This window comes from Somniosus microcephalus, chromosome 1 (genome assembly GCF_052327205.1).
Source record: "Somniosus microcephalus isolate GS21.2 chromosome 1, FLI_Smic_1.0, whole genome shotgun sequence".
Taxonomy (NCBI): Eukaryota; Metazoa; Chordata; class Chondrichthyes; order Squaliformes; family Somniosidae; genus Somniosus; species Somniosus microcephalus.
This window is the reverse complement of record NC_140987.1, coordinates 161,599,709-161,671,797: the sequence shown is the minus strand read 5'-3', so window position 1 is coordinate 161,671,797 and position 72,089 is coordinate 161,599,709.

Sequence of the window (72,089 nt, the reverse complement as noted above, 5' to 3'; positions counted from 1 at the left end):
GAACTCGCTTCTTCTACCTCGGTAGCTTCGGAATTCGACCAGGACGTTTTCAGGACATGGTCGGTGTTCAGCCAGGCAAGGCTCGGTGACGACGGGAAGACGACGAGGGTGGCCCGGGTACTGGTGTCGGGAGATCATCGACGACCCAGGCCGAAGGAGAAGACACCCTCAGGAAAACCGATGAGCCAGGCGGGAACGAGAAATAAAAGACACTCCGGGCCTAGCACTCCCGTGCCTCAACATCCCATTCTCAGCTTCCCAGGAATGGACTTTCCCATGTGCATCCAGTTCTTCAACAACTTTTAACGGATTCAGTCATGACGAGCGCTCATCGAGGCTGTGTCCGCTGCCTCATCGCTTGAGAGAGAGAAAAACAAGCTGCGCCAGAAGTTTCCAAATCCACGTGACGACGGAAAGCTGTGCCAAAGGGACTGCGAACCCCTCTTTTGCGAATCTGAAAGTGGTGAGCATGATTCCGAGTTCCTCAAGTCGAAACTTAGTCTAGGTCTAGGGGAGGGGGTAAGGGTAATCGTAATGTGTTTCCCCTTTTACGATGTGCCGTGTGTTCCCCATTTCCATAGAGTTAAGTTTATAGATATGTGTATGCTTGTAGTTACATTAATCTGTGCTTATGACATGTATTTCTTAATGCCGCAAACTGTTTAATAATAAAAGCATCCATTTCGTGCTATTCAACCTGGTCTATTGAGTCTTTCTCTGCACTACAGTTCCCTGCACCTAAGTCCAAGGTCTAGAACCGTAGGGGAGAGTGGGTCGAACCACTCAAGGGTAATTATTGCACGAAGCCTGGTAGGAGACCAGAACGAGCAAGAGAAACCCCCTACAGTCTGCAAGGAAGTTGGTCTTGTTTGACAGTCCAAAGTGCCCTCTCTATAGGATTGCATTGAAGTATGTATGAAAGGATGAACATGGAGGAAGAAGACTTGAGGGCACAGCTAACCATTACTATCACTGGCAAAGCAAGTCCTATAATGCCTTCTTGCTCCAGGTGTCCTTGTAACAGATAGAAAGCTCTACATCTGGCCCAGCATCTGTGTATCAAGTTCCACATGGTTAGTGCCAAATAGATGCACATCTGCCTGTGAATGTGGGTGTGGGAGTACCGAAAAATGGATGCAGACTACCTCTACCTAACCGATCTGGCACCCATGCTTTGCTTTTAGGAACATAGAAACAGGAGTAGGCCATTCAACCCTCACGCCTGCTCCGCCATTCAATTAGATTATGGCTGATCTTAACTTTATCGATCCACCTTGGTTCCATATCCCTTAATACCATAACCTAACAAAAATCTATCACAGTTTTGAAATTTTCGATTGACCTAGCCTCAACAGCTTTTTGGGGGAGAGTGTTCCAGATTTCCACTACCCTTTGTGTGAAGACATCACCCCTGAATGGCCTAGATCTAATTTTAAGGTTATATACCCTTGTTCAGGACTCCCCCAACAGAGGAAATCATTCATCTCTATCTATGCTATCAGTTCCATTCGCAACTCCTCAGATAATGAAGCAGTCCATGCCTGAATGCAACAAGTCCTGGACGACATTCAGGCTTGGGCTGAAAAGTGGCAAGTAACATTCGCACCACACAAGTGCTAGGCAATGACTATCTCCAACAAGAGGGCGTCTCACCACCACCCCTTGACATTCAATGGCATTCCCATCGCTGAACCCCCACTATCAACATCCTGGGGTCACCATTGACAAGTCATTTAACTGGACCAGCCACTGTAGCTACAAGAGCAGGTCAGAGACTGGGTATTCTGCAGTGAGTGTCTCACCTCCTGACTCCCCAAAGCCTTTGCACCATCTACAAGGCACAAGTAAGGAGAGTGATGGAATAATCTCCACTTGCCTGGATTTGTGCAGCTCCAACAAGACTCAAGAAGCTCGACACCAACCAGGACAAAGCAGCCCGCTTGATTGGCACCCCATCCACCACCTTAAACATTCTCTCCCTGCACCACCAGCGCATCGTGGCTGCAGTGTGTACCATCCACAAGATGCACTGCAGCAACGTGCCAAGGCTTCTTCGACAGCACCTCCCAAACCCGCGACCTCTACCACCTAGAAGGACAAGGGCAGCAGGCACATGGGAACGCCATCACCTGCAGGTTCCCCTCCAAGTCACACACCATTCTGACTTGGAAATATATCGCAGTTCCTTCATAGTTACTGGGTCAAAATCCTGGAACTCCATCCCTAACAGCACTATGGGAATACCTTCACCATGTGGACTGCAGCAGTTCAAGAAGATGGCTCACCACCTCCTTCTCAAAGGCAATAAATGCTGGCTTTGCCAGCGACGCCCACATCCCAGGAATGAATTAAAAAAATCCTTTAAATACCTCAATTGATCACCTCTTAATCTTTTATATTAAAGGAAATACAAGCTTTGTAACCTGCCCTCATAATTTAAACCTTTTATCACGGTATCATTCTGGTGAATCTGCGTTGCATTCCCTCCAAGGCCAATGTACCCTTCCTGAGATGTGGTGCACAGCACTAAATGCAATACTCCAGATGGAGTCTAACCAGAGCTCTGTACCTGTGCACTAGCTTCCATGTGATTTCTGTACATGGACCTCTAAATCACTCTGCTTCTCCACAGTTCCTAGCTTCTCATCATTTAGAAAATAATCTGATCTATCCAAAGTGGATGACATCAGTTCCCCTCTTCTTAAGAGTTATCCTTGTCTTGGAGGCAGTACTCTCACCTTTAAGTCAGCTAGTTTTATGTTCAAAATTGAGCATATAATATAGGCTGCCACTTCAGTGCAGTAGAAGAGCAGGGGAGTTCCCCCAGTGTCCTGGCTAACATTTATCCTTCAACCTATCACTAATACAAGTTATCTGGTCATCCCATTGTTGTTTGTGGCAACTTGAAGTCAATGGGAATCAGGGGGAAAACTCTCCACAGGCTGGAGTTATACATAGCACAAAGGAAGATGGTTGTGGTTGTCGGAGGCCAATCATCTCAGCCCCAGGACATCACTGCAAGAGTTCCTCAGGGCAGTGTCCTAGGCCCAACCATCTTCAGCTGCTTCATCAATGACCTTCGCTTCATAATATCAGAAGTGGGGATGTTCACTGATGAATGCACAGTGTTCAGTTCCATTCACAACTCCTCAGATAATGAAGCAGTCCATGCCTGAATGCAACAAGTCCTGGACGACATTCAGGCTTGGGCTGCAAGTAAAATTCACTCCACACAAGTGCCAGGCAATGATTTTCTCCAACAAGCAAGAGTCTAAAGATTGCCCCTTGACATTCAACGGCATTACCATCTCTGAATCCTCCACCATCAACATTCTAGGGGTCACCATTGACCAGAAATTTAACTAGACCAGCCATAAAAATACTGTGGCTACAAGAGCAAGTCAGAGGCTGGGTATTCTGTGGTGAGTGTCTCACCTCTTGACTCCCCAAAGCCTTTCCACCATCTACAAGGCACAAGTCAGGAGTGTGATGGAATACTCTCCACTTGCCTGGATGAGTGCATCTCCAACAAGACTCAAGAAGCTCGACACCAACCAGGACAAAGCAGTCCGCTTGATTGGCACCCCATCCACCACCTTAAATATTCACTCCCTCCACCACCAGCGCACCGTGGCTGCAGTGTGTACCTTCTACAAGATGCACTGCAGCAACTCGCCAAAGCTTCTTTGGCAGAACCGCCCAAACCCGCAACCTTTATCATCTAGAAGGACAAGGGCAGCAGCTGCATGGGAACACCATCACCTCCAAGTTCCCCTCCAAATTACGCACCATCCTGACTTGGAAATATATCGCCATTCCTTCATCGTTGCTGGGTCAAAATCCTGGAGCTCCCTCCCCAACAGCACTGTACCTTCACACACGGACTGCAGCGGCTCAAGAAGGCAGCTCACCACCACCTTCTCAAGGGCAATTAGGGATGGGCAATAAATGCTGGTCTTGCCAGCGACACCCACATCCCAGGAACGAATAAAAAAAAACAAATTGACTATATGGGTTTAAGACAATTTTTCTAGGCTCTCAACACCTGTTCCACCCCTTTTGTTTCTGTGTTGAGCTACTGATAGGGTTATTGTGCTAAAATTACATGGTTTTGCTCCTGGTGCGGCGCCTCACTGGGCCTGAGTATGGGTTAGAGACAGGGTTCTAACATTATAACCCAGATTCTCTGACTCATGTTTGCCATTAGTTTCTCATTTTGGCCCTGATATGTTTTGCACTGAGTGGATTTAGTGTTTTTGAAGCTCTGCTGACTCTAGGGAACCTGATATATTGCGTGGAATTGTCCATAGGCCCAAAATTGCAAGGCTCCATTGGTAGGATGCTGGTGGTGGTGGATTAGTGATTTTGGGTGTGCACCAGAGTCGCCGGAATTTTCCCCTGAAAAAAAATGGGTTTGGAGCATGGGAGCAGTTAAAGTGTTAAAAATGGGATTCCCGACCTGATCCTGCCTCCAACCCACCGACTTGTGGTTTTGCCGGAGGTGGGACGGGGGGCGGGCAACCAACCCGCTCCTAGGGGGCGTTACCTCAATTTAAATATTATAATGAGGCGGGAAGCCTCTTTTACCCCGCCTTGTTTTTAACTGCCTGTGGACAATTCGTGAAACCCGGCAGTTAAACAGAGGCGGGGACTGCTGCATCCAGGAGGTAAGTGGCTTTATACCTACCTCCTGGATCCAAGGCCCTGACCATAGCCACCCCCTGCGCTCGGCGACCTCCCTCCCCCCTGAGGTCTCCAGTCACCCCTGCCAGGCCTCCCCACGCCCCCCACCCCCCCAACGATGATGATGAGGCCGTCCACAATCCTCCGGTGGGTGGCCCTGATCCTCTCTCCCCCTCTGGCGGTCCCCGGCACCTGGGACCAACTTTTCAAACTATTTTGACTTAGCGCCCCAAATGGCCCTCATGGAGAATTTCTCCCCCTGTGAAAAAATACACTGGATTCAAAACACACAATCGTCGGTATTGACAACTTACTTACCACAGTATCCATTATTTAAATATCTTCCAACTTTTAAAAGGTAGCGCCAAGTAGTTAATTGTGGTCATTACCTACAATTTCATGCCTATATTAGTTCAACCTTAACTCTGAAATATTTGCTCAGTGGTATTCCACCAAAACCCCAGTCGAGCAAACCTCCCATAGCCGAATACATTGAACACCCTGCTCATGTGTTTGGTCATCCCCTCTACCTCAACCAAATGGCCATTCATCATGTCTGAATCTAGACACTGAATGCCAACAGCTATTTTACCAAGGAGGGCCTTTAGCTGAGCCTGATCTCATCCTTGTCTGATGTCCATGCACATGCATGAGTCACTGGATAGCAATCAAGAGCAGGAACTATGGCTAATTTTCCCCTCCCTAGCACATGGACAATGAGGCCAACTGTAGCTTCCCTATTGCTACCAGGTCAGATTAACTAATTCAGCACAGCCCGAGGATTGAACCTGAGCCCTTTCTATTCTGTATAGCTCAGTTCCATAGCAGATAGTACAATTAAAAATCTGAGCCATGGGAAAAGCATACAATTTGATTTCAATTATATGTACAGTGACATGGTTACGTTACATTACTTTGGAATTTGGCTGGACACAGCTGGGAGAGAAGTTTGGCTCTGTTCACCATGCTGGCCAGAAACCAGCAACCTTCCTCCTCGTAACTCCAAGAGGCTCACTTGAGCCCTTTATAGGAGAGTTTCTGGGAACTGTGGGGGCAGCTTCCAGTTCCTCTGTGGCTGATGTGCTACTTCATGCAGAGCGTGACCCTATGGAGGCTCTTTTGAGTGATGGGTCCTGTCGAAGCTCAGCAATTTGTGGTAAATGAGGGTCTAATATGATTAATTCTTGCATTATCACCCCTTTCTTTTCTCCTTGTTAATTATGTTACCTCTTCATATAATAGTTTGCACAACTACTGCTTGATTTTAAAGCTTTTACAGAATATACATTATTCATAGGCAATTTTATACAGTATATTTATCTGACAAACACACAAAAAGAGGGTAGGAAAAGACCATCAGACCCATTAATGTACCCCTACCCATGAGACAGTACAACCTTATGCAGCACTCTTCACAATCACTAGTAACGCTAACTCTCGGAGGCAATAAAACAGAGTGACCAATTTCAAGAAACACTTTGGAAAATTGCTCGGCGACTCCCTGAGGGAATCATGTAAACTCCAGGGGATTGATTTTGACTCTGGTGTGACCAACCAGTGGCACATACCGACCGGCAGCCCGTTCCGGCAGCAAAGTGCCCCCCGCGAGTTTGAGGCCCTTCATTTAACTTTGGCAGGCGAGCTATGTGGTGCTAAACAGGCCTCCCGATGAAGCTTGTTGGGATGAGGCCTCATCATCAGGATCAGGCCAGGGCATCTGCCAGAAGACTAAGTTTCGGGGAGGGAGCGGGTGGGTTGTGATTATGGAGGGGGGCTGAGTTCTGGGGCCCACACACTCCTGGGGTCCCCACAAAAATAATTTGTGACTTGCCTTTGGCGGGCCTTTTTGACTATCGCCCGTGCTCCATGCACATTCCGATCAGTTCCAATCTAAAATGGAAATCAGAGTTCTATTTATGTCATAGGACCCTGATTTCCTTATTAAAAGGGGCTTAGCACCTGAAACAGGCGGGTGTTTTGGACACCAGGTGGTAGGTCGCTTTCAAAATGGAGCAGACCGCCTAGCTGGTGGTAATGAGATGGTCAGGCTGCCACCATTCCATTAACACCAGGCAAAAGCAATGAGAATCGACCGCCTAGGAGACCATGGGCCCGATTTTGTGGATTGTGTGGAAAATGGTCGGATTCCCCGAATGTGGGGTTCTGACCCGAAAAAAAATGTGTCAGCCAGCTGCACGCAATTTTCCCTCAAGTGGCCAATTAATTTCCAGCGTGTGGACAGCCTTGCTAATTGTCCATTTCTAGTCAGAAAGCCCCACAGTATGATGTCATCATTCGTGGTGCTTTCAAGGTCCACAGCAAGTATTGCTTCCTCTGTTGGCTTCCAAACGAACCATACAGGATGGCAGAGGAGCCTGCAGCAGCTGTGGCCAGTGCCAGACCCCGAGCTGCCTCCAAATTCGACAAAGCTTCACTGCAGGCATTATTGGATGGGGCTAGGGCCCACAGGGAGGTCCTCTTCCCTAGGTCAGGCAGGAAGAGGTCTCCCACTGAAACCAAGGCTGCATGGATGCAGGTGTCAGCAGATGTCAACTTGAATGTGCATGTAACCTTGGCATCACATCTCTAACTCCTTCCTCTACTCCCCCACAGGACCATCCAGAGCCCCCATCCCCACTGTGGAGGAGGAAGAGACTGTGCAGCCAGACCCCTCAGAGGAAGCTCCAACCTCTGAGGGCGCAGCGTCAGCAGAAGTAAGCACACCCAGCACCAGCGCAGACACTCACACCTCAGGGGGACCTGCGGGACACAGAGTAGTGTTGTTGTAGGATTCGCAAAATTGAACTTTATATTATAAAGGGTCGAATGGTAGAAGAGGCCATGATTTTAAAGACTGTTTTAAAAGAAGCCTAGGAGAAAGGGGCATTCAAAATGGCCACCAGACCCCATGACCAACTTATTGGGACACTTTAAAATGGTTCCTGCAGTCCTGCAGCTTTGTGGATTCAGCCCACAGTAAGTTCTGGAAGCCGTTTCTGAGAGAACGAAACCAGACACCCACATATACATATAGATTGGATGCAGATCCAGTCAAGATCGGCCTGTAGATAAAGGCCATCTAAATGTTTACCCAGACAAAAGGGAAGAGTTTCATATTCATGAGAAGAGCATCAAGGACCCGTTAAGGACATAACCAGACCAGAGATGGCCCATTACCGGCCATCCAAGAACAGTTTAAAATATAATAATTACCCCATTGTGCTCCCAGCCCGCCAAAATTAAAACAAAAGACTAACCTGATTTGGCACGAGATAAGGGCTTCTGATGAGAAGTATATCTGGGAACCCGGGGGTAGAAAGAAAAACAGTCCTCGTGGTGCTACCATCGTATCGGTGGAATCATCGCTAGAAGAAGGAGAAGAAGACGGTTCGGGCCGGCGTCCCGCCCTGGGGTAGAACATCGGGAGATCATCGACCAACCCCGGGCCGTTGACGAAACGGGAGGCCATCGACCCACTCCGGCTCGGGAGAAGAGATAATAAAAAACGACAGAAGAAATGATGGGGGCCAGCCCGAGGCTCCTCTGACCGGGGTCGAGCAAACAATCCCCGACCCCGCCAACATCCAGACCAGCCGGTGTCCAGCCGTCCCCGACCCCCACCTCAGGAGAGAGGTGTGGCGCAGCTCGCTGGGGCTCCACCAACCACGTGGAGGCCGGACGCCTGAAAGGATCAAACGCAGACCTGTTTCAAAACCTTACACTTCCTAGTTGGATTGGTGAGCATGTTTCTGGCCCTTCATAATCAGATCTAGATAGGTTTAAGGGGGTGGACATTTAAGGGTATAATTAAAATGAGTTGCTGTCCCTCGATGTTCCGTGTGTTTTCCCCATTTCATGATGATCTTTGCAGAGTGTAACATGCCTGTATTTGCCTTAGTTAGTATTGTGTCGTTGTGATTTGTTTGTGTTTTCCCCTCCCATGTACCCTCTTATTTGCTTGCATTTGATTTGTTTTACATTATGCAATAAAATTCCATTTTGTTTCATCAAACTTGGTCTATAAGAGTTTTCTCTACATTGTAGTTCCTGCCCCAAAGTCCAGAGTACAGAATCTAAGGGGCGAGTGGGTCGAACCACTCACGGTTTTACTGTGCAAGAGAGAGAGGCCTCTAGAGAGAGAAACCTCTGCGATCTAAAACCCCTTACATTGTCACCTGGTGTTTCACAGCTCACAAGAGCCTCAGCAGATTCTGGAGACAGGGACAGCAGTGGAGAGTCCTTGTCGGAGGGCGCAGGACTCTGCCAGCTCAGCTCAGCTGCGCTGCATGTCGACCCTCTGCCTCTGGGTCCATCCGCAAGAGAAGAGGTGATGGATCTCCATGCACAGATGCAGGAGTCTCTGGCAGGTTTTGTCTCCAGGGTTGCTGCGAGGGTGGAGCGAATGGTGGAGTCCATATCTGGTGGGGTCATTGGCACATGAACGCATCACCATGGAAAAGTTGGCAACCTCCATGGAGGAGATAACGCGCCAGGGTATGGAAAACATGGTGAGTGCTCATAAGAGAATGACATCTCTTGAGGAGCGTTGGCCATCTATTGAACAGAGAAACCAGATCTTCATGGAAGTCCTTCTGAGTAGGACTGCCAGTGCAGATACGGGTCCCCATGGCCCCCTAAAGCGCAGCAAGGTGCTCTCAAGCCACTTCCAAGCGCTGGCCCCTTCTGGCCTGTGCAGCTTCAGGTGAGTGAGCAGCAGCCTGGTGCTCCTGGTGCTCATCCTGCTGTTCCTGGTTCTGCTGCTGCTGCCTCTGCTGCTGGAGATCCTCTAATGGCAAGAAGGGAAGGAAAAAAAGGCGTCCCATGCTTCTGGTATATGCCTCCGCTGAGGAAGCGCTGAGTGAGGGTGGCGAGAGGGGCTTCCCAGGAGATCACATTGGAGAAGTGTGTGAGGCTCCAACCTTCCACAGCTGTGCCTAAGCCTTGAAGAAGTAGCCCCAAGCCTGCAACAACAAGGTCCTTCAACATACAAATGCTCTCCGATTAAATCGCAGCTTTCCCGAATGACCTGCAGCTGAGAGCAAGCAAGCCGGCAAGCTTCACGCCAGCTTTCATCAGCGGGGTTCCCCGCAGGCGTGTTTAGCGTGGGGAACCCTTGAAAATAGCAAGGGCCCCTTAAAATGGCATTAAACATGCCAATAATTGGTGATTAGGGTCCTGACGGCCAGTCCCGCCAGCGGCGGGCGGGACTGATTCGGGTCGCAGAGAAACGGCGGTCCGAAAGTCAGACGGGGCGGGAATCAGGCGGGGGCGGGGGGGGGTCGCGGCCCCCTATTTCTGCGATTTTCGGCCCCCGCCCACCTGAAAACCCACCCGACGGCTGGCAGAAAATCGGGGCCCATGACACATCACCATATACACTAAACGAATACCCCCTCCTTTTCTTCATACGTCCCAGTGTCCTTAAGAATGTAGGACTAGACGGGACTGCAAAATATCATTTCCATCTATAAGGCCTGTCCTAAAAGGCATAGCCTTTCTACCCCACTTTATTTGACATATCCTTCAGTAGCCCTGTCTGCCAAAAATGAGCCCTTTACCTTTGTTGCACTGTTTACCTGGGTAGGCTACTTCACATATTCACCACCCTCTGTATGAAGAATCTAGGGTAGATTTTCCCTTATAGGTGCCTGCTGAGTGCTCAAGAGGTGCAGTGTACCTGAGGTGTGCTGTGCCTGTCAAAGGAGGATCCTGTAATTTTCCTGTCGTGGAACATTTGCATGGCCTGGGTGCAATCCTGGTGCAAGCCTACCCCTTGGCAGGGCTGCACACTGGAAAACAGGGCAGGAAACAAACATGCAGATGCACTCTGGTCACAAGCATCAGGGTCTTTCGGGTGCTGCTGGAGAGTAAGCCCAAGGCCTAAAGATCATCTGGACGGTAAAGGGTGGAAACTTTAAGGTTTATACTTGCCTGCCTCTGATTGTCATCTTTTGCTGCCCCAGCACCCTTGTAGACCATCCGGCCCACTAGGAGCCCTTGCAGAAGGTTTCTTGAGGCAAACCTTTGCCACAACAGTCCCACAAAGAGAAAAGCGGGTGAGAAGTTCATTAAAGTAGTAATGCTGGGCTTGTGCCTACTCCAGGCACAGGTCCAGTGATGTAAATTTAAGAATCCCCAGGATATCCCAGGAGAGGGCAATTGGGTGAAGACTTGCTATAATGGGTTTCTGCCCATTTTTTTCTGTACTGCACCTGGGAAATCAGCATTTTTCAGGGACAATGAAGAGGAAAATCCTCCCTGTTATATCTTAACTGTGCAGTCACCTCCAGTGAACCTCATGGGTCATTTCTCGGCACCACTGCTCTTTACTGTCTACATGCTGCCCTTGGCAACATTATTCAAATATACGGGATCAACTTCTGCAAGTATGCTGATGACATCCAACTTATCTCACTGCTTCCTCCATTGACCCAATGATTGTTGCCACACTGCCAAATTGCCAACCTCCCCAGCTGTCACCTCAAGCTGAGTCAGAAAACCTTGGCGTCATGGTCAACCCTGAACTCAACTTCATCCTAACAACTGCTAGATTACCAAAATCACTTTCTTCTACCTTTGCAACACTGCCCACTTCCACCCTAGTACACATCTTTATTATCTCAAGGCTTGATTCTCCAATGCCCTCCTAGTTGGTTTCTCTGGATTAAAACATCTCTGCACAAGCTTCAGCTCATCCAAAAATACCACAGCCTGTGTCTTTACACGCACTAAGGTCTCGATTTTGCCAGGCCCGAGGAGACAGGATTGGAGGCGTGTGAGGTGTTAAAATCGCAAAATCTGGTGGGCGGGCCCGATCCTGCCTCCATCCCATCTCCAAGCAATTGTCCCACATGCAAGTTTTCTGACCCTGTCTCCATCCTGCCTCCAAGAGGTGGGATAGGCCCTTAAGGCCCTTAACAACCAGTTAAGTGCCTCCATAATCCCATTTTGAGAGGCCTTTCTGATTTTAACAGTTTTCCCACATACTGCACGCCTCCTCTGAAACACGCCAGTGAATCCTGGCGGCAGCACAAGTGGATTACTTACTAACAGCTGCAGCTCCACCATTAAAAAGGAGTTTTCACCAATCATCATTTGCAGGTGGCAGACTCTGTTGTCTCAGGTCTGGGGGAACTTTTAACAGGCATACTCATTGTTGTGGAAGTTTGGAGCCTGACACCCATCTCCAGTGTGATCTCCTGGGAAACCCCTCTCCCCACCTTGACTAAGCGCTTCCTCAACTGAGGTATATACCAGAAGAATGGGAACTATTTATTTCCTTTCCTCCTGGACATCAGATTCGGATGAAGACCAGCCTCGGCAGCGGCAAAACCCTGAACAACAGCAGCACCAACTGCAGGAGCAACAATAGGAGCTCCAAGCTGCTGCTCATCCACCTGAAGCTGCACAGGCCAGAAGGCGCCAGCGCATGGAAGCCCGTCGGTGCAGGAGATACCCCCCAAACAGGGTCTACAGACAGAGGATCACCTACCTCAACATGACTGAGCAGCAGTGCCAAAGGAGGCTCAGACTTTCGCGAGAGGTAGTGGGTGACATCTGCGCAATGCTGCAGCAAGACCTGGAGCCCAGAGGAGCAGGTGGACACCCCTTATCAGTGGCCGTCAAAGTCAAAACTGCACTCAACTTTTTTGCTTTAGGCTCATTCCAGGGATCAGCAGCAGACATCAGCGGCGTCTCCAGGAGGCCGCACACACTTGCATCACGCAGGTAACCGATGCCCTCTTTGCCATCACGCACAATCATTTCTCCAAGGATCAAGCCAGTATCACTGCGCATTCGGTTGGGTTTGACAACCTGGCAGTGTAAGCGAGGAAAATCTGGAAGGTAAAACAGAACTAACAGACTCAGGTGTTACCCAGACCAATAGTTTTATTACGAGTGCACACGGGAGAACTATCTCAGCTACCCTTAGCTCGAGACATCGTTCTCAAAAGAAAATGTGAAAATACAGTATAGTTATACATTTTATTAGACAACGCCCACTTATTACTGATGAGGGTGTGTACATGAGAATATTGATATTTTATTGGTTTACATAGTTAATCAATCAACTATTAGGCCTGCCCTTTGAACTCCAGTAACCTCTGGATACGTCAGTAAGAGTTTATGGACTGTGGGGGGCTTCATTCTACCTTCTGCTAACTTAATTATGTAGCTAGGTGACCAGCCTTCAAGGCCTTATCTGCAGAGACTTCGTCAATGTGCCTTTGTACTTTTATCTCTTCCAGGAGCAGACCCCCCTCCATAGCATTTACTCAGTGTAATTATAAGTAGATTGTAATTATAAGTAAATTGTAATTAAAAGTAGATTGTAATTATGTCCTTGGTCAGCTAAACTCATTTAGTCTAAAAGGGTTAACACAGCCAAGTATCCCACGGTGCTTTGCGTTTGTTTTCCAGCCTGACAAGACTGAATGGTACCTTTCAGACATATTATACCAGTTAAATATTGAGGCCTACCCCTTTATATCCCCTAAACCAAATTTTATCCTAACAGGCAGGCTTTCCAATGGTGCAGGGCATCGTTGACTGCACACATGTGGCCCTTAAGGCACCCCATCACAATGCAGGTATTTTTGTCAACCGCAAGGGCTTCCACTCCCTCAACGTACAGCTGGTGTGTGACCACAAGAAGGACATTTTGCATGTTTGTGCCAAGTACCCTGGCAGTTGCCATGAATCCTTCATCCTGCGCCAGTCTAGTGTGCCTCCACTCTTCAGTCCGCCAGACCAACTTAACGGATGGCTACTTGGAGACAAGGGCTATCCCCTGAAGATGTGGCTAATGACGCCATTGAGGAGCCCATCCAACGAAGCTGAGGAGCGCTACAACTCAAGCCACATTTCCACCAGATCCATAATCGAGCAAACCATCGGCTTGCTGAAGATGCGCTTCAGATGCCTGGATAGATCAGGTGGAGCCCTGCAGTACTCAGCAGCCAGGATCTCCAAAATTGTCATGGTTTGCTGTGCACTTCACAACATGGTACAGCATCGTGGCTTGCAGATGCCTGAGGAACAAATGGCTCATCACATAGCCTCCTCAGATGAGGAGGAGGAGGAGAGCGACAAAGACCAGCTTGTAGAGTTGCATCAACCAGCGCCAGCAGCATGCGAGCACATTGCTGGCTGGGATGCAAGGCATGCACTCATCTTGGCCAGATTTGCTTAGCCTAGCCAATCAAGCACTTTTGCCTCGCAGCTTCTTACCAGAGCATCGACAATGGTCAAGAACCTGCGGTTCCTACCACTCTGACCACCATACTGACAATTGCAAGTCATCCTAAGCCCTCAATGTGGAAGCCCCATTAGCGATATGACACACGCCACAACTGCAACAGTTGACATCAGAATTTTTAATGACAATAACCAACTGATGGCTTTTCAACATTAAACATAACATTTCACCCAAGTGACTACCCATGTGACTACTTGTGCATTATCTTCCTCTTACGCATGCTCCTACGTAGTGTTTCCCCTGTGGCTTCAGCAGATGTGGAGGCCCCTTGCTCACTTTCTTAAAGCTCCTGTCTCGACACCTTTGGCAGGCGTCCTCTGGGGTTGCGAACCTGTGAGGGCTTGGCAACAGTCTGCTGCTCCTACGGCTGTGCAGGAGTTGAGACGCCGATCTCAGTTGGGTGGGGACTCTGGTGGGGCTCTGACCGAGGGCTCTGCAGTGGCATGGTTGTGTGAGTGCTTGGAGAGGAGCCCCCAAGTCCTTGTTGTCTGCCATCAACATCCCTCTCATGGGTCAGCCCCACTTCAGAGCTAGCAAGTGGCTTGACAGCACCTTGCTGCAATTCAGGGGGGCCATGAGGACCTGTTTCTGTACTGGAAGTCCTACTCCCGAGGACTTGCCTGAAGGTCTGGTTTGTTTGCTCAAAAGCTGTCCATCGCTCATCAAGAGATGTCAGTCTATTCTGAATAAATACCATGTTTTCCATACCCTGGCGACTAAGCTCCTCCATGGACGTAGCCATCCTCTCCTCTACAATAGCCATCCTCTCCTCTACAGTAGCCAGCCTTAACATGGAGGTAGCCATCCTTTCCATGGAGGTTGCCATCCTTTCTGTGGTGATGCATTCATGCGTCAACGCCTCCACAAAGGCTCTGCTCATGTTAGCGATGGACTCCTCCATTCGCTCCACACTCGCAGCGACCCTGGAGACAAAACCTGCAAGAGACTCCTGCACCTCTTCCTGGAGTTCCAGCACCGCCCTTTTTTTGGATGGACCCGGAGGCAGAGGGTCGACATGCAGCTGAGCTGAGCTGGCAGATTCCTGTGCCCTGCGATGAGGACTCTCCACTGCTGTCCCTGCCTCCACCATCTGCTGATGCTCACTTGTGAGCTGTGATACACGAGGTGACAACACTGCACTATCTCGCGAATGTACCACCGAGGTGTGAGCGTCTGCACTGGTGCAGGGTGTGCTGAATTCTGCTGACGCTGTGCCCTCAGAGGTTGCAGCTTCCTCTGAGGAGTCTGGAGGCTCAGGCTGTTCCTGCTGGATAGTGGAGACGGCGGCTTTCGATGGCCCTGTGGGGGAATAAAGGAAAGAGTCAGAGATGTGAGGCCAAGGTTACATGCACGTTGAATATTGCAGATGATCAAAAGTCAATCTGTTAGAACATCAGAATCATTTTCAGTGACTCATGCAATGTCAATGAGAGAGGTGATAAACTATTCTGTAACCAGCTTGCTCTGATGTACCCGTCTGTCCGTCCCCCACTTGCGCACCCTCCTCTACTCCCACAATCTCCAGGGCTGTCTCCTCCCAGGGGGTGAGCTGGGCTACTGAGGCTGGCCCTCCTCCTGTCCTCGCTCTTTCCCTCTTATTGTGAGCTCTCTTTTCCTGCAATGAGGGAGACAAGTGGAGTTTGAGTGAGAATGAAGGAGTGAGTGTAGAGAATCCATATCATTGATGGTTAGAAGGAGACAAAGATGGAGTGAGGTGTGTTGTAAGTTGTTTTCATAGCATCACAATGATAGGGAGTGTGAGGGCTGCACAGTCGAATAGTTATGTGAATGTGACCATAGAGAGAGAGGGAATGGGTAAGGGTGCAGGGATGTCAGTGTCAAGTGGAATGTGGAGGAAGAGGTTGTCAAAGCTGAGTGCTGGTGAGGAGAGACAATGGGGATCAGATTGAGGGTGATGGGAAAGTCATATTCACTTTTCCCGTGCGCAGAAGGTCATGAAACCTCTTCCTGTACTGCAGCCAGGTTCTGCGGCACATAGTCAAAGAGTTGACCTCCTGGGCCACTTGCATCCACACAGCTTTCGTCTGCTGGGTAGGCTTCTTCCTCCCTGATGAAGGGAAGAGCACCTCCTTAATTCCTCTTGCTCCCTCCACCAGAGCTTGCAGGGCGGTGTCATCGAACCTTGGTACAGACTTTGGCCTACTGCTGGACATATTGGCTGGAGGAATCTATCACAGCAAAGGGCATAAGGTTTGCAGTCTGCAGAAGAAGCAAGGCTGGTTGCAGGCCTTAAATCCAGCAGCACTGGTGACATCATCGGAGGCGACTTTCAGGATGGAAAGGCTAAGTGGGCCAGGGGTTCCCACATGCTGGAAATCAATTGCCCAATTAGGGGAAAATCGCATATTTTTCCCACATCAAATTGGAGTCGGGTGGCTAACACGAAAAGCGGCTGACACGCCCCCAGCCCGCCCCAATGGCAAAATCGAGCCCTAAGTCTTTCACATTCACCATCCCCATCTTTTCCAAGCTGCACGGACTCCCTGAGCCCCAGCAGGTCGATTTCAAAATTCTCATCCTTGTTTTCAAATCTCTCCATGGCCTTACCCCACACTACCTTAATGATCTCCTCCTTTCTCTGTTCCCACAATCATTCCCCACACTTTTAACTCGGGTCTTCTACTTGTCTCCTGCTCTGATCACTCTACATTTGGCAATCTGTCCTCCTTAGTACTCGAGCTGCTACTCCCATCATGTTAATCACAGATAAGGACATCCCTGACCACATCCCCCTACACAACCCCCCAACCCTACTTCCTTCTGTGTCTGCCCCTGGAAAAAACTCACTCCCAACTCTCTTACAACTGCACTTACAAAATCCCAACTGACCAGCCTTTGGCCCTCCATTCACCATGACATTTCTGCAGCTACCGATCTGCTCAACCACACCTCACCACCACTTTTCATGCACTATTAAAACAATTACTCTCTCTCACCCTGGCGTTCCCCCGGTACAGCTCTCATCTTCGCTCCCTTAAGTCCAAGGGACGCAGACTTGAACAGATATGGCGGAAACTGGTTTAGCCATTCACCGCCAGATCTGGCTGGACCATAGAAAGCATTATTGGGTCCTACTCTCGCCTGCCAAAATTGCTCACTATTCCAGAATCATTCTGGAATGCAAAGATAAATCCCGGCTTCTATTCTCTACTGCTAACCATCTTCTTAAACCCCTCTCCCCTGTCTCCTCCACCCTCACCTCCGACAACAAGTGTGAGGAGCTCATGGACTTCTTTGTCTCTAAGGTTGAGACTATCCCTTCAGCTGCCTCCGCCATTTCCCTTCCTTCCCCTAGCCCACTGGGCCAAACTTCCTCTAAGGTTCCCCCTGCCCTAGCCCTGAACTCACATCTTTCTCCAGTTTCTCTCTGATCTCTCTGCACTCATCTTGTCCATGAGACCCACTTCCTGCTCCCTCAAACCTATTCCTACCAAACTGCTAAATACCCAACTTTCTTTTCTGGCTCCTATGTTAGCTGACATTGTTAACGGTTCTCTCTCCTCAGGTACTGTCCCCCTCTCCCTCAAATCTGCCATCATCACCCCTCTCCTCAAAAAACCAACCCTTGAGCCCTCCATCTTTGCAAACTACTGCCCCATCTCCAATCTCCCTTTCCTCTCCAAAGTCCTTGAATATGTTGTCGCCTCCCAAATCTGTGCACATCTTTCCCACAATTCCATGTTTGAATCCCTCCAATCAGGTTTCTGCTCCTGCCACAGTATCGAAACGGCTCTCAAATGACATCCTTTGTGACTGTGACAAAGGTAAACTATCATTTCTCATCCTTCTTGACTTGTCTGCAGCCTTTGACATGGCTGAGCACTCCATCCTTCTCCAACGCCTCTCCACCGTCATCCAGCTGGGTAGGACTGCACTCGCCTGATTCCATTCTTATCTTTCTAATCGTAGCCAGAGAATCACCTGCAATGGTTTCTCTTCCTGCTCATGCATCATTACCTCTGGTGTCCCCAAGGTTCTTTCATTGGCCCCCTCCTATTTCTCATCTACATGCTACCCCTTGGCGACATCATCTGAAAACACAGCGTCAGTTTCCACATGTAAGTTGATGATACCCAGCTCTACCTCACCACCACTTCTCTCGACCCCTCCACGGTCTCTAAATTGTCAGACAGCTTGTCAGACATCCAGTTCTGGATGAGCAGAAATTTTCTCCAATTAAATATTGGGAAGACCGAAGCCATTGTTTTCGGTCCCCGTCACAAACTCCATTCCCTAGCCACTGACTTCATCCCTCTCCCTAACATCTGTCTGAGGCTGAACCACACTGTTCGCAACCTCGGTGGCATATTTGACCCCGAAATGAACTGCTGACTACATATCCGCGGCATAACAAAGACCGCCTATTTCCACCTCCGCAACATTGCCCGTTTCTGCCCTTGCCTCAGCTCATCCTTTGTTACCTCTAGACTTAACTATTCCAATGCACTCCTGGCTGGCCTTCCACGTTCTACCCTATGTAAACATGAGATCATCCAAAACATGACTGCCTGTGTCCTAACTCGCACCAAGTCCCATTCACCCATCACGCCTGTGCTTGCTGACCTACATTGGCTCCCAGTTAAGCAACACCTTGATTTCAAAATTCTCATCCTTGTTTTCAAATCCCTCCATAGCCTCACCCCTCCCTATCTCTGTAATCTGCTCCAGCCCCACAATCCCCCCACCCCGCCACCCACCCCCCACCCCGAGATAGCTGCACTCCTCTAATTCTTCCCTCTTGGGCATTCCTGATTATAAATCGCTCAACTATGTTGACTAGGCCCTAAGCTCTGGAATTCCCTCCCTAAATCTCTCCACCTCGTTACCTCTCTTTCCTCCTTTAAGATGCTCCTTAAAACCTACCTCTTTGACCAAGCTTTTGGTCACCTGCCCTAATTTCTCCTTGTGTGGCTCGGTGTCAAATTTTTTGTTTTATAATACTCCTGTGAAGCGCCTTGAGACTTTTTACTACATTAAAGGTGCTATATAAATACAAGTTGTTGTTATAGTAGTAGTTAGTTCTCTTTGCCTTGACATTTCCCTGTTTGCTATCAGCAATGTCCACAAAACCTTCCTCTTTGACCAAGCTTTGGTTCTCCATCCTAGGTACTGCACTCCCATGATTGGTGTCTACTGTTCCTTTTTCCTCCTTATTGTAAAGCACTTTCCATGAGAAGCACTATATAAATGCAAGCTGTTAGCTCCACTGAACGGTATGTTCCCAGTTACTTTGTACATACTCACATAAAGATGAAAAAGATATATCCGCTTTGGCTGAGCATGTTGTAATCAAAGAACAATTACAATCATTTTTTTTAAAGTGCATTGTAGAGATAAAAAAAGAATTGCAAATTCTGTAAATCTGAAATGAAACAGAAATACAGAGCAAGATTTGAAAAGACTCATTAATATTTCAGTTATGGCCAATACTGTTGAAGGGTTGCCTGAAACTTTGAGTCATCTTTTTCTTTCAGATTCTGATTGATTGGCTATGCAATTTCAGCATGTTATTTCTTTTTAAATATGTCAATTAATGTTAGTCAGTTTCCAATCTGACTTATTGTCTTGCACATAAAATCTCATTGTTGGCAACAAACTGTTGGTAAGTGGGATTATCTATTGGAGCATTCAATGTTCTTGCAGGTAACAATTAATACTAGATTTATTGAGTATTGTACATTACCTAGTGTGACTGTAAATTCAGATTCTAATCTGCACTTCACGAATGACAAGCTGTTGGGTTGATGTGGCCAATGAGTTCTTGTTTATTTCCTCATTTTGCTGAGTGATCTATCGTGTAACTCCAGTGCCGTCATACAACAGTAAATTTTGCTCTGTGTTAAGGTCTCCCAATTAACCCAGCCAAAATACAAGGTGGAACAAAGTTCCTGTTTCTATTTGGCTGCAGATTTGTATTCGTTGAGAATCTTCAGCAACTGCTCACATACAAGTTGAAGTGAGTAATTTATTTGGACTGGATTTCAGAACACAAATTTCCCTTGCTCTTGTCCGCAAAGGTTGCTGTTGCTTGTACTAACATCTGATGCAAGTCCCTTGCTTTCAGCTGTAAATCAAGTCACAGAGCATGTGTTGGGCAGGTAATTTAATACTGTTACTGACCTGGGGCAGACCTCACTGTAAGCCCTGGGGGCTCACATTCAATTCAGGTCATCTTAACTTGAACTGAATATGACCTCCACCCCCACAACAAAATTAATAGGGGATGCTGCTTTGACCCAAACGGAAGGCCACTGGGCCATCTCTGCGGGGATGGGAGTATAAACAGAGCTTATTGGAGCAGGTGTGACCTAAGAAAGTGGAAGAGATGATTGGCGTTAGAGCCTGTGCCTTGTTACTCTAATTTGAGCCATGTTGTAAAATAAGCAGGGGTGGTCTCAAAAGGAGTTCAGTGAAGTTCTTGCCACTAGTTTTCTCTTAATTTACAGGTCAATTGTATAGGTCAGGTCATTCTTATCGGTCAGCTTATTTACATAATTTGATAAAGCTTCTAATACATACTGCATGATTCGCCAGGAGCACCGTGTGGGTCAGGGCCAAGAACTCAGCTCAAAGCAGGAGTTGAATCTTTTGGCCTGTATAGCCCAGATACATACATGATGCCTTTACCAATTGGCTGAATTAGCAGCGTTTAGTTGTACCGGTCAAGTGTTTTATTTTTGGTTGCCAGAGAGGTAAATTTGAATAATTTGAACTTTCCATGCTGTTAGTAAGTTAAGAAGCAACAGATTTGAACTTGCACATTAGGAGCTAACTGAATAGAGTAGTGGGCAGGTCCCAGTAAAACAAAAAGTGTCCATCTACCTACCATTGCAAACATAGGGCCCTATGTGTATGGAGTCAGCGTGAGAACGTTTGAGATCCCTCTTACCATACAATATGAAAGCACCTGCATCCTGTTTCTTGCTAGCTGGAAAAAAAATTGGATCAGTAGATGTCTTCCCCATCATTACTCAACACCACTGGTACCATATCAATTCTCATGTGTGCCTAGGAACTGTTCCTTTATGCTGTAGGTTATGCCACTTTGCGATTATCACCACTGGGAACATGATTCAACATAGATCTCACTAACCTGAAAAGGATCCAATCTATTGACTGTTTGCTATATCTTAGTTCTAAACCAGGGAATTTACCAAGGATGCTTTTAAATTCTAGTGTGGTGCAGGTGTTGTGGGAATTGTTGGGCAGCAGCAAAGCAGGGCAATGTTGTCAATGAGCAAGAAGGGCCGTGACAGGTAGTTAAAAAAAAATGAAAAATTGTAAAAAAATAAATGCCTATAGGGTTTTCTTGCGCAGCTGAGCAACAGAAAAAAGTTTATTTTGTTTGTTTCTGTTCAAATAAGCTATGATTATTCTGGGGCTGCGCATTCATTCCATGCTAAAAAAATGCGCCTCCCACCATATTGCTCAGTAGTGCACACTTGTAACTGGTGTTAGCCCATTGCATGTGTCTGTTTCAGGCTCCTTTGTTGAATTGGTCGGTGGATGACCGCAGCATGCGCTGCGCTCAGTTTCGTCAGATTCTCAGCAGCCAAACCAGCTGCCATCCACAAGGTAAGTGTAAAATATTTTATTTACCTTATTTAGGAGCCAGGAGGAGCATGCGTGCCTTCCCGGCTCCACATTAAGACTGTGGGCCGCTGCCGACTACTGCTTGCCGCCCGCCTGGACTCTCCTGTGGCTCTCGCCCAGCTTGGACGTCAGCCGATCTAGCTGCCCACTCCCCCGCCCTGTGATGGGCGAGCTGCCTCTGGGGCCGTGGATGGTGCCTGCAGCTCATTGGTGCGAATGTACTAATCCTAATGAGGCCGGCACACCAATTTGCCATTGTCCTCTCATTAGGAGCGGGCAGCGTGCCCTGCACCAGGACTAAGGCCTGATTCAGGCAAGATCCAATTTCTGGCCTTCTGTGTTACACTTGCAACTGATTGGCTCAATTTCATATTCATAAAACTGTAACAAGTCACAACTGAACAGAGCGGCAACATGTCAATCAGCAAGTAGCAAAGCCAGCAACCAGTAAAATTCAACAAAATTTGAAGCAAAAATGGGCAGCTCCCAATACAAACAGCAAAGGCAAAATATTAAATCCCTCAAAATATTTTTTGAAAATCCTTTTGGCAATCCTGAATTCAGCACTAAGATGAGATCTTACTACTGGAAATAAGGTTTGTAACATAATAAAGATAGAAAAAATGTACAAATTGATTAAACTTATGTATATAATAGTATTTTCTGTGTTAGTAATGTGTCTAATAATGTTTTCCATCAGAGGTATGGGCCTATATGAGAAGCCTAACCTTTGAATTCATGCAGGTTCCCAGATCCATCCCTGTTTATTGAAGAGACCAGCACCAGCTGGTTACTGCTCTCAACCTGCACCTGAGCCTGAAACGTCCAAATTTATTATGATTGACCACAAGACAGGCCACTGGAAAATGATTGAGAATGAAAATCCTCAGAAAATCATTTTTGCAAGTAACCAAATTTGTTTTCTTCGTATAAAACATCCGATCTAGGTAAATCCTGAATTCTTCAGCTTTTTCTGTGGTAATCTCAAAAGGAAAAACATGAATACAATATACTAGTTAATGTCCCACAACTACAGTTGGCAAGTACAATAAAAGAACACAGAGTCAGTGGTAATGAAAGAAAGACTTACATTTATATAGCGCCTTTCACAACCACCGGACTTCTCAAAGCACTTTACAGTCAATGAAGCACTTTTGAAGTATAGTCACTGTTGTAATGTGGGAAACGCGGCAGCCAATTTGTGTACAGCAAGGTCCCACAAACAGCAATGTGATAATGACCAGATAATCTGTTTTTAGTGATATTGATTGAGGGATAAATATTGGCCAGGACACCAGGGATAACTCCCCTACTCTTCTTCGAAATAGTGCCTTGGGATCTTTTACGTACACCTGAGAGGGCAGACGGGGCCTCAGTTTAACGTCTCATCTGAAAGATGGCACCTCCGACAGTGCAGCGCTTCCTCAGCACTGCACTGGAGTATCAGCCTAGCTTTATGTGCTCAAGTCCCTGGAGTGGGACTCGAACCCACAACCTTCTGACTCAGAGGTCACACAGTAAACTGGTGAGTGGGGAAAGATTTGGACCAGGAATTTATATTTTGTAAAGTAATACAATGGAAACCAGGCGGGCAGTCAGTTAAAATCACCCAGGAGATTACCCACTGATGTTCCTCTCCCTTCCTGCAGACTTTATTTTTGAACCTAGTGGGAAGAGGAGGCTAGGACTAAACAGGTAAGTGTAAAACATTTTTTTTTTCGTTTCCTTATAGGGTCAAGAGGAGCAGGAGTGCTTTTCTGGGCACCACTAGGAATGTTTAGGCCTCCCCTCCACTGAGCTCTCCCAATCCCGATCACGAAGCCCTCCAGAAATTCCCTCCCTGCGACTTAGGTGAGTGCCGGGGACCATTGCTTCAGTCCTCGGTGATGGCTTCCTGCCACCTGATATTGTGTTGCCACTTCCAGTCGGTTTCAGGTGGGCATGCAGATGATGCCCAGGAGTTAAAAATCACCCAGTCCTCACGCTGCTAATGTCAGGATGGTTGGCCAACTGCCTTAGCCCCCACTTGCCCGATAAAAGCCCCAAGTAAAAATTGGGGTTTTATTTCTGAGCCATTTAGTTCCCTATTCTACCACATTCTTTCCCAGAACCTCAAAATTGTGGAACTCCTTACTTCTTTCAGTCATTTCTTCCTATTACAATTTTCAGACTTTTAAAATCCAAAGATTGGCAACGCCTAATCATAAGCGCCTTATAACTGTCTTTTTATTTACTTTTTTCACCTTTGGGGGTGTCCTGCACTAAAGGCCTTGGCCCTTCACCTTGATTCCTTAACAAAATACCCCACCAGTTCACCTGCACTTTATACCTCACCTCCATTTCAGCTCCATTCTATACCTCGCCTAATACAGTACTGAGGGAGTGCTGCACTGTCGGAGGTGCTGTCTTTCAGGTGAGATGTTAAACCGAGGCCCCATCTGCTCTCTCAGGTGGACGTAAAAGATGGCAGTATTTTGAAGAAGAGTAGGGGAGTTCTCTCCAGTGTCCTGGCCAATATTTACCCCTCAATCAACATCACTAAAACAGATTCGCTGGTCATTATCACATTGTTGTTTGTGTGAACTTGCTGTGCGCAATGTAGGCATTTCAAAAGTACTTCATTGGCTGTAAAGCACTTTGGGACGTCCGGTGGTCATGAAAGTCACTACATAAATGCATGTCTTCTTTTGATATTGTGCCTCCCCTCCCCTCTGTGCCTCTCTTCTACTCTGCCCCTTTTCTTCACTCTGCACCTCAGCTCCATCTCTTCACCCTGGCAACCCTGCAGTTTGGCCTCTCTTTCACTCCTCCATTCAGCATCTCTTCTCCACGCTGCCTCCCTCCCACACCTCTCCTCCATTCTGCACCATTACTCTACTATGAGAGTTGTTTCCATTTTGCAGCTTTTCACTGCTGAGCCCCTTTTTTGCCATAGGACAGTTCCTTTCTGTTCATTCTGCTCCTTTATATTAGCAGCCCATTAATTCAACTCCCATTTCCACTGTGAACATGGTGACTTTGTTGCCTTTCATCTTACTGGAAGTTTAACGGTGGAAGTTGCTGTTTTCAATACAGGTAATAGCAGAAGACTGCTTAATGCATTCTTATCACATTCCTCTATCGATTATTTTAATGGCAGCTAAATGGCTGAAGCATTCCTACCCTGGAGCTCATGCCTGTGTAGGAAGTGACACCGCTCGTACAGAGCTCCCCAACTATCGCAAACTTGTTGGAGTGAAAACAAACACAATTTTAAAATTGAACCTATGGATGTATAAGCTTGTTGAAATAAAGATTTTGAGCTATTTTCTATTGTTAAATCTATGATTCAAAACAGGACAGTTTTATTAGGAGGGCAAGAATCTAAATTTATGATAAAAGTCCCATTAATTCGGTAGCATTACTCTGTATAGATGTGTTGTAAATTGTATCCTAATTAGAATTTTTTTTTTTAATGACAAATAACACAAATAATAATTCTTGGATGGCTACCAGGGAAATGCAGACAAATTTAAAAACCAACAGATTTGTCCTTTGGTGTTTTGGAAGATCCACATTAAAGTCAAGCATTTGGCCCAAATGTTCAGTAACAACTTTTGGCACTTGTTCAGCACACTCCCATCTGTTCAATGCTAGAAATAGTGTGTATGTGTGTGGATTGTAGAGACAGAAACTTTGGAATGCTTTGATAAGAAATAAACATTTCCATTTATATAGTGCCTTATCACGTCTCTCAGAGATGTCTCAAATCACCAAATGTCCAGTGAAAATGTGGGTCTCTGATTCTGCCTCTAGGATAAGGGAGTTAGTTTTAGCAGAGTAAATAATGGGAGCTAATGTCCAGATGCCACTCTCCAGTGAATCACCTAATTGAAAATTGCCGGTGTAAAAGCATCTTCAAAGTGCTTCATAAACAATGAATTACAGTGAAGTGTTGTGTCAGCCGTGGCTCACTGGTAACACTGTCGCCACTGAGTCAGAAGGTTGTGGGTTCAAGCCCCACTCTAGAGACTTGAGCACATAATCTAGGCTGGCACTTCTGTGTAGTACTGAAGGAGTGCTGCACTGTCAGAGGTGCTGTCTTTTGGATGAAACATTAAACTGAGGCCCTGTCTGCCCTCTCAGGTGGAGGTAAAAGATCCCACGGCACTATTTGAAAAAAGTTGGGGAGTTCTCCTGGTATCCTGGCCAAACTTTTATCCCTCAACTATCATCTAAAACAGATGATCTGGTCATTTATTTCATTGCTGTTTGTGGGCGCTTGCTGTGCAGCCGTGCTAGTCCTGCGCAGCCCGGGACCAGCTTTTCCAATGTTAAATTTCATGCGTGCGCAAAACTGTGAATGGGACACGCAGCCCAGCACCCAAAAAAAAATGAGGGGGAACATTGATGACGAGTTAATCTGATTTTGGAAGTGTTGGTTGAGGAGGAGTATTTTCCCTGTACTTCAGCAGAACTCGCTGCTCTCATCAAAAAATGCCATGTGGGATCTTTAATATCCATCTGAGGAGGTGCACGTTTTTTTCTGGATGGTCGAGCAAGGATAGATGGAATAGCTTTTCCTATTTAGTGATTTTGTGAGCACGGGATGTTAAAGTGAGATGATGCCAATTGTGTCTATAGAAATAATGTCATGTATATATATGTAAAGTTACTGAGGAACCAGTTCTCATTGTGGGTTTGTCAAATTGACTACCCCTCCTTTTCCTCCCTCTTCCAATGTTTTCATCCCTTTTAGGTCACTGAATAAAAGGTTCAATGGAAAGATTTGGATCGGTAATATAAGTTCAGAAGGAAAGCCTTAAGGGTCTTGCCTTTATTACTGGTAAGGATTGTACCATTTAACTTGACAACTCCCACACAGACAAAGCAAGTTCAACAAAGGAGAGAGGCAATGCAATTCACACACAGGTGGATAAGCGGACACTTCTCCATTACTTCTTTAGGTGATATCATTATGCTCCGAACAATTAGCCAGATACAATTGAGTTAAACGATAAAAAGGAGGAAGTGTGAAAAGAAAAGGAGAACAAACTGAATATAAGTTTGTTGTTGTACCAAAGTATATTGGAATAAATCATAGCTTAAGTGAGTGTGGATGAATTAACAGAGACAAAGTGCAGATTTCCCTACATCAACACATGTAACTCATTTAAATAACTGTTATGTAGAGTGCTGTCATGACCAAAGAATTGAAGAAGACATTTATTGATTATGGTGTAGATAATCAAATTAGATCATCTAAACTAATGTTATTTGATACCTTCCCTCCTTTAAATATTTTAGTTGGCATTCCTGTTGTTTTTTGCTTGCATTCCTCTGTTGTGCTTCAGGTGAACCTGATTATAATGAATTGTCCTACACTACTAGCATTCCTTGTGAAATTCAGCTCCCTTCCTGTCATTCACCACGTGGCGGGGGGCGGAGGGGAGGGGAGGAGTAACATCTGCACTCATCTGACTTCATCACCATTCACAGAGGTTACATCCAATCATCCCCCCACCCCCAACAACCTTGATTAAAATGATGAAAAACATTCCTCTTGAGCTTCCCCAGAGGCAGCCAACCATATTCCAGTGCCGCAGGTGCCCGAATCCTGTGGTAACAATTTCCCTCCTTTCCCCAAAGTGGGCTCCCTGATGCAGGTGGGGCCCACCAAAATTATTCAAATGAGGCTGACCCCTGAAGTCAGCCTGGCCAGCAACAGAACAAAACCGGCCCCACTGACTTTCCACCAGGTTTACGTCAAATTGCAAAACTCTGGCCAGCATGTTGGCACACTCACACATTGAAAAAAATATTTTTTTAACAGCACAGTTTTCTGTCAGAATATATTCATACAGGAGGCAGATGCAGGCAGGATGCATAAAACGACATATAATTGTGGTTGGACAAAGCAAGAAGGCTTAAGGCAGCCAGGGACAGTTGTTCTTTTAAGCAGAGAAAGAACCTCAGATAGGACAGATCCTTCTTCTTCTTAAGCAGTCCCTCGGAACCGAGGATGACTTGCTTCCACATTAAAAATGAGTTCGCAGGTGACTGATGAGTCCAATGCGGGACCTACAGTCTCTGTCACAGGTGGGGCAGGTGGTAGTTGAAGGGGCGGGTGGATGGGGTGCTTGGGTTGACGTGCGCTCCTTGCGCTGCCTGCGCTTGGCTTCTGCTTGTTCCCAGCGAACAGACTTGAGGTGTTCGGCTCCTTCCCGGATGCTTCTCCTCCACTTTGTGTGGTCTTGGGCCAGGGATTCCCAGGTGTCAGTGGGATGTTACACTTTTTCAAGGAGGCTTTGAGCGTGTCCTTGAAGCGTTTCCTCTGCCCACCTGGGGCTCTCTTGCCGTGCCAGAGCTCCGAATAGAGTGCTTGTTTTAGGAGTCTCGTATCGGACATGCGGACAATGTGACCCATCCATTGGAGCTGCTCGAGCGTGGTCAAAGCTTCGATGCTGGGGATGTTGGCCTGAGCAAGAACACTGACGTTGGTGCGCCTATCCTGCCAATGGATTTGCAGGATCTTCCGGAGGCAGCGTTGGTGGTACCTCTCCAGTGCTTTGAGGTGCCTGCTGTACACGGTCCATGTTCCTGAGGCATACAGCAGGGCGGGTATCACTGCTGCTCTGTAGACCATGAGCTTAGTGCCAGGTTTGAGGTCCTGGTCTTCAAACACTCTCTTCCTCAGGTGACCGAAGGCTGCACTGGCACACTGAAGGCGGTGTTGGACTTCGTCGTCGACGTCTGCCCTTGTTGACAGTATGGAAAGTGGTCCATGTTGTCCAAGGCCTTATCGTGGATTTTGATAATCGGGGGGTAGTACTGTGTGGCAGGGGCAGGCTGGTAGAGGACCTTTGTCTTACGGATGTTTAGTGTAAGGCCCATGCTCTCGTATGCTTCGGTGAAGGTGTTGACGATGGTTTGGAGTTTGACCTCCGAGTGAGCGCAGACGCAAGCGTCGTCTGCATACTATAATTCGATGACAGAGGATGGGACGACCTTGGATCTGGACTGGAGGTGACGGAGGTTGAACAGTTTCCCGTTTGTTCTGTAAATTAGCTCCACTCCAGTGGGGAGCTTACTGAGGGTGAGATGGAGCATTGCAGCAAGGAAGATCGAGAAGAGCGTTGGTGCGATGACACAGCCTTGCTTGACCCCGGTTCGTACATGAATTGGGTCTGTGGTGGAACCGTTGGTCAGATCACAGCTAGGAATGTCGTCGTGAAGCATGTCGATAGTGACAAACTTTTGAGGGCAGCCGAATTTGAGGAGGACACTCCACAATCCCTCACAGTTGACAGTGTTGAAGGCCTTTGTGAGATCAAAGAGGGCCATGTACAGCGGTGGGTGCTGTTCCCTGCATTTCTCTTGTAATTGACGTGCGGTGAAGATCATGTCCATTGTGCCCCTTAGTGGGCGGAATCCGCATTGCAACTCTGGGAGGAGCTCTTCGGCCACTGGGAGAAGGCGATTGAGGAGGATTCTTGCGATGACTTTCCCTGTGGCAGATAGCAGGGAAACTCCTTTGTAATACCGCAATCGGACTTGTCACCTTTCTTGAAGATGGTCACAATTACGGCGTCTTTGAGATTCCCTGGCATGCTCTCCTCCTTCCAGATAAGAAAAATGAGTTCATGAATTCGTGCCAGTAGTGCTTCTCTGCCATGCTTTAGTGCCTCAGCAGGGATTCCATCTGCTCCTGAGGCTTTGTTGTTCTTCAGTTGTCGTATGGCCTTTTCAACCTCATGCCGGGCTGGGGTTGTGCTGAGATGGTGGCGGGTAGCATGCAGTGGGATGGAGTTGAGGACACTCGTGTCAAAGACAGTGTCGTGGTTAAGGAGATCTTCGATGTGCTCCTCCCTGCGGGCACTGACTGTCTCTCTGTCCTTGATGAGTACCTCTCCAGATAGAGCACGAACAACCTATGCCCCGACAGGACAGAGAGGGCAGGGACTGTGATTCCTAACTCAAAAATGAAATGCATACCTTTCAGGTTAGAATTTTCCATAAAGTCAGAACTTCCTTTGTGGGTGATTGAAGATCTTTGGAACTCACCTGTCAATTGAATCTCTGACCCTCTCACTCCTAAATATGCTGCCTTTGTGATTTAGCTTTGGTGGATCCTTTTATTTTTGTACTGTACCTTTCCCCTCCTTACATCCATCCCTGCACCTGGCCTTCTGTAACTAGTCAGACTCTTGACTTACATCCATCCCTGCACCTGGCCTTCTGTAACTAGTCAGACTCTTGACTTGTTGACCCTTCGTCAATCACTTTCATCTCCTATCAACCAAGATATTCTCAAAGCGTCCACCTTCTGGAAATTGGCCTCTCTTACATGGGTGACAAGATGTCTAAGTCAATACTGTCTACTCTTTAATTAATAATAATGCAGAACAACAGACAACCACAGGCACCATATGAATGAATATTGAATTTCTGACTACATCAGGATGCACCGTGTTTAAGTACTGTTCATCAGCCCTGTTTACTGTGGTATATTGCATATCATTTTTAAATAGCTGATTTGAGTATTATGTACTTTAAACTTTATTGTAATGTTTATTCAGATAAGTATAAGTTCAAAAGTACATCATTATTTTGTTTTAAACATGGTCTTATGATCTATTTTGTATAAGACAGGAAAGGGGATCCTAACTATGATTGGGGTAAAAAAAATGAAAGATTCTGTTTAACTTCTCATCTCTGGCTGCAGTAAGACTTATACCCGCTCTTTCCTTCAATGCTGTACTATACTTTGATGCTATAATAGCATTTTGCAACCTATCAAGGTCAAGTTTTGTATTTGTTTAATGCAGCTTTAACCAAATAATATACTCTTTCTTACTCCGCTTCAAAGTATTGACAATAATTTAAAAGAATCCCATGTTCCTGTGGAAAATAATGCTGTTGCCTGCCAGATGCAATTTGTACCAGTGTGAAAGACTGTCAATTATAATTATTTTATGCAAGCCCAATTGAATTCTACCTCAGGTTCATGATTCTAGCTAATAGCTAGCTTTCAAATTATGACAGTTTTTATGTTTAATATATAAATGGTAAGTCTGATCCGATTTTGTAAAAGGCAACAATGCAATTACTTTGAGCTTTATTTCAGATTTTATAATTTCATATAAGTTAAATGTCCAAGAATGCCATTGAAAAGTAATTGCTGTTTGGCCTGTTCCTATTTATGGGCGGGTCTAGTGGCATCACTGTCTGAGGGGTTGTTATCATATAAAGTAAGATCGAGAATAGTGATTTGTGACCATGAAGAGAGGCTACACATTACTGCTGGTTCCCATAACAACCAAATAGGAAAGAAAAAATAATCTATAGGTATTTTCCTCTCATTATGGCCTGTGCTGCGAGTGCACCTGTATGGACATTAAGGTGAGGTCAGGGTCAGGTTTGGCTGTGATGACCTCCACAGTTGTTCTCTCTCTCTGGGTTTACACATGAAGGGGTAGAAATTGCGATGTGTCTTGCATATTTTCAAGGTCCAAAATGGGCGCCACTAAGTCGAATTCAGGAGTGTGACGTTATGCGCCACAAGTGCGTGCAACACCATATTGGTGTGGGTGCTCGATAGGCGTCTCCAGCGGCCATCTGCAACAAACGCAGCCATCATTTAAATATTATAATAAGCCGCACCTGAATCAGGGCCCTTTTCTGAAATTGGTGTCCGTGCGTGCATGAAACATCACTTCTTTAATCTGCCCAGCAAATCATGATGGCAACAGTCAGTAAGCAGTTTTCAGCAGCGTTATTTAAAGCGATCCTAAGCTTCATTAAGATAAGTCTCTTGTTAGTTGTTTTAAGCTGCTTTTGGGTCAGGTTTTTGGTTGTTTTGGCTACTGTTTGGCTGTTAAATAGTTTTGCAGAGTCCACTTGTGGAAGGCTACAACAAGTTCCCTAAACATGCTGCTGGGTTTACTGCTGATGCTCCCAAATGAGGAGGAGGAGGAGCAGCAGCAAAGAAGGCAGCAAAGACCTGCACAGGCTACAAGAAGAAGGCATTCAAGGATATGTTATGAGGCTTACCTTAGCTATCCTTGTTAGGTCATTGAACTTCTTCCTGCATTGCAGCCATGCCCTAGGAATGATATTCCTCACACTGACGCTCTCAGTCACCTCTGCCCAGTTGTGCTGGACAGCTTGCCTGGATATCTTCCTGTCGCGTGGTGGAGAGAAGATGCCCCTCCTACCGACCTCCAACACCAAAACCTCCAAAGGAGTGCCTGAAAACCGGGGAGCCTTACAGCTTCTCCTGCACCTGTCATTCTCCAGAGATAGTAACCTGCAGTCAAAGTGCACCTCCCTTTTAAATGGTTCAGGCTTCCTTTAAATGATGTCAGGAATGTGCAAAATTGACAAAAAATTAACATAAAATTTGTCAGACATCCATTTTGTGCATGAAGACAGACTCAAAACAGTTTCTACCTCAAAGAATGGTCAATAAGCAAGGTACCAGAGGGCTACTAGGTCCTATGAATCATACCTCCTCATGAATCACTGCCTTCAGGATAGACAGATAAAAGAAGGAAATCATATGGAGGGAAACAGACATTACATCAATGGTGATGAAATGCAGTATTGTTGCTGGGATTTAATTAAAATATAATATTGGACAGGTGAATTGTTTTGATTTGATTTGAATTGAGAAAAAGCACCCATCAGTGTGAGTATAGAATTTGTTATTCCAGGTCTATGCTGTGATTGGATGGTGCATTTGAATTACTGAGGGTTGTAAGTCTGTTTGTGATAGATGCAAATTAAGAGTTTCACATAAGGAGCATATTGGCACAACTTGAAAGCACATTGATATAATTGCAACTAGTCCTATTCTGTAATACAGTCATTCCAATATCCTTAATAATTCTAGTGACAATACTTCAGTTGCATTAACAATTATCTCATTGAGTTCTCTTTTGCAAATAAACTTTGCGAAAGATCTTGCAATAACATTATAATGCTGCTCATTTACCTGAGTGTGCAGTGGCCCACAATTAATTTTAACATTCTTTTCTGTAAATTTTCTCCCCTTTGTCTTTTGAAGGTGCTAATGCCTGATGGGGTACGGTCCTACTCTTGCCAGTTGTCCCCTGATACATTACTCAGATGGTCATTCTTCATGTATGAACTTATACAGTAAGCATTGTCAGGCTATTAGACCACGGGGTGCAACATAGCTGAGCTTGAACTTGTCCTCATCAGGCATCCACACAGTACACTTTTCAGTAGGAGTCACTGGATATCAATCAGGAGCAGGAATCCTGGCTGATTTTCCTCTCCCTAGCCAAGAAGTGTTGCAGTCAAATGTAGCATCTGTATTACAATTCTGGCAGAGGTCAGCAGACTGGGAATCGAACCTGGGATCTTCGGCCCTGTTTGGTTCGGTTGAGCACTATGGTTCCTGTAGAATAAACAGAATATCAGAGGTGATGTATGAACTGTTTTATTTACCATTCGTGCAAAAAATCAGGCCTCAGTTGTACTTGTAGCATTTGTACAGTCTCACTCTGTACCATTCAGAAAAGAACTGCCACACACAGCTCCCCATTGGCGTATAAATTCAACATCGTTGCTTCCATTTTATTGGCGTAATGTGGCGCACAGCTCCCACATTGGCGTATAAATTCAACATCGTTGCTTCCATTTTATTGGCGTAATGTGGCGCACAGCTCCCACATTGGCGTATAAATTCAACATCGTTGCTTCCATTTTATTGGCGTAAAGTGGGCGCAATGATAATCAATTTAGCAGGGCAAAGGCCTGCGCCCGACCTGCACAAGCGTTTGGACAATTGATTGGGGCCTTTTTTTGGGCAGCCCTGGTGAATGCCTGAGATGAGCGCAGGCCTCATGTCAACGCTGAAATAAGGCCCTTGCACTCATTTCCAACCCAGATTCCTAAATTTGGTTAGACTAGTCAGAGCTTGCACAGCACAAGCTCCAACTAGTATTTCTGAGTCTTCAATGGCCTTTGAGGCTGCTCAAAGAATGGCCTCAAAACTTTGAGAAATTTAATTTTTTTGAAGTTTGAAGGAGCAGAAGTGTTCCTCCTGACGTCACAAAACAACTGTGGGGCACTGTCAACACCCTCCCCTCCCCCACCCACAACCCCACCCCCCACCCCTCCCCAACACACCCACTCCCCCACCCCACCCCAACAACCTCCCCTCCCCCACCAACAACCCCACCCCACCCCCACCCCTCCCCAACCCCACCCCAACCCCACCCCAACACCCTCCCCTCCCCCACCAACAACCCCACTCCATCCCAACCCATCCCACCCCAACCCCAACCCAACCCATCCCAGCCCTCCCCCCCACAACCCAAACCTTCCCCAACCCCTCACCCCAACCCACCCCATCCCCCTCCCCCACCTAATCCCACCCCAACCCACCCACCCCCCTCCCCACCCCAACACAAACGCCCCCCAACCTACCCCATCCCACCCCATCCCAACCCATCCCACACACCCTCCCACCCCCTCCCCACCCCAACACATCCGCCCCTTCCCTCCACAACACCCCCTCCCCACCACATCCCAACCCTTCCCACAGACCCCACCCCAACCCAACCCATCCCACCCCACCCCATCCCAACCCACCCCACCCCAACTCACCCCACCCCATTCCACCCCACCCCACCCCAACCCCACCCCACCCCACCACATCCCAACCCACCACATTCCAACCCCACCCCATTCCACCCCACCCCACCCCACCCCACCCCACCCCCACCCCACCTCATCCCACCCCATCCCACCCCCACCCCAACCCATCCCATCCCACCCCACCCCATCCCATCCCACCCCATTCCAACCCCATCCCACCCTATTCCAACCCACGCCACCCCACCCCAACCCATCCCACCCCATTCCAACCCACCCCACCCCCCCAACCCACCCCACCCCATTCCAACCCACCCCACCCCATCACACCCACCCCACCCCAACCCATCCCACCCCACCCCATCCCACCCACCCCATCCCAACCCACCCCATCCAACCCCACCCCAACACACCCCATCCAACCCCACCCCATCCAACCCCACCCCAACCCACCCCATCCTACCCCACCCCAACCCACCCCATCCTACCCCACCCCAACCCACCCCACCCCGACCCACCCCACACCCCAACTCACCCCACCCCATGACTTAGCTGTGAGCTTGTACTTCATCTTATAACACTGACACTGTAGAGCAGACTAAGTCTAGGCATAAGGCTGCTTGATGATTCTGCTGATAAATGTATTATGTAGCTTCTATAGCAGGTTTGTTCTGAACCAGATGATCTCAGCCAGGGTGCCAATTGAGGTGTTACAAATTAATTGGCCTCCTTGGGTTAGAGAGAGAAAAATCAGCCAGAGAGCCCTCTCCAAATCAGTTTCCTGTATATTCTGGTAGGAAATGTGCCCCTGTAGACATTAGGTAAGGTTAAAAAAAGGTGGCCTGTGTCATGGAACGGTACCTCAGCTTGAATCTACCTCTTCAGGAGAGGAAGGGATAATATTGGAAGGAGTAGAGGAACACAGAAATAGTGCTTCCACTTTTCAATCATTTGAGGAAAGCTGTGAATATAAGTGATCTCACAGGGTTTTAAAAGAGCTAAACTATTCATATAATAATGCTCACATAGGCAGCTGTTTTTAAGTAACTAGGTTGTGATGCTCTAAAAATGATCAGTTGATCTTCCTCACTGTAATATATGACTAATACTTCCCAGAGACTTGCCCAAGTCACTATCTGTGTAGAATCTGAAACTAAAGTCTCTTTTTATCTCATTCATTTCACTTAGATAATTCAAAGCCTGTGGAAAACTCCTTTCATGGCTCATTGAGCTCAGAAGTCTGTAGTTTAACATGAATAACTTTTTATTACCTTCAACTTAAAAGCAAGGAGCTCATACGCTCAGCACAATGAAGGGTGCAGCCTGTAAAATTCATTTACAATACAAATGTTCAAACCAGTAACTTTTAATACAAAGTCCAGGTCTCCTTAAGTAAGCTAAAGAACAGAAGGCTGCTGTGTGTAAATACAAACACAATCTTTTGAAAGTGAAATCACGGGAAGCAACGTCAGGGTAGATTGTCCCCTTGTGTGGTTTATGGGTAGCCGACCGGCTAGCGCGAGGCCCGGTCCGTTTTGAGGGTCAGGTCTCATTAACATACAGCTGGTGGGCTGCGGGCGGAAAATGAAGACCCTGGGACAGCCCACTGACTACAGGCCGCTGCATTATCGACAGGCCAAGTCAGCCTCCAGGCCGAGGGAAAGGTAAGTATGACTGGGTGGGAGGGGGGTTGTAAAATACTATGTAGGGGGTGCAGTGCAGTTTCACCAAAATGACACAAGGGGACAGGTTGCATAGACTTGGCTTGTATTCCCTTGAGTATACAAGGTTAAGGGGTGATGTAATAGAGAAGTTTAAAATGATAAAGCAGCTCGATAGAGTATATGCAAAGTGACACTTTCCTTGAATAGGGGAATCTAGAACAAGGGAACATAATCTTATAATTAGAGCTAGGACATTCAGGGGTGAAATCAGGAAGCACATTTTCACACAAAGGGTAGTGGAATAACAACAGAAAATGCTGGAAAACCTCAGCAGGTCAGGCAACATCCGTGGAGAGAAATTTGAGTTGACGTTTCGGGTTGGAACCTTCTTCAAAACTGGAAAGAAAAGGAACTAGATCGGAGGCAGGGCTGCAATCGGACAAAAGAATAAAAGAAACAAAAGAAGTAAAAGAGATTAGAAGCTAGACGAGATGGTAATAGGCTGGGATTAGGTGTAAAGTGTACTGGCAGGGCAAAAGATAGCTGCCAGGTGTGAGAGAGAAACAAAAGGAAAGGGGGGGGGGGGAAAGGAGTGGAACAATTACAAGAGAAAATGAAATGGGGGCCGAGCTTATGATCTGAAATTGTTGAACTCGATATTGAGTCCGGAAGGCTGCAGACTGCCTAATCAGAAGATGAGGTGCTGTTCCTCGAAACTCACTCCTCCAAAAAGCTGTGGTTCAATTGAGATTTTCAAGACTGAGATCGATGTATTTTTGTTAGGTGAGGGTATCAAGACATATGGAACAAGGCAGAAAACCATAGTTGGAGGCTATTAATCTTCAGGTACGGCAGTAAACATAACAGCTATAATTTCTATTCCTTAAAATGGCTACATTTCCCCTGGTGCTTCAGTTGATCAATGCATTGCCCAATGGTGAACCGAACTACGCAGACCAGAATGGTCCGTGCTGCATTAACAGATCTCAGCCTGCGTAGCAATAAGGAGTGGCACAACTGGTCTCAGAATTTTCTAGCTCGAAAGCGGAAAATCAACCAGTGTTCCTTCTCCTGACCAATATCCATCACGCCCTGCTGGAATGTGTGCATGTGGATATCAGTTGGGGACAGGGTTTGGCCCCCAATTGTTTAATACCTGCTGACACTGCCTAGGTAGAACCGTACCCCCAACATGAGCCAGTGCCCTCAGGAGAAGAATAAAGTAAATTGGGATAAGGTGGCTCTTGTAACCACTCTTCTTTACTAGCAAATACTGAATATTTATTCACCCTCCTTCTCTTTTTCAATGTTTAGGTTCATATCCAATAAATTTTACGAAGTTGCACTCTTGACATGGAGTTTTATGAGTGAAGAGGTCAGCAGGACTCGCAATGATTTTCTGTCTATGAAAATGAATTAGTTGATGGATGGGAGATCCTGCAAGGCCCGCTAGCCTCCGTGCCTGAATTCCTAATGTGTACCCCTGGTGCGCAAATTCATAAAAATTTATCCTTAGGAGTTCAAGGTAAGTGTTGGGTTTAACTCACGCAACATTCAGTATCCAGGTGGAAAGTGATTTCATTGATTTTAAATACATCTCCCATTGGCCATTAGAACTGGATACTATGGAATGGAAAATCTGCGACCCATTTGGCGCATTCCTGCCATAACTCGAGTGGGAGTGCACATGAACGGTTGGGAGTGAGGTTAGGTCCTGACCTTCCCTGCAATTGGATTTTATTTCGGACAAACCTCTCTCCGCTCAAACAAAATCATCCACATCAGAGGGTATATGGCCAGGGGGAGGGGTCTTCCAGGTTGGGAGTTTCTTTGTTCCCAGCCTGGCAGAACAGCAGCAGCCAGTGTGTCCAGTGTAAGGAGATATACCGGTCATGGAAAGGTGCAGGTGGGGCCCATCTGAGGGTTCAGGCCCGGGTTCTGCATTGGAACCTCAACAAAAAAATTTCCAATATCATCTTTTCAACCACTTTACAAAGGAGGCCCATGTGCAGCATTGCAGGATGTTTTGGGAGAGACTTCCTCCCAAACCCTGCCCGGAACGGCTAGCTTGTGCCAGAATTACTGACCTCAGTGAGAAAGGCACCCAAAATGTACCCCTTGTGACATAGGTACCCACGGGTAATATTAAAATAAAGTGACCTCTCCCAAACCTGTAAGCTCTGGCAGGGTTGGGAGCAGAGGTCACAGTGGGTGCATCCTGGGACTTATGCTGGGATGTTGTGTTGACAGATCTTTAGCCCGTTTACCATTTAAACTGATGAGGAAAGAGCCCTAACCTTTCAAGAGTCCAACTGAAGAATGAAGTTGGTTACCTTCAGTAGTTTTCTGTCGAAATACCTTTCAGGAAGGAAGAATGGGCTAGAAATTGCGGTCAGAGGCGTACCTCCGGAGTACGCCTCCAACCAACAAAAGAATTACGAAAGTTCCTGCTGGCGGCCAGGCTGCAAAACCTTGTGGTCTCCGTCCTCAAGGCGGAGGGCAGCGTAATGGCCCACAGATCCCAGGGACGCAGGCGGTGTGGAAGTGTACCTGGAATCACGAAGTCCTGGTCCTCCAATCAATAATCAGAATTCATTTTAATCATTTACGAAGGGAATCCCATAATGAGATGCAGTAGAATCCCAAAATCTAATAATTATACAATTTACAAAATTGGAATTTTATTCGTAATTACCTTCATTCCACCAACCTCACTAAAAATATAATTTTTTGATCATTTTATACATCATTAAAACTGTAATCTGGGCCAATATTTGCATAAACTCATTTCATAAAGTGTATGTGCATAATTTAGGATATGAACATGTTTAGTTAATGGCTTAGCTATCCCCTTATGCTGATGCAAACAAGCCCTGTGCCTGCTTGCATCAATCATAAGACTTCAGTATGCAATCGCTGGTCAGTTGGTGGGCAAATAGCCCAACTCTGTGCTGGCGATTGCTTTTTCGTGGCCCCCGTGGATGGCCTGTCAACACATATGTTGATAGGCCACAAGTTGTGTATTTCGCACATGCGCAAGTACATGTTGATATCCCGAGCTTACAGTGGAGTTCAAAAGGGAATATGATGGTGTACTTGTGAATACACCATCATACACACTGCAATTTCAGGGCCATTAATATTTCAGAATGAGATTTTAGATAGGGTAATTAACAGGTGCAAAGTCTTTTGAGAGTGCATCATTGGATCTTTCCTTCACACCCCTAGTTTGAAGGCAAGCACTGGGCAGGACCTCATTTGATATCTCATCCCAAGGACACTGTGCTCTCTGGTTCAGTCAATAAGATTCAGTGACACAAGCTCATGTGTTAAAATGTGCATTGTAACGATGGATCACATCTCATTATTTTGGTCCAAATTGATAAATTGATGATGTCGGCTGATTTCTTGCAGGTTAGCATTTACAACATGAGCTGATCATTAAAATGACACCATCTACTACACCAAAAGGTCCTCCAATAGTTTGTGATCAAACTGCAATATATAATGTAGAACCCATCCCATAGTTTGCATTTGGGAAATTATTGAAATTAGTGTTGTATTTGAAAGCAATGCAGTAGCATTGTATATTGATGTACCAGAATGTTTTCTGACATTGTGGTAAGACAGGGGTTTGTACCAGGATGAAAAGGACAGTTCGGTTTTAGGGCTGGCTGGCTGGTAATTTTGAGAACTGAAAAATGAACAGTGAAAGCTGCACTGAAAACTGTATGCATGCACTTGTCTGATGATGCAAGCACAGCTATGAAATACTTCAAATTGTAATGCTGTAGCTGAGGAAATGCCACAGATAGACCACATGTACTGCAACACTCATTGGCACCCACTTCTAAGAGTTGACTCACCTGGATCCACACAAAATCTAATGAAAACGCGCAGATGTAACTCTGTGGCCCTGTGCTGTGCCAGATCCGAAGGGCCAAAAATAAGTAGGGATCCCCCTATTGATTTTTCTGCCTTCCTCTCCTGAAACTGCTGATTAATGCTGGGTCTAATTCCATGGACACAATCTGCCCATCAATACCTCACCTTAGTGGCCATTATGTGTAAGCCTGAAGAATGAGAGCTGGCAGGCATTTTGACTCTGGCACCTTACAGCCAAATCCATTCCCATCATCCTCCATCATCCATACTTGAGCTCTTCCTGCAGAGGGGCTGGGTAGCAATCAAGAGCAGGAACATGGTCTTATTTTCCCTGCCCTCATTCAGCTGTGCTGAACCCAATTGTAGCACCCCACATAACCCCATTTGACATCAATTAACCCTGATTGAACATGGGACCATCAATCTGCAGCAACTTTTAAAAAATCCAGTCTGCCCAAATGGAAAATCTACTATATTTTAAAATCTTCCACGCCAATTTTCTCCCTTCCGCCCCACCAAAGATGTTAATGTTGCCAAGCACCCTCCAGTAACTCACCCAAACATATGGGAGCCCTAAGAGTGATTGTTGGCAGGTTATTCTAATGTGAGTCCACCACAGCTGAGCTTCATGTGGTTGTAAACCACATGTATTTTCAGCAGCAAACTCTGCTGGTTTTCTCCTACTTAACCCAGGAACATTGAGGCCAAATGTAGCACCGCCAGTGTCTGAGATCAGTTAACTCAGCACAGACCAAGAGTGAAACCCAGGAGGACCTAAGTCTGTATGTCTTAACTGTTTACAGGATTAACTCTTTGGGCCACGAGCAGAGGTAGGGCAACTTCTGTTTAATATTAATCAAGTTGATGTATGCTATACCCAATTTCTTTCCCCTTCTCCAACTCCGCCATCCTGCCCACATTTAGTTTCGGAGTGGTCAAAAGGCAGCAAGCTTAATTTGTACCCATTGTTCCTCACAGTATGAGTTCCTGCTTTTATCCATGAGGTCAGGGCAGGTAGTGAGCCTGGGCACAGGGAGAGAATTTCAGTGGGCATCACCCCAAGCTACCTTTGTGCACTTCCCAGCAGCCGGTTCAAGAGGCGGATTGGTAAAGACCTTTGTGGTTTGTCCTGGGAGGAACTTAGAAATTGTGTGAAAAATCATTATTAATAAAAAAGGAAATTAGCTGCAGAAATATTACTTAGAAAGATTGCTGAACAAGTCAACTCAGCTCAATTATCAGCTGAGGTGCTTCATACAGCAATGTCATCAGGGCTTTAGCAGCACATACCTAATAATGTATAGTTAGCAATAAAACTGCTGGAGCAAAGGGCCTGAAATTGTACAGATTTTGTTTTTCCTTGTTTCAGTTTTCTCCCTTTATTCCTCGACAGGAGTGAGTGCAGCACAGGCCCGCGAGTAGCAGTTGCCCTCCAGTACCTCAATCAAGTGGCTATTCCTTAGAGTATGGATTGTGGGCTATTCTTTTCATCTGTCAGAATTCTTCCCTCTTGTTCTCCCCTGAAGCATTGACTCCTTGTTGGGATAAAGGTCATTGGCACTGGCTGCCCTCTAGTACCTCACCCAACTGGTTATTATTATGAGTGAGCCTACATAGTGAGTGCCAGCGTGCTAATCGCCTGTGAAAGCATTATAGCTGACCCTGATCTTGTCCTCATCTGATGTAGGCAAAAGTGCACCTCCAAAAGTGGTCAGGGAATCCTGTCTGATTTCCCCCTCTCTGGCAGGGGAGCTAATTATAGTCTAGTGCCCACTTGAAATCAGCAGAGATCAGGGATCGAAACTTGGCTCAGCTGTTCATTGGAAAAATTCACTGAGATATTGGGGGAATCCTGTCAATAGGTGATTGAGTATTGGAACCATCACAACCATCCCTGATCCTGCCTTTGGGCAAAGTTAACTTGTATACACCAGCCAGTAGAGGTTTCCAGCTAACAAACAGGAGGAAACACTCTGGTTGTTTTTTTTCCCTCTTTCTACCCCAGGAACTCTGAGACTAATTGTAGTGTGCCTCCCCTCTCTTTCCCACACCCTTCCTCAAGATCATGGTTAAGATTAACTCAGTACAGACCAGTGAAATGCAACATTCCCCTAGGGATTGATCCCTGGAATCTCCTGGTCTATATGGCTCTGTATTACACCATGCAATGCATTAGTCACCGCACTTCAAAATAGTAATTAATTGCGAGACACTTTTGAGATATTCTGACATGATAAGGCTTTATATAAATGTATTATTATTTTAACCACTGAATGAAATGCTCCAGATTAACCTAAAAGTAGATACATAAAGAGCTTTTCCATATAATTTGTTTTGACAGTAGTCATATCTTGCAACTGTATTGCACTGGCTGGAAGTTACTGGAAGCATTATTCTGAAATATAGCTGCAATCTAAAGTCATTGTTTAGTCTTTTTGTTTGTTGTTGAAATATCAGGCTTGATTTTGTGAGTGAGGGTCTGACATAGGGCTATAACACAATAAGATTTATCCTGTAACCCACACTCCCATTCATGCCAGGAGCAGAACATGCCAAAATTGACCTTCACAGAAATCACAGAAATCACAGAAACCCCACAGTGCAGATAGAGGCCATTTCGGCCCATCGAGCCTGCACCGACACATATCCCACCCGATCCCCGTAACCCCTACACCAACACATATCCCACCCTATCCCCATAACCCCACGTATTTAATCCCCCTAACACTAAGGGTCAATTTTTTATCATAGCCAATCAACCTAACCTGCACATCTTTGGACCTTATTATGGATATTTAAATTTTATTCATCCAGGTTTACGAAGGGTGACAGTCACTTTAAATGTATTACATTGGGGTATACGAGGCTGGTAATTCTGTACATTAAGAAAGGTTCGGTCATTCTTTAAATGAATTTCCTTAGAATTTGCAGCATCCCTAGTTGCCCTTCTCAAGGGCAACCAGGGATGGGCAATAAATGCTGGCCTTGCCAGCGACACCCAGATCCCATATGCGAATTTAAAAAAAATAAACACCACAGAAAATCAGTTCAGCACCTGTCACGCTTGTGTTCTGAAAATCACGGAGGGCACAAATAATTAATACAGGTTCTTCAAAAGCAGTAATTACAGGTCTTTAAAGGTGAAGATTTAGTATAGGTTTTTAAACTTGTTTGTAAAAATAAATTTTCACTGTTGCAGTTGCATTAAAGTCAGGAAACTTTTGCTATCAGATAAATTTCACTTATATTTGTGCGGGACTCAAACATTGCAAAATTTAATTGACCACAAAAATGTTCTAATTTAGAGATGATAGTCTGTCTGGAATACAGATTGAGAAAACAGATCTTAGTTGGAGAGAGCTGGATATTTTCCCCTTGTTCTGATTGTACTTATTCTGGAGAACCAGCCTTGTGCAGTTCAGTACAGTATAATGTGGAATGCATTTGCATGTGAATAAATATTTACACAACACTGGAGTTAAAACAGCAGTTTGTCAGTGTTCTTTGTTAAATGCATATTTAAATTGAACTGCACTGAGAGAATCTAATGAGTAGAAACATTTTAAAAACAGGGATTGAAAGATAAACTGTAAATAGGTTTTCAAATTTCGATAATGAAGGGAGAAAATTCAGTAGGAAAATATGTTGAGGGAATGAGTGCTATTAAAGTGACATTTACAAATGGTGTTGATGAGAGACATTAATAGGATTAAGGATTAATTAGATAAAAGTAACCTACAACCCTTCGAGATCTCTACATTCCTCAAATTCTGGCCTTTTAAGCATCCCCAATTTTTGTCACTCCACCATTAGCAGCCGTGCCTTTAACTGCCAGGGTCCTAAGCTCTGGAATTCCCTCCCTACCCTCTCCGCATCCTTATCTCTCTTTCCTCCTTTAAGATGCTCCTTAAAACCTACCTCTTTGACCAAGCTTATATGGTGCAACTGTCCTAATATCTCCTTATGTGGCTCGGTGTCAAATTTTGTTTGATAACGCTCCTGTGAAGCGCCTTGGGATGTTTTACTATGTTAAAGGCGCTATATAAATATAAGTTGTTGTTGTTGCCGTCTGGAAAAGTTAGATTTTATAGTATTGATTTTAATGGGAGTTTAGTACAAGGTTTATCTTCTTTAACTATAAACACCTTTAAGACAAAATACATCCCTTTGAGGGTTACCTTTGGAAAAACTAGAATTCCAGTCCCCTTGAAGAAGAAGATTAATTTTAAGGCCATTGTACAAGGTTAAATATACAATTTTTGTTTGGCCCCCCTTTTTTTTTCTTCTTCCTTCCCACGTGGCAGCTGTCCTTCATTCTGCCAGCGCAATTCACACCCCATCTAGAGCCATCCTTTGTTCCTTAACCTGTCCTATTACCACCTCCTCACGCCTTGAATATCTCTTATTGTCTCTCAATGTCTCTTAATCTCTCCTGCTTTCTACCCTATCACTGACCTTCCCTTTTGTTCTTTCATCCCCTCCCCCTTTTCCCAGCCCCTAAACCTGCTTTCCATTTCCTGCTTTTTTCCAGTTCTGACGAAAGGTCATCGACCTGAAACGTTAACTCTGTTTCTCTCTCCACGGATGCTGCCCTGGCCTGCTGAGTTTTTCCAGTGTTTTCTGTTGTTATTTCAGATTTCCAGCATCCAGAGCATTTTGCTATTGTTAAATATACAATGATTCTCAACCCATACTCCCCAGTTTAGGTAAAAAATGTTCTGGTTTTAACAGTGCTAAATCACCTGGCTGCATTTCAGTGCCCACTCAAGCAACTATTCTTCATATGTGAGTGTAGACTATTAGTATTTGTGAACTATTCAACTGTAGGGGACATCCCAGCCAAGCCCATTCCTGTACACATCTAATATCCAAACAATTGTACTTTTCAGCAGGGATCAGTGGATTGGGATCAAGAACGAGTCAGCTGACTGATTTTTTCCCTCTTTCGTAGCCCAGAGGAACTGAGACAATTCTTCTACCACTGCCGTCACTGAGATCAGCTCATTCAACAAGACCAGGGATCACAACTGTAGGGGGTGGTGTGTGGTGGTGTTGTTTGGCGCGTATGTACGCCCAGTCAGTTATGCCCCTAACTGTTTTGTGAGCGGTTCGAATCGCTTCCACGCCCCTGGGTTCTAGACACCGGATTTAGGTACAAGGCGGCGGTACAGAGAAGGCTCGAGTAGACAGGTGGTTGGATGTAAACAAAAACCAAGATTTTATTGAAGAGGAAAAACTTGATACAATCTTAATGGAAAAATTACTAGCGTACACTTCTACAGGCAAAAAATACAAATGCAAAAGAATAATAATAACTATACTTATGCAGGGAATGGGGAACACACGGCACATCGAGGGAAAACAACTATCTTAACAATCCCTTTATCCTTATCCCACCCCCTATACCTAACTAGATTAAGCTATGAGGGGTCAGAACTTCATGCTCACCAATCAAAAGGTTTGTTAGACTCAAAACAGCGGTGGGGTTCGGGGTTCACTCTTGGTGCTCTCTGGAGCCTGCCGTCATCACGTGGCCTCCAGGTGCTGCAAGGGCGTTGTCCAGGTTCGAGTACCCCAAAGTTAAAGTCTCTGTTTGGGTACTTTACCTTGCAGGGATGATTCTTCGTCGACAGCCGCCAGATTGAGTTGGTGTGCAGTTATTCGAAGGTCGGCTGAGGCTGAAGGCTCGATAATTCGAAGCCTCCCCTCAGTTCATCTCCTCAGTTGGTCTTCTTCAGGTGGCCTTCCCTCCGGTGGTCTTCCCTCCTCCCCTCGTCGCGTCCCGCCTCGCCTGGCCTGAATTGTCCATGTCCGCCCGACCCGGTGCCGGGGCTAGTTCCAGATGGAGTGGGAAAAGGGCACGGGCAAAGGCCAGGGGGTAAGCACGGGACGGGGAAAAAACGGGAGCCACGAGGGTGAGAGGCCGAAGAGCAGCACCAGCACACCAACCAACAAGAACACTGAACACGAACACACCAAAGACCACCTTGCTACCCGAGGAGGCCTTCAATTATACCTTCGTCGAAAACCCTTATTTGCGCGCCAAATCAGGTTAGTTCTTTGTTTTAATCTTGGCGGGCTATTTTAAATAATGGTAGCAATCCATACTAACTGGTTTTAGATGGCCGGTAATCGCATCTATCGGCCTGATAATTGACTTGTATTGTCCTGAAAGTTCCTTGATGGGTCTGTCCAGCCTCGATGGCTCTGTTAATGTTTCCGATAATATATGCAGACTGCTTGATGGCCTTAACTATAGGCCTAAACTGAATTTAGATTTGCCTCCAATTCGGTCTAATGCATAATTCAGAGTCCTGTCTGGTTCCAAAATACAAAGTCTCTCTTCACAGAAGCCTGCAGCTTGGTTTCGATTTCTCCAAGCTGTCTGCGTTGCAGAGCCCATTTTAAAATCTCACAGGCTTTCTGCCACGAGGCACAGATGCCATTTTGGGTACCCTTCTTGATTTAAAAAAGTCCACGCAGGGTCCCGTTTATTAATAACAGCCTTCGGGGAAATGCAGAAATTTTGCAAATCTTACACAACTGACACTTTTTGTATCTGAATGGATCAGTACCATACCAGGTGATGCAGTTACACAGTGAGCTATCTGGGAAGCTGGAAGCATGAATTGTAAAGCCCCAATAAATGGTTGAGAATGGCAATTATTCTTATTCATACTCCTCAGCATTTGCTAATACTAAAACCATGGATAATGACTATAAGCATTTCCAGGCAGGCAGCACACCAATTTCGTGTTGTCTGCTAATTACCATGATTGTAGTGCACAACCTAGCATGGAACGTGCTGCTAGCTGACAGTCTGTGCGCTCAGTTGAGTGCTGAAGTTCGCTTTGCTGGATGAAGCTAGCTTTACTTAAAGCTTTCCTTAAAGCTAGCCTGCTCTTCTTCAAAGCAGTCTGCACCTCCTAAAGGTGAGCTGCCTTCTGTAGATAAAAACATTTAAAATTCCTTGAGCACTAGGCAGTCTGCACCTCCTAAAGGTGAGCTGCCTTCTGCTGATCAAAAATGCTAAAAGTGCTTCACCAGTAGCACAAATTGTTCAACAGGCCAGGGGAAGGGCACCCAGGGTCTCGGATGCAGCACTCGAGCTTTGTGCAGGGAGTTAACACTGGAAGAGAGGTCCCCCACCCACAGGGGGCCAGGAGGCCCTCCAGAAGAAGGGTATGGGACCAGATCGTTGAGGTGGTCACTGTCAGCAGTGTCGCCCGCAGGACTTGCCTCCAGTGCCCAAAGAAATTTCATGACCTCAGGCGAGTGATCAAGGTCAGTGAATGCACCTTCAAAAGCCATCTCCTACCAACTGCACCACTAGCCTCACTCACTGCTCAATGCATGGGCATCCCCATCACTCACTGCCAACAATCTGTACCAAACACGATGCACACCTCCCATTCCTAGCTTCACCTCACCCCCTTGGTGGAGATGGTGCTGACCATTCTTGGCAGAGGCATGGCTGAGCCCTTGGCCAGTGGCGGTGCTGAAAGAATATAAGATGCTGGTATCCTCAAAAGTAATCCTCCTTCTCACATCCCACTTCCCTCTCATCCCACAATATCCTCTGATTTACAAGCTGCACATGGTGTAAGCATGCACCTCTTGCTTTACCCCTCCGTCCCCTCACTATAACCCTACCCTTGATCCTCCCACATTTCACACACCCAAGAAATCCAGCCTACTCAGCCAGTGGTTGACCAAGAAGAGGGAGAGGAGAGTGAAGAAGAAGCAGAAACACCATCAGTTGATTTCACACTCCCAGCCACCAGCTCCTCAAGGTTGACTAGAAAAGCCATCTGCAGTGTCCCCCAGTGAAAGTCAGCAGCCTTCCACCAGCCATGCTGCAGCCACTGGGGTAGCACTGTGTAACAGCACTAGGACAGGCAAAGGCACACGCAATACCCTCACTGAGAGAATGCACAAGGGTGATTAGTTGATTTTTTGATGTAATATTGGATGCATATATGGATAAAGTTGGATTGGAAAGTGTGCTTTGTGGTGGTATTTATTTCAGCATTGTGACCAACAGGATGCTGTGATGGTCAGTAACAGAGGGAAGGTAAGGTGTGGGATAAATGTTGAAAGGGGAATTGGGGCTGTGTTCACTGGTACCGCAGGCAGATCATTCAATCCTGGATATCCCGGCCAGATAGGGGCTGTCTGGGTTGCCTCCTTCCCTCCTTCTCTTCTTCCTCTCCTGCCTCCTCCGCTCTCTGCGAGCAGCTTGTCCTCTTTGCTGCCTCTGCTCTATCTCCAAGAAATTGTGCAGCCCAAGGGAGAGTGTAACTAGAGCCCCAGGACTGGGAGCAAATGGTCTTCTCAAAAGCCTTCCTTTTAAGAGCCAAAGCCATGCAAATGCCCAGCAGCACTCCTTGCACACTTTAACAACTTTTTTAATGTATTGCACCAAGCCATTACTCCAATAAAATGTAAAGGAACCAGTCGAAAAGCAAAAATCTAAACTTACCTGAAAGTTGTGTGTGTCCCTTTAAGAAGCGCTGGCAGCGGCTCGGTTGCACTGCTGCATGCATGTTCTTCCATGCATGGTTTGGAGAAGGCTTTATTAAGAGCGGCGATGTCCAAAATCACAGATTGTGCATCAATACAGATGTTGCATGCCAATTGACATCACGGTCTGGATCATTGAAATATGGGAAGCGAGTGCAGGGAATGGCAGCATTGCCGACTTACCCAAAATGGCAGCTGCCGTGTTATACACCGGTAGCAAGGCGGCTGCCATTTTTTCTTACAAACCCAACTTGTTGTCCGCGCTAAAAGCTCCAATTTCCCAGCCAGAGCTTAGGTTAGATCATTCTGGTTCAGTCTTAGCGAGTGGCCGAGGAGAGGTATTGAATTGCTGGCAAGAAGGAAAGGGTTTTGTTGGAGTTGAAAACAATGTCAAGCTGGAAGAAATTAAAGGGGAAAAATTGAGTCGCGCCCCCTTTGGGGTGCTAACTTCGCTGGGGCCCTACTTTTAGCGCCCCGAAAAAATTAGTGCCCCCGCGGCCGAAATTCACCGGTAGCGCCCCATGAGGGAAGCGGGGTGCTACTGGAAGGGCCCCGCCTCCCTTGGGGCACTGCGGCATGTCGCGCTGCGGTACTGCAGGCCTTCCTCCCCTTCATAAAGGGGAGAGGCCTACCGCAACACGACCCAGGGCGCAGCTGGGCCACCAGGGATCGGGAGTGCCGGCAAAAGTGCCCAGCACTCAAGAGAAGTGCCGGGCTCAGGGAACGCAGCCGGTACTCCGCAGGGGGGCGGGGGGGGGGGCTGCTGAAGAGGAGGCCGGGGACGGCAGAGGGGGCAGGTGCTACCAGGCGGCCAGCAACAAAAATGGCTGCCCGGCACCGCCCCTTTAATTAGAGCCGCCCCAGTCGCAGGTAGGCCCCCCGACTCCGTCGGACTTAGCTAAAGGCGGTAAATCAGGAGGCGTTACCGAAGATCGCGGCCGGGGCGCGAGCGGGGCGCTGCGCACAGCGATTACATCATCGGCGGCGCAGTGCCGCGGGGCGCTAACGGTTACTGCCGCTGCTAACTTCCCGCTGAATTTTGCGGGAGGTGTTGGCAGCACCGCACCCAGGCACTATCTGTTTTGCCCCCCGTTAGCGCCCTCTTAGGGAAGCGCAAAGCAACTGAATTTTTAGGCCTTAGACGTGTCTAAAATTGGATGTTGGACAAGTAGCCTGAAAGTACAAAACAATCACATAGACAAGGTACTGAAGTGTTGCCAGCACCTGTGGAGCCAAGCCCCAGTATGAAGCATCACCTCCCAAGTCCAGAGGGAGAAGGTTGAAGGAATAAAAAGCAAAGCAGTACTTGTTTTAAAAATGCGTATGATTGGAGCACCTATAAATGATGCCTTTGTATTTACTAGCTGTTCAAGTGTGTTATGTTGAGCAGCATGTGCAGATCAAAGCATCTTATCAACAGACACTGCTCAACTAGTAACATATGTTATTCACACATTTGCTGGTGGCTGAGGGAAAAATACGTCATTCAATTGCTTTTACGGTTGTTCATCTTTGTTTAAAACTGTAAATGTGTAAATGTTGTTATTTCTATTGTTTACACGTGTGAACAACAAACTAGCATTGTAAATACAGAGCGCATGCAAAAGAAAAAAACCCCCAACCTCTCACATTGTGCACAGGGTTTTTTAATGTAGGGTTTACTTTTAAGGTCAGTCAACATAAATTAAACAATTTTCCTCCAGGAAGCAGCATGCTGGTTTTGGCTAGCATGTACTAAAGTTAAACATTGATGCTATTTTTGGTTAATTAAAGACCTATGTGTTATCAGAAATTCGTGCTTGCAACCAAAGTGGTGGATTTGGATTGTCAACTATGAAAGTTTGAATGCCAGTCTATTGCAATCTTTACAATAAAGATGTTTTTGGACAGTCTAGAAAGTGTGATCTTCACATAAAAGGGTTCATTAAAGGTCTATAGAGGCTGGATTTCAAACTGATTACAAATCAAAGCTGGGTAGGATTTCTCTTACTCATATTAAAGTGGCTATTAAGTTTAAAGAATTCAAGTAAATTATTTTTAAAAATGTTACAGGACTCTCAACTGCTTCCTTTACTTGTAAGTTCACAAAAATACAGAATTTTTAAACAACTTACATTAAAATTGAAGTCAATGGGAATTAGGGGGAAGACTCTCTACTGGCTGGAGTCATACCTAGCACAAAGGAAGATGGTTGTGGTTGTTGGAGAACAATCATCTCAGCCCCAGGACATCACTGCAAGAGTTCCTCAGAGCAGTGTCCTAGGCCCAACCATCTTCAGCTGCCTCATCAATGACCTTCCCTCCATCATAAGGTCGGAAGTGGGGATGTTCGCTGATGATTGCTCAGTGTTCACTTCCACTCACAAGTCCTCAGATAATGAAGCATGCCCACATGCAACAAGACCTGGATGACATTCAGGCTTGGGCTGATAAGTGGCAAATAACATTCGCGCCACACAAGTGCCAGGATGACTATCTCCAACAAGAGAGGGTTTAACCACTGCCCCTTGACATTCAATGGCATTACCATCGCCGAATCACCCACTATCAACATCCTGGGGGTTTCCATTGACCAGAAACTTAACTGGACCAGCCACATAAATACTGTGGCAACAAGAGCAGGTCAGAGGCTAGGTATTCTGCTGTGAATGTCTCAACTCCTGACTCACTAAATCCTTTCCACCATCTACATGGCACAAGTAAAGTGTGTGATCATAGAAAGTTACAGAACGGAAGGAGGCCATTTCGGCCCATTGTGTCTGCGCCAGCCAACAAAGAGCTATCCAGCCAAATCCCACTTACCAACTCTTGGTCCGTAGCCCTGCAGGTTACAGCATCCCAAGTGCACATCCAAGTACTTTTTAAATGTGGTTAGGGTTTCTGCCTCTACCATCATTTCAGGCAGTGAGATCCAGACCCCCACAACCCTCTGGGTGAAGAAATTTCCCCTCAAATCCCCTCTAAACTTCCCACCAATTACTTTAAATCTGTGCCCCCTGGTTTTTGACCCCTCTGCTCAGGGAAATACAGGAACTCTCATTTAAACGGCACCTAAATATCCGGAATTCTCAATTAACCGGCAAAACTCATACTCCGAAAACAACACCTCAATAACCGGAAATGTTGCCGAGTCCGAGTCCGAGTCTCCCGCAGTTGCCGAGTTAGTCAGTGGGGGTAGTTCTCCAAACTGCCACTACTCGGCTTCTTGGTGCTGTCGGAAGTCCGAACACCTCAGTAACAGGAAGTTGAAGCAGTGGAAGTGCTTGAAGAATCTGTTGAAGTGCATGATCCTGATGACCCAGCTCGCATGGATATTGCTGATGAACCAGCTGACTTGGAATAAGTGTACAGTCAACTACAGTACTGTATACAGTCGTTTACTGTATAAGTTTTGCTTTACTGTTAAGTAATTAAAGAGTTATGGCTTACCCTCAACTGGCAGTACTGTACTTAATCAAGCATCTTCCACCATCCATTTAAGACAACATTCTGTAGGTGAGTACCCAATTACTGTATACCGCACATTTCTTTATTTTTTTATTTTTGTTTGTTAAAAATAGCCTCGGTAGATAATCCTCTCCATCATCTGGAATTTTTGATCAACCGGCAACACGCCGGTCCCGTCGGTGCCGGGTATCAAAGAGTTTCCTGTAGATCCTTTCTATCCACTTTATCTAGGCCCCTCATAATTTTATACACCTCAATAAGGTCTCCCCTCAGCCTCCTCTGTTCCAAGGAAAATAAACCCAGCCTATCCAGTCTTTCCTCATAGCTAAGATTCTCTACTCCCGGCAACATCCTTGTAAATCTCCTCTGTACCCTCTCTAGTGCAATCACATCTTTCCTGTAATGTGGTGACCAGAATTGCACGCAGTACTCTAGCTGAGACCTAACTAGTGTTTTATACAGTTGAAGCATAACCCCCCTGCTCTTGTATTCTATGCCACGGCTAATAAAGGCAAGCATTCCGTATGCCTTCTAACCACCTTATCTACCTGGCCTGCTACCTTCAGAGATCTGTGGACATGCACTCCAAGGTCCAGTTGTTCCTCTACATTACTCAGTTTCCTGCCAGTTAATGTGTATTCCCTTTCCTTGTTAGCCCTCCCCAAATGCATTACATCACACTTCTCCAGATTGAATTCCATTTGCCACTGTTCTGCCCACCTGCCCAATTTATTGATATCTTCCTGCAGTCTACAGCTTCCTTCTTTGGTATCAACCACACAGCCGATTTTAGTATCATCTGCAAACTTCTTAATCATACCCCCTATATTCAAGTCTAGATAATTGATATATACCACAACAAGCAAGGGACCCAGTACTGAGCCCTGCGGAACCCCACTGGAAACAGCCTGCCAGTCACAAAAACACCCATCAACCATTACCCTCTGCTTCCTGCCTCCGAGCCAGTTTTGAATCCAACTTGAAACTTTGCCCTGGATCCCATGGGCTTTTAACTTCGTGACCAGTCTGCCATGTGGAACCTTATCAAAACCCTTGCTAAAGTCCATATACACTACATCAAATGCACTACCCTCATCTACCCTCCTTGTTACCTCCTCAAAAAATTCAATCAAGTTTGTCAGGCACAATCTTCCCTTAACAAATCCGTGCTGACTATCCTTGATTAATCCATGTCTTTCTAAATGAAGATTTATTCTGTCCTTCAGAATTCTTTCCAATAATTTTCCCACCACCGAGGTTAGGCTGACTGGCCTGTAATTACTCGGTCTATCCTTTTCTCCCTTTTTAAACAAGGGTACCACATTAGTAGTCCTCCAGTCCTCCGGCACCACACCTGAAGCCAGAGAGGATTGGAAAATGATGGTCAGGGCCTCTGCTATTTCCTCTTTTGCTTCACTTAATAGCCTGGGATACATTTCATCTGGGACTGGGGATTTATCCACTTTTAAAGATGCTAAACCCCTTAATACTTCCTCTCTCACTATGTTTATTTCATCTAATATTTCACACTCCTCCTCCCTGATAGCAATGTTTGCTTCGCCCCTCTCCTTTGTGAAAACAGATGCAAAGTATTCATTAAGAACCCTACCGACATCTCCCGCCTCCACACACAGATTACCCTCATGATCTCTAATAGGTCCTACACTTTCTTTAGTTATCCTCTTACTCTTAATATATTTCAAAACATCTTTGGGTTTTCCTTGATTTCACTTGCCAAGAATTTTTCATGCTCTTTGCTTTCCTAATATCCTTTTAAATTGCACCCCTGCACTTCCTGTACTCCTATAAAGATTCTGAAGTATTTAGCCCTCGGTATCTGTCATACACCTTTTTTTTCTTTATCCTACCCTGTATGTCCCTAGACATCCAGGGGGCTCTAGATTTGTTAGTCGCACCTTTATTCTTTAAGGGCACATATTTGGTCTGAACCCTCCGGATCTCCTCCTTGAATGCCTCCCACTGCTCTGACACTGATTTACCTTCAAGTAGCTGTTTCCAGTCCACTATGGCTAAATCCCCTCTGAGCTTAGCAAAATTTGCTATTCCCCAATTTAGAATTTTTGTTTCTGGTCTATCCTTGTCCTTTTCCATAATTACTTTAAATCTAACTGAATTATGGTCACTAGCACCAAAATGCTCCCCCACTGATACGCCTTCTACCTGCCCAGCTTCATTCCCTAAAACTAAGTCCAGAACTGCCCCGCACCTTGTTGGGCTTGCTACATACTGGCTAAAAAAGTTCTCCTGGATGCATTTTAGGAATTCTGCACCCTCAATACCCTTCACACTAATTTTATCCCAGTTAAAATTGGGGTTGTTGAAATCCCCTACTATTACTGCCCTATAGTTTTTGCACTTCACAGAAATTTGTCTACATATTTGCTCTTCTCATCTCCCTGTCACTGTTTGGGGGTCTGTAGTACACTCCCAGCAGTGCAATTGCTCCTTTTTTGTTTTTCAATTTGACCCATATGGCCTCGTTTGATGATCCCTCCAACATATCATCCCTCCTCACAGCTGTAATAGTTTCTTTAATCAATACCGCGACCCCCCTCCCTTTTTACCTCCCTCTCTATCCTGTCTGAAAATCCTGTAACCAGGAATGTTGAGCTGCCATACCTGCCCCTCTTTCAGCCACGTCTCTGTAATAGCTATAATCCCATAGTCCCAAGTATCTACCTGTTCCCTCAGCTCATCTGCCTTGTTCGTTATACTCCTTGTTTTGAAGTATTGTAAGTTGCAGGATTCTCAAAATTCCCGCACTCCCCAAATTATGGATCAAGGGACCCTGTTTTGGACAAGTTATTAAAAGCAGGGTACTCAAAATGGCTTCTGTTACCTCATGACCAAAACTGACAGGATTTTTAAAAGCAAGGCTCTGCAGACAAGCAGGCCCGGAGACGAAACTTAAAATGCAGGAATCTGTGAAAAAGGACTCTCTGGAGCCAGCCAGACAAAGTAAACACAGAATATGCATTCATTCGACTTGAATCCAATCAAGCTAGAATGGGCCTATAATCATGGCCATTAGGTATCTGCATGTTTAATCAGTAACAGCTCACAGTAGCCATCAAGTCAGGATGGGGACAATTAGGTCTTATCCATGACAAACAACCAGGACATCGGGGCCATTAGACCTGGAGACAACCACTCCAAAAGTCGTTAAAATAAATGGTTGTAATCATTTAAACAAGCCCGCCAAAAGTTAAACAATGGACTGACCTGATTTGGTGCGCAGATAAGGAGTTGAAGAATGGGTATAATTGTAGGCCCATCAGTAGCAATCGCTCTCTTCTCTCTTGCTCCTGCTCTCATCGTTTGGCCTTTGGCCTGCTGCCGCTCATACTCGCGCCCTGGCCTCGTGGCGGGTTCTCTTCTCGCTCCCCGCACCGCTCAACAACCAAGGACGCCCATTACACCGGGGCCAAATGTGGGAGGAGAACGAGACCCAAGTTCAAAGCCACACAGGACACACAGGCCACAAACGGGCAGATGAGATGAGATGAGACGAAGAAGAAGGTAAACCAATAAAAGCAGAGAAGGGCAGTGAAAGACGCATTGGTAAAAACCAAACACCTAGTTATAAGCTGGCGTTTGGTGAAGAAATTGGCAGTGCATGTATGGACAGTGAGAATAAGTTGGCGTTTGTCACATGAACATTGCGAATAAGCTGGCGTTAAACGTGGGTGGCAGCGCCCACGACAAATAAACTGGCGTTCGAAGCTTGGGTAGTGAAATCATCTAAGCGGTAAAAACCGCCAACCGACCCCTGACCGTAACATTATCGCCGACTACCGCCCGAGGGAGAAGAAGAAGAAAACCCATCGCGACGAGATGACGACGGCAGCTGAGGAAAAGGGAGGGTGCTTCGCATCAACAATTTCAGCGCCGTGCCCTGAGACCACGTGGCGACGGGGTACCCCAAAGGACAGGGAGAACAGACCTCAAAACTCACAACCATTAAAGCAACAGGTTTTGGATTGGTGAGCATGAATTCCTGGCCCCTCCTAACTTAATCTAGTTAGGTATAGGCGGTGGGATAAGGATAAGGGGATTGTTAATGTAGTTGTTTTCCCTCGGTGTGCCGTGTGTTCTCCATTCCCATATAAGTGTAATTGTTTTATGCCTGTATCTTCATAGCAGTAATTTTCATAAGATTGTTGTATTCTGCTTTTAATAAAATCTTGGTTTACTTACACCAAACCGCTTGTCTACTCGATTTTCTGTGTCGCCGACTGTACCTAAGTCCAGTGTCTAGAACCCAGGGGTGTGGGAGCGATTCGAACTGCTCAAGGGACAGTCAGAGATGAAGCTGACTGGGCACACATGCCACCCCCTATAGTATGTACCATTTAGTACAGGCAAAACTCCTTGTTGACTACTATCTAGCTCTTGATTCCTCTGTCCTTCCAATTTACTTTCTATGTTTTTGTTTTCCAATTCCAGTTTTTCTTCCCTCCCCACTGACTCTATTCTTAGGTTCCCATCCCCCTGCCAAGCTAGTTTAAACCCTCCCCAACAGCACTAGCAAACCCTTCCGCGAAGATATTGGTCCCATTCCCGTTGAGGTGCAACCCGTCTGGCATGTAGAGGTCCCACCTCCCCCAGAAACGGTTGCAATTCCTCAGCAATCTAAAGCCCTCCCTCCTACACCATCTCTCCAGCATTCATCTGCTCTATCTTCCTATTTCTGTACTCACTAGCACGTGGCACTGGTAGTAATCTGGAGATTACTACCTTTGAGGGCCTGCTTTTTAGTCTCTTTCCTAGCTCCCTAAAATCTGCCTGCAGGGCCTCATCCCTCTTTCTACCTATGTTGTTGGTACCAATATGGACCACAACCTTTGGCTGTTCACCCTCACCCCTCAGAATGTCATGCAGCCGTTCAGTGACATCCTTGACCCTGGAACCAGGGAGGCAACATACCATTCTGGAATGACATCTGCGACCGCAGAAACGCCTGTCTGCTCCCCTAACTATTGAATCCCCTATCACTATTGCTCTTCCCCCCACCCCCGTGCAGCTGAGCCTTCCATGGTGCTGTGGACACAGCTCTGGCTGCACTCCCCAGAGGAACCATTCCCCTCACCAGCACCGAATACTGGTTGGTGAGCAAGATGGGCTCAGGGGACTCCTGCACTACCTGCCTGGTCCTCCTCTTCTGTCTGGCGTTCACCCATTCCCTCTCTGCCTGCACACTCTTAAGCTGCGGGGTGACCACCTCCCAAAACGTGCTATCCATGTAGCTCTCAGCCTCGTGGATGCACAGCTGTGACTGCAGCCGCCGCTCAAGCTCCATAACTTGAGCTCGAGCTCGAGCTGCTGTAGCTGGCAACACTTCCCGCACATGTGGTCGTCCAGATCACGGGAGGTGTCCAGGACTTCCCACATGGCATAGAATGTGCATTCCACGGGTGTGAGCTGCCCTGCCATGCCTCTAATTAACAGACTATTTACTAACCTAGCTGGAATAAACTTAAAACTTTAAGAAAGCCAAGTATGAACACTTACCAGATACTCACCAATCAGCTCCCTCCCCTTGTTCCAACGTCACTTTTGACTTCTGGCATCATGTGGTGATTATTCTTTATGTTTAGTAAGAAGTATTGTGATTGGTTGTTTGTTTCCTGCCTTGGGATATATGTTGTAATCTCATTGGTAGTTGATGTCATGTGATTTGTGGTGGCCATCTTAAATTCAGTTCTTTCCAGCCTTTAGTTGGGACTGGGTGTTGAAGATGTGCTGCAGGATTTTTAAGTTAATAAAGCCTAGATTAGAAAGGCAAATCTATTCTTTATTTCAATTTATTAACTTTATGTCAGAATGGAGCGATATCTTCAACCAGAACAATTCAATGCTGACCCTAATTCTGCAGGAGTGGATGATAAATGGAAACACTGGTATTGTACATTTAAAAACTTTTTGGGCGTGTTGGATCAAGAGTCTCTAAATAAGCTGAATATGCTGATCAACTACATTGCTCCGGATGTGTATAAATATATTTTGGACTGTAAAACTTACGAAGTGGCTATTTCTACATTGGAAAAGATTTTTGTTAAACCAAAGAATGAGGTATTTGCATGTCACCTTCTATCTGCCCGTAGGCAGCAGGTGGGAGAATCTTTGGATACTTATTTACAAGCACTTCGGTGCCTTAGTGTTAACTGTAACTATAAGGCCGTGACGGCTGAAGAATATAAGGAAGAATTGGTACGGGATACTTTTATTAATGGATTACTGTCTAGATCAATTCATCAGCGGTTGTTAGAAAATAAGACTTTGGATCTTAAGAGTGCTTTTGAGCAAGCTTCTACATTGGATGTGGCTCAGAGAAGTTCGGATTCTTATGCTCTTTTTAATCGGTCTGTGACTGTGGTTTCAGCAGTTCCGGATGAAAAGGAATTATGTGGACTTAATAGGAGTGGTTTACTAGATTGTGAAACAGTTTCTACTTCAGCGGCTGTTGCCTCTAGGATTCAGAAGTGTTATTTTTGTGGGAACGTCCGGCACCCTCGTCTGAAGTGTCCTGCTCGGGAGGCTGTGTGTAGTAAATGCGGCAAGAGAGGTCATTACGCACGTGTGTGTAAATCATCAGGTTTAATTACCTCCTCTGTGACTATTCAGCCTTTAGATAGGGCGTTTATTGCATCAATTTCTGCTGCATTTGCTCATGGCCTAAACAAAGCTATAGTTACGGCCCAAGTTAATGGGTTGGAAGTGAAGGCCCTTATAGATACAGGCAGTACCGAGAGTTTTATAAGTCTTCAGTTTGCAAAGGAGAAGCATTTGAAAATTTCGCCTGTTTCCTATCAGGTGTGTATGGCTCAGACGACTCTCACTTCACAAGTAGCTGGTTGTTGCCTTGTGAAATTGATTCTTCTAGGTAATACGTATACTGATATACTCCTATCTGTTTTGCCTAATCTCTGTGCGGATATTTTGATTGGTCATGATGTGCTTCAGTTACACGAGTCTCTCAATCTTTCATTTGGAGGGACTAAGCCACCTTTATCTATTTGTGGATTAACCTCTTTATCCATTTCTCCATTATCACTTTTTTCCAATTTGATGCCGGATTGTAAGCCAATTGCTACCAAGTCAAGAAGGTATAGCAGTCAGGATAGAGAATTTATTAATTCTGAAGTTCAACGTCTCTTATTGGAAGGAATCATTGAACCTAGTTGTTCGCCTTGGCGGGCACAGGTAGTTGTCACGACTAACGAGAGACATAAGAAACGAATGGTGATAGACTATTCCCAAACTATTAATAGGTATACTCAATTAGATGCGTACCCTTTGCCTAAGATTGATGAGCTTATCAATAAAGTATCTCAGTATAAGGTTTTTAGCACTATTGACCTAAAGAGTGCTTATCATCAGATTCCTATTGTTAAGAAGGATCAACCATATACGGCCTTTGAGGCTGGTGGAAAGCTGTATCAGTTTTGCCGAATACCATTTGGTGTTACTAATGGTGTTGCTTGTTTTCAACGGGCAATGGATGCTTTTATAAGTGATAACTCTCTCTCTGACACCTTTTCATACTTAGATGACATCACGGTGTGTGGCAAATCAAGGGTGGAGCATGATTCTAGTTTAGAAAGATTCCTTCAAGCTGCGGAAAAAGTTAGTTTAACTTTCAATAAAGAGAAGTGTACCTTTTTGACCACTGAGGTAAATCTACTGGGGTATATTATCTCGGGATACAAGATTAAACCAGACCCAGAACGTCTGCGACCATTGATTGATTTACCCTGTCCTACTAATTCTAAGGCTTTGCAACGAGTTGTTAGACTGTTTTCTTACTATTCTAATTGGATTGCAAATTTTTCACAGAAGATCCGGCCTCTTATTCGGGTTACGACATATCCTCTATCATGGGAGGCCAGGACGTGTTTTGATAATTTTAAAAAGGATATCCTTGGAGCAGTTGTGCATTCTATTGATGAGCAGGTTCCTTTTGTGATTGAGACAGACGCTTCTGATTTTGCAATTGGGGCTACTTTGAACCAAAATGGAAGACCTGTGGCCTTTTTCTCACGTACCTTGAACAATAGTGAAAAAAGGCATTCTTCAATAGAGAAAGAGGCGTATGCAATAGTAGAAGCACTGCGTAAATGGAGACATTATTTATCAGGGCGACATTTTACGTTGGTAACTGATCAAAAGTCTGTGTCCTTTATGTTTGATGTCAAACATTTTGGAAAGATTAAGAATGATAAAATAATGAGGTGGAGGATTGAGTTGGCATGTTACCATTTTGATATAGTTTATTGTCCGGGGAAGGATAATGTTGCTGCTGATGCACTGTCGAGGGCTTATTGTTCTGTGATTCACGGAGATACGCTTATTAATCTTCACAATGCCTTATGCCATCCTGGGGTTACGAGGATGATACACTTCGTACGCAGTAAGAATTTGCCCTTTTCAGTTGAAGACGTCAAGCGGATGACTTCATTATGTTCTATCTGTGCTCGGTGTAAACCGAATTTCTTTAAGCCTCAACGAGCTCATCTTATAAAGGCTACTTCTCCTTTTGAACATTTGAGCATTGATTTTAAGGGGCCTCTTCCTTCAACTACTCAAAACCGATATATATTTACTGTTGTGGATGAGTTTTCAAGGTTCCCTTTTGCTTTTCCTTGCGCAGATGTATCAGCTGCTACAGTTATCAAATGTCTGACTCAACTTTTTGTCATCTTTGGGATGCCTGCGTATATCCATTCGGATCAGGGAAGTTCTTTTATGTCTTCCCAGTTGAAGGAATACCTTCAGAGTCGGGGAATTTCTACTAGCAGAACTACCCCGTATAATCCCCAGGGTAATGGACAGTGCGAACGATACAATGGGGTGATCTGGAAGGCAGTTATGTTGGCTTTGACATCCCGGAACCTTAAGAATACACAGTGGGAAATGGTACTGCCTGATGCCCTGCATGCCATTAGATCATTGCTTTCAACGGCTACTAATGTGACCCCCCATGAAAGGCTCTTTAACTATCCACGGAGATCTACTACGGGATATTCGGTACCTTCATGGCTTACTATGCAGGGACCTGTGCTGCTTCGATGCCATGTTAGATTGTCAAAATATGATCCTTTAGTGGAGGAGGTGGAGCTGTTGGAGGCAAATTCCCAATATGCTCATATTCGATTCCAAGATGGGAAAGAAAGTACCGTTTCAATTAAAGACTTGGCTCCTTGTGGTGGCCAGCCCTCTTCTGAGGATATTAACAATAGTCATGATTCAGATAATGTGGATGCTGTTACAGATACTATGAATATTTCCAATCCGACTGCAGATAATTATACTTCTATTAGTCAGCCCTCGATGGATGTTCATGACCGTCCCAGTTTACCTCCTGATGGAATTTCTAATCCGGAAACTGTTGAAAATCGGGATATGGATAGCCTTCCTGCAGAAGATACTTCTGTGTCTCCTGGTGTGGGAGGGCAAGGAATTTCACCAAGGTTAAGAAGGTCGACACGAACAAGATATCCGGCCGACTGATTGAAAATGGACTTTTAAATTGATAGTAATGTTTTAAAATTGTTGAAATATTATATATTGTTTTAGTTGAGAGATATTTAATACTTATGTGCAATGTTACTATTTGTTGTTGCTCACTTAGTATTGTCATGTTGAATAGTTTTATTTTGTCTGTGCATAGTTTTAGTTGTAAATAATTAATTATAAATTGTAAAGGTTATTTAGGTTGGAGTATATTTTAAAAGGAGGGGTGAATGTGGTGATTATTCTTTATGTTTAGTAAGAAGTATTGTGATTGGTTGTTTGTTTCCTGCCTTGGGATATATGTTGTAATCTCATTGGTAGTTGATGTCATGTGATTTGTGGTGGCCATCTTAAATTCAGTTCTTTCCAGCCTTTAGTTGGGACTGGGTGTTGAAGATGTGCTACAGGATTTTTAAGTTAATAAAGCCTAGATTAGAAAGGCAAATCTATTCTTTATTTCACATCACTCTTTGAAAATTCTGCCAGTGCTGAGTTGCTACCGCCGCCGCCGCCTCGCCGCTCCTCCCAGGTCCGCACTGCCTCCACTGTTGCTGCTGCTGTGATGTAATACTCTCCACTTACCTGGATGAGTGCAGCTCCAACAACAGTCAAGAAGCTCGAGACCATCCAGGACAAGGCAGCCCACTTGATTGGCACCCCGTCCACCACCTTAAAAATTCACCCCCTCCATCACTGGTGCACTGTGGCTGCAGTGTGTACCATCTACAACATCCACTGCAGCAACTCGCCAAGGCTTTTCCGACCGCACCCCCCAAACCCGCAACTTCTACCACCTAGAAGGACAAGGGCAGCAGGTGCATGGGAGCACCATCACCTGCAAGTTCCCCTCCAAGCCACACACTATCCTGACTTGGAAATATATCATTGTTCCTTCATCGTAGCTGGGTCAAAATCCTGGAACTTCCTCCCTAATAGCACTATGGGAGCACCTTCACAACATGGACTGCAGTGGTTCAAGAAGGCAGCTCACCACCATCTTCTCAAGGACAAATACAGATGGGCAATAAATGCTAGCCTTGCCAGTGACACCCACATACCAGGAATGAATTTAAAAAAAATCTTTATGGAAAATGGGTGCAAATCTTTGTTTCATGTAGGAGCGATGATTGCCCTGTGGGAGCCCCATGCAAAGACCCTAACGTTTTACTAGGCAGTTATACTAAATACTAACTACTTAGTCTGGTGTCAAATCCACACGCGTTCGATCATGAAAAGGTGTATTTGTAATAAGTATACTTAAAAATAGTTGACAAAATGATCAGGGATCTGACCTGAGGATCAGTGCAAATTGGCCCTCAAGCCTCATCAGCAGACTTGGCATGTGCTGTCATTGCTAGTCGCATCTCCACAGATAGCTCACCTGGGAGAAGGATCAATGTTGGGCTGCCTGCCTCACCAGCAGCGGCCCTTGGGTACATCCAGGGAGGAGGATGGTTGGAGTAAGCTATGGGGAGGGGGTTGATCGCAACACCTGTTGAGTCAGGAGAGCATTCCTGCTCCTCCAGCGCCACAGGAATGTTTAAATAAAAATTCACTTACTTTTCTATGGTCGCTGAAGAATCCTGAGTGGGCCAGACCTGACGTCTGCCCCACTCATCGGCAACACATTTCTTAATGGGGTCCTTGAAGGGGCGTTAGGTCCCTGTTTACGCCTAAGTAAAGGTCCCAAGAATTTAAGCACCGATTGGGCTGGAGATTTATTAAGACCATTATGACCGGACCTTGACATATTTGTTCGAAAGTAAGAGATGATAGAAAGAGATGATAGATTTGTTTTTGTCTTCTGAATTTAATTCTGCGCCTGCACAGATTAGCTGCAGATCGTCCCATGCTAAATTGGTATGCTTTGGAGTGCAGATGAAAAACTGATATTGCTGAATCACCCAGCTCTGTATTTTACAGTGTTTACTCTGCTGTTTAGGCTGCTTTGTCCTCTTATAACTTCTGTACTGTTGTTTTTATCCATCTTACTTTACAACCCAATCAGAAACAATGGAGTCATACACATCAAGATTGATAGGTAGTCCAATGTTTAATGCCGTGCAAAGGGGTTACATCAGACTCACCTCGACTCACTTCCCCCAACCCTGGAGTGGAAGAGTTCACTAAAGGAAGGTGCATCATCTTGCTGAAAATGACCAAAGTTGTTCATAACTTTACGAGAGTGAAATGGGGTGAATGGAAGCTGAGGAAGGGGGGGGGGGGTTTGAATTAAATTCAGGAGCCAAAAACAAATCTATTAACTCTTAATTTCTCTCCAATAAATATTTCACGGTTCTGTCATAGTGTTCTTAATAAATCTCTAGCACAAATATCTGGAAGACACTAATGTTACCATTACTGTAAAACAGGCCAAGCACATCATAATAAATTGTGTGGCTAATTTATGGTTAACTGGAAAGAACTGTACAATGCTCTACTGTTCCATAGCAAGTAAAAAAAAAATGACAGAGTACAGTATGAACAATAGGAGATATCCCCTTCCCCAGACCAACTCTCAGATCAGCTGTTTCATTTAGAAGGGTTCCATTGCCTGCAGATTTTCCAATCTATTTGATTAGCGTTAGTACAGTGTGTTCATTTCTAAGAATTGGTTTTTGACTGTTATCGACTTTGATTGTCTGACCTGGCTCCTTGGGTGACATTAAGCATTACATTATCTATTGATTTTGATGTGCATGACTCCATGCTACCCTATTTCTGATTGGATTACAAATGAAGATGGATAAAACCAACAGTATAATATGATTGAATCTATAATAAATATAATTCAATGCGGGAGAGATAATGTCATTTTGAAGGAAAACAACGCATTCCCAGCCATACATTACAAGCAGACGACTCATTTGGCTTCATATCCTATTGCATATTTTCTAAAACATCGCAATGAATATGGAGTCGGGGGAGCACAACTGCCCCTCCTGGCTCCGCCTGTCTTTGGTAACCCCCTCCTCTGGTAACTTCCTCCTCCCTGGCAGCTCCCTCCTCTGTAGCAGTGTTTGTACCACTGCAACAGGTGGAAAATCAAAAGCTATTGGGTATGAGGTAGCATAAATCACGTGAAAAATATAATTTTTTATTTCTTTGATTTCTCTCATTCTGTCTCCTGTGCATATCACTTTGCCATTTAACCATTTCCTGATCCCCACCCTAACACTTTACAGATCATGCTATGTCTTTTCCTGTGGGTGGTCATTGTGTGTACATGCTTTTTCTCCCTTCCCTTATTCTGTTCCTTCTTAAATGCTGTTCATGTGTAATTTCTTTCAGTTCTGAGGAAAGGCTTTATACCTGTAACACCAACTGTTTTGTGTTGTCCTTGCAAACGACCCATCTCAAATCTCCCTTTCCTCTCCAAAATCCTTGAACATTCTGGGCTCGATTTTGACAGGCCCGAGGAGGCGGGATTAGAGGCAGGTGAGGTGGAAAAATCACAAAAAATGGCGGGCGGGCTCGATCCTGCCTCCATCCCATCTCCATCTTGCCTCCAAGCAATTTTCCCAAATACGTGTTTTCTGACCCCGTTTCCATCCCGCCTCCAAGAGTGTTGTGTCGGTACCTTTCTACTTAGACACAATTTAGGACTCAGAACTCAGAGATTCAAACATGAAGTGCTTTATTCAGGAAGGAAAGGAAGTTCTGGAAAGTTCCAAACAAAGAGAGCTAAACTTAACCAAGAGAACACCCAACCATTTATCTGCTGTGACAGCGCCACCACAGGTGGGAGGAGAACACAAAATACATAACATACTCCTCCCCTCTTAAATGAAAGGTCCACATTATTCCTCAACAGGTAAGTTACTTTCAATGCACTCACTAACCAAGGGTAGAGGTAGACTGCCTCAAACCCTGACTTTACCCTGGGGTTTATTCTGCCCCAGTTTTGTGGGTAAGTCACTAAGCCTACAGATCCAAGCGTCTTGGAGGCCACCGCTCCCTGACAGGATACCGGCGGTCATCGCTGGCTTCCACAGCAGTAGGCATTGACATAGGCCTGGATGGAGAAGGTGCCTGTGTCAGTCGAAAGTCAAGAGTTTGCACAGGTGGAACAGTCTCTATGACTTCCTGTGTTGGAGATGAGCACTGTGGCAAAGGATGCTGGTTTGCGGTATCATCCGTAAACAGTTCAGGCCAACCAGCCGTTGGAGCCTCTGTGGCTGTCTCTGCTCCTAGCAACAGTTGATCTGTGTGTCTTCTCCAGACGACATCCTCGGCAGTCTCAACCGTGTAAGACACAGAGCCTGTCTGCGTGATCACCGTAGCAGGAATCCATTTCGGTCCAGTGTTGTAGTTTCGAGCTAGGACGTGCTCTCCAGGGTGAAACCGTCTCTCCTTGGCTCTTTTCTCTCTCTTTTCAACTTGAGCTTGTTGTTGACAATGGACAACCTGTTCTGCCCTTGGAGGTTTGAGTAAGTCAAAACTTGTCTGCAACTGCCTCTTCATCATGAGCGAAGCGGAGGAAGTTTTGGTTGTGGCATGCGGCTCGTTCCTGTAAGATAACAGGAAGCTGTTCAGACGTTGGTGGATGGAGCCCTGACCTTGCGATGCCTTCAAGGCGTGCTTCAAAGTTTGCACGAACCTTTCTGCCTGGCCGTTAGTAGAGGGGTGATAGGACGCAGACCTGATGTGTTGGACACCATTCACATGCAGGAAGGTTACAAACTCCTGTGATACAAATTGTGGACCGTTGTCACTTACGAGTTGTTCCGGTGAGCCATAACGGCTGAACATCTCACCAAGTCTCTCAATTGTTTTCTCTGCCGTGGTAGACCTCATCACAGCGACCTCCGGCCACTTGCTACGAGCGTCCACAACCACCATAAACATCTTCTCTTCGAAAGGACCAGCGAAGTCCACATGTACTCGCTGCCACACTTCTGCAGGCCAATCCCAGGGATGTAGGGTTGCCAGCTGTGAAACATTCCAGACCCTTTGACATGGGGAACATGTTTTGGCTTTCTCCTCAATATTTCCATCAAGACCTGGCCACCAGAAGTAGCTTCTTGCCATTTCCTTCATCCGAACCATCCCACTGTGGCCTGTATGAAGTTGTTGCAGCATAGGTTCCCTCAGAGGTGGCGGAATGATGACACGGCATCCCCAAAGAAGGCAACCTGCCTGGACGGAGAGCTCATTTCTTTTGAAACGTAAGGTTTCAAACTAGGAGAATCTCCTATAGCTCTCCCTCGAATGACATTGTCCATTACATCAGACAGGACTGGATCGTTGCGGGTGTAACTTTGCACCTGAACTGTCTAAAGCAGAAGATGTCTATCTGATGAGGCTCTGGGGGAGTAACAGGCAAGGGTAGCCTCGAGAGACCGTCTGCGTTGCTGTGCAAGTCTGATTTGCGATATTTGATGTCGTATGTGTATCCTGACAACAGTAAAGCCCACCTTTGCATCCTGCTTGCAGCAAGAGACGGAATTCCGGTGTAGGGCCCGAAGATTGAAGTGAATGGACGGTGGTCCGTCAGGAGTGTGAACCTTCTCCCAAACAGGTACTGATGAAATTTTCGAATTCCAAAAACGATTCCCAAGGCCTCGCGCTCAATCTGTGCATAGTTACTCTCGGCCTTGTTCAAGGTGCGTGATGCGAAGGCGATAGGTTTCTCTTCACCAGAAGGCATGATGTGGGATATGACTGCTCCCTCACCATATGGTGACGCATCACATGCTAGCTGCACGGGTAGCTTTGGGTCGAAGTGTGTCAGGACCTCCGATTTCAGCAATGCTTTCCTTGCTTGGGCGAAAGCTTCGTTGCACAGTTCAGTCCATTTCTATGTTTTGCCTTGACATAGCAACTGATGTAACGGCTTCAGCAATGTTGCTAAATCTGGAATAAACTTCTCATAGTAGTTAAGTAGCCCCAGAAATGAACGTAACTGGCTCACATTCTCGGGTGCTGGGGCCTCCACAATCACCTTGACCTTTGACGGTGCCTTATGCAGGCCAGTAGCGTCAATCACATGCCCCAGGTACTCAACTGAAGACTGAAAGAATTCACATTTGTCCTTACGAACTCTGAGTCCGTACTCTTTCAGTCGTTGTAGTGTCGCATCCAAGATCAGAAGATGATCCTCCTCATTTGTCCCAGTGACAAGGATGTCATCCAGGTAGCACTGGACTCCTGGCAGTCCACTCAAAATCTGATCCATTGCCCTTTGGAATAGAGCAGGGGCCGACGTAATTCCAAACGGAAGGCGGCAGTACCTGTATAGCCCCTTGTGTGTCACAATTGTCAGCAGCTCCTTTGATTTGTCATCGACATGCATTTGTAGATAAGCCTGGCATAAGTCTATTTTGCTGAACTTTTGCCCTCCGGCCAGGCCCATAAAAAGATCATCAATGAGGGGAAGAGGGTACTGTTCCGCAGACAGCACCGGGTTAATAATCACTTTAAAATCCCCACAGATTTGAACAGATCCATCCTTTTTCAGGACAGGAACAATGGGTGTGGCCCATTTGCTCACGCTCACAGGCTCCAGGACTCCATTCTCGACTAAGGCCTCCAAGTTAGCCTCATCTTTTGGCCTAATTGCATAGGGTACAGGTCGGGCTTTGTGAAACTTCGGCTTGCTGTCAGGTTTAATGTCCAGTCTAACGCTGATCTTTTTCATGCTCCCAAGTTCCCCATTGAAGAGTTCTGCATGTTTGTTTAACACTGCAGTCAGACCTGACTCCCCTTTTGACATCATGCGGACTGCAGGCCAGTCCAGCGTGATTTTCTCTCGCCACTCACGTCCCAGTAGCAATGGGTAATTTCCCTTTACCACATATAGTGGCAGTTTTGCAGTCTGTCTGTTCAATTTAACTGTCACCTCAATGGCGCCTCTCATGGCCACAGGTTCGCCGGTATACGTCTTTAGCACAATGTTTGTTGGCTGAAGGGTAAGATGCTTTAGCATTTTGTTGCAGACAGTGTCTGAAACAAGGGACACAGCCGCACCTGTGTCCACCTCCATCCGCACTGATTGTCCCTCCACCAGTGGTGATACCCAGTAGCCATTTGAACCACCTGCAACCGTCAGTATGTGCACCTCTTCCTCCTCAGAGGTGTCGCTCCCCTCTGTTTTGCTTGTTCCATCATACTGCACTGAATGAACACTCCTTTACCTCTCTTGTCCAAATACAGACATTTTGCTTTCATGCTTCCCAGCTCTGTCTGTTCTTTTTTTACCTCTACAGGCGTGTTCAATGTGACCCTTTTTGCCACAATTTCGGCATTCCAGCTCCGTACACCAGCAGTCATTAGCGTGATGGCCCATTTTCCCACAATGGTAACATGTGCCGTTCCGCGCACCTTTAGGCTCAGACGACACCTTGTGAACTCTCCCTGTTGAACTCAACTGGTGAGCCTCCTTTTCCGCCATCTCCATGGAGACACTAACTTCAATGGCCTTTTCAAGAGTAAGGTTGTCCTCAGTAAGAAGGCGCTTCTGTGTGGCTGCATTTTGCAGACCACACACGAGTCTGTCTCTAATGGTGTCCTTCAGCACCTCCTTGAACTCGCAGTGTTCTGACAACCTTTTTAAAGCAGCAATAAACATTGTCACTGATTCCCCCTCCTCTTGATTCCGTTTGTGAAATCTAAATTTCTCAGCAATAACCAGAGGTTTTGGTGAAAAATGTGCTCCCAAGAATTTCCACTAGTTGCTTATATGTTTTATTTCCTGGCTTATCTGGCTGCACGAGGCTGCGAAGGAAATTGAATGTCTTCGGCCCCATTACACTCAAAAAGGTAGGCGCGACCTTTTCATTTGCCACCGCATTTGCCAATACAAAATAGTCAAAACATTCTGTATATGCGCTCCATTGCTCCACATTTTAATCAAAATCACCGATGTTTCCTAATATAGTAGCCATCTTACGTTTCAAATTAAAATTTCTGTTTAATCACTGCCATAACGTTAATGTGATGCTGCAATCTCTGTTCCGAGTGTTTTGTAGTTGAAAATAAGAAAGCTCCCACAACGCAGATTCATCCGATCCTCGCCGCCACTTGTTGTGTCGGTACCTTTCTACCTAGACACAATTTAGGACTCGGAACTCAGAGATTCAAACATGAGGGCCTAGAAATTCATTAAGGTGCTGCCAGCTTTGCACCCAGTTAGCGCCTAAAGAGTGATTTTGCGCCAGAAATGAGTTTGCGCAGATATTCAGCGCAGCGGTATTGGCGGCGGTAGCCGTTAGCGCTGCACCGGCACCGATGACGTCATCGGTGTGCGCAGTGTCCCGGTTCCGCCCTGAAATCGGCCCGATCCCCATATTTAGTTGCGGCCGCCTCCTCCGAAGCGGCCGCAAACAGCGACCAGAAAACGGGGCTGTCCTGCTGCCTTAGTGGGGCGCTTTAAAGCGGAAGGTGCGGCCGGCCGCTTTTTCGGCGGCCGCCTGCCCGCACCTCCTTCCCCGGCCTCCTCCACCCCCCCCCCGTGGCATTGCCGGCTGCTTTCCGCGAGCCCGGCATTTTCCGAGGTGCCGGGCTCACTTGCTGGCACTATCCAGCGGCGATCTCCCCGTTGCAGGCAGCTCCCCCTTAAGAGAAGGAGGAGGCCTGCAGTACCGCAGCCTGCCGCTCCGCAGCGGCTGGCGCAGCGGTGCCAAGAGCGCTGATATTCAGTGTCAGCGCCCCAAGCGGAGGCGGGCACACCCTGGTATAGCGCCCGGTTCCGAATTGGGGCGCTAACAATGAATATCTGACGATCGCTATAGGCTTCCCGCCCAGCGCTAACTTTTGGGCGCTAGCCAGCTGGCGGGGCCATAGTGAATTTCTAGGCCGAAGTGCTTTATTCAGGAAGGAAAGGAAGTTCTGGAAAGTTCTGAACAAAGAGAGCTAAACTTAACCAAGAGAACACCCAACCATTTATCTGCTGTGACAGCGCCACCACAGGTGGGAGGAGAACACACAATACATAACACCCTTAACAACCAGTTAAGTGCCTCTATAATATAATTTTGAGAGGCCTTTCTGATTTTACCACTTTTCCCATGTCCTGCACTTCTCCTCTGGAACACGCCAGTGAATCCTGGCAGCTTCACAAGTGGACTGCTGACTAACAGCTGCAGCTCCTCCATTACAAAGGAGTTTTCAGCAATCATCATTTGCAGGTGGCAGAACTTTGTTGTCTCAGGTCTGGGGGAACTTTTAGTAGGCATACCCATTGTTGTGGAAGTTTGGAGCCTGACACCCATCTCCAGTGTGACCTCCTGGGAAACCCCTCTTGCCACCTTGACTGAGCACTTCCTCATCTGAGGCATATAACCAGAAGCATGGGAACCATTTATTTCCTTTCCTCCTGGATATCAGATTCAGACAAAGACCAGCCATGGCTGCAGCAGAAACATGAACAACAGTAGCATCAACAGCAGCAGCAACAACAGGAATGCCAAGCTGCTGCTCACCCACCTGAAGCTGCACAGGCCAGAAGGCGCCAGCGCACGACCGCATTGCTGCCCGGGATGCAAGGGACACACTCATGTTGGCCAGATTTGCTTAGCCTGCACAATGAAACACTTTTGCCTCGTACCTACTTATCAAACCATTGACAATGGCCATGAACCTGCAGATTCCTATCACTCTGACCCCCATACTGACAATTGCAAGTCGCCCTAAGCCCTCAATGTGGAAGTCCCATTAGCAAAATGACACATGCCACAGCTTCAACAGTTTGCCATCAGAATCTTTTCTGACAATAAGCAACTGATGGCTTTTCAAAATTAAACACAATGTTACACCCAAGTGATTACCCTTTTGACTACTTGTGCATTATCTTCCTCTTACGTGTGCTCTTACGTGGTGCTTCCCCTGTGGCTTCAGCAGATGTGGAGGCCCCTTGCTCACTTTCTTGTTGCTCCTGTCTCAAGACCTTTGGTGGGTGTCCTCTGGGGTTGCAAACCTGTGAAGGCTCGGCAACAGTCTGCTGCTCTTGCGGCTGTGCAGGGGTTGAGATGCCGATCTCAGTTTGGTGGGGACTCTGGTGGGCCTCTGACCCAGGGCTCTGCAGTGGCATGGTCGTGTGAGCGCTTGGAGAGGAGCCCCCACTTCCTTGTTGTATGCCACCAACATCCCTCTCATGGGTCAGCCCCACTTCAGAGCTAGCAAGTGGCTGGACAGCACCTTGCTGCACTGCAGCGGGGCCATGAGGACCCGTTTCTGCACTGGAAGTCCTACTCCAGAGGACTTCCATGAAGGTCTGGTTTGTTTGCTCAATAGCTGACCATCGCTCCTCAAGAAATGTCAGTCTATTCTGAACAATTACCATGTTTTCCATACCCTGGCGACTAAGCTCCTCCATGGACGTGGCCATCCTTTCCTCTACCGTAGCTATTCTCTCCTCTACGGTAGCCAGCCTTACCATGGAGGTAGCCATCCTTTCCAACGAGGTTGCCATCCTTTCCGTGGTGATGCCTTCATGCGCCAACGCCTCCATAAAGGCTCTGCTCATGTTAGCGATGGATTCCTCCATTCGCTCCACACTCGCAGTGACGTGGAGACAAAACCTGCCAGAGACTCCTTCACCTGTTCCTGGAGTTCGAGCACCTCTCCTGGATGGACCCAGAGGCACAGGGTTGACATGCAGCGGAGCCGAGCTGGGAGCATCCTCTCCACTGTAACGAGGACTCTCCACTGCTGTCCCTGTCTCCACCATCTGCTGATGTTCACTTGTGAGCTGTGATACACCAGGTGACAACTCTACTCTATGTCCCGAAGGTCCCACCGAGGTGTGAGTGTCTGCGCTGGTGCAGGGTGCGCTTAATTCTGCTGACGGAGCGCACTCAGAGGTTGCAGCTTCCTCTGAGGAGCCTGTAAGCTCAGGCTCTTCCTCCTGGACAGTGGGGACGGGTGCTCTCGAT